The sequence below is a fragment of the Amblyomma mixtum genome, chromosome 6 (genome assembly GCF_055824585.1).
Source record: "Amblyomma mixtum isolate Tamu chromosome 6, ASM5582458v1, whole genome shotgun sequence".
NCBI lineage: Eukaryota > Metazoa > Arthropoda > Arachnida > Ixodida > Ixodidae > Amblyomma > Amblyomma mixtum.
The window spans coordinates 153,288,529-153,360,365 of record NC_143017.1 but is presented as its reverse complement, the minus strand read 5'-3'; the positions used below and the strand labels follow the sequence as shown (position 1 = coordinate 153,360,365).

General features: G+C 46.0%; 3 protein-coding genes across 3 annotated transcripts; 2 read left to right on the top strand and 1 right to left on the bottom strand.

Moving 5' to 3' along the window:
- Positions 1–14,732: 14,732 nt before the first annotated feature.
- On the bottom strand, positions 14,733–18,089 carry LOC149340823 (uncharacterized). Its single transcript, XM_089549713.1, has 2 exons — positions 17,865–18,089; positions 14,733–17,074 (listed from the first exon to the last, which is right to left on the bottom strand). Exon 2 carries the CDS (start codon positions 17,059–17,061, stop codon positions 15,154–15,156), a length of 1,908 nt encoding a protein of 635 aa, XP_089405839.1. The 5' UTR covers positions 17,062–17,074; positions 17,865–18,089; the 3' UTR covers positions 14,733–15,153.
- Positions 18,090–22,196: 4,107 nt separating this feature from the next.
- LOC149340822 (transmembrane protein 145-like) lies at positions 22,197–43,550 on the top strand. The gene is made up of 14 exons (XM_089551348.1): positions 22,197–22,378; positions 23,754–23,828; positions 24,900–24,974; positions 25,805–25,990; positions 30,099–30,180; positions 31,210–31,281; positions 32,558–32,707; positions 33,496–33,668; positions 34,243–34,415; positions 35,060–35,180; positions 36,490–36,549; positions 38,033–38,233; positions 39,884–39,955; positions 43,393–43,550. Exons 1-14 carry the CDS (start codon positions 22,277–22,279, stop codon positions 43,510–43,512), a joined length of 1,662 nt encoding a protein of 553 aa, XP_089407474.1. The 5' UTR covers positions 22,197–22,276; the 3' UTR covers positions 43,513–43,550.
- Positions 43,551–50,569: 7,019 nt separating this feature from the next.
- On the top strand, positions 50,570–61,056 carry LOC149340821 (uncharacterized). Its single transcript, XM_089551191.1, has 6 exons — positions 50,570–50,880; positions 51,861–52,038; positions 54,180–54,554; positions 56,642–57,508; positions 59,527–59,847; positions 60,937–61,056. Exons 1-6 carry the CDS (start codon positions 50,570–50,572, stop codon positions 61,054–61,056), a joined length of 2,172 nt encoding a protein of 723 aa, XP_089407317.1.
- The last annotated feature ends 10,781 nt before the right edge of the window (positions 61,057–71,837 follow it).

The following is a 71,837-nucleotide window of genomic DNA, read 5'->3' as shown; positions in this document are numbered from 1 at the left end:
GAAGCAACGAGCACACCTGCGAAAGACTCGCATACGACTAAGGCACCCTCCGACCATTCAGCAGCAAACAGCTCACTTGGAGGATCTACTTCTCAAAACGAGACAAGCAGAACGGCGAAACCACCCTCTACGTCCACACAGACGGCCTCGGATGCAGTGACTAGCACATCTGCCACAAACAATTCTATTGACGTGGTTGAATCGACGAGCCCAGTAAACAGCACCGAAGTGCTTTCACTTAGTGAAGGAAACTCCACCGTGACAACCCGCACTACCACGACAGAAAATGCCGCAAGTGAAGCAACGAGCACACCTGCGACAGATTCACATACGACTAAGGCACCCTCCGACCGTTCAGCAGCAAACAGCTCACTTGGAGGATCCACTTCTCAAAACGAGACAAGCAGCACGCCAACACCACCCTCTACGTCCACACAGACGGCCTCGGATGCAGTGACTGGCACATCTGCCGGAAACAATTTTATTGACGTGGTCGAATCGACGAGCCCAGTAAACAGCACTGAAGAGCCTTCACTTAGTGAAGGAAACTCCACCGTGACAACACGCACTACCACGACAGAAAATGTCGCAAGTGAAGCAACGAGCACACCTGCGACAGACTCGCATACGACTAAGGCACCCTCCGACAATTCAGCAGAAAACAGCTCACTTGGAGGGTCTACTTCTCAAGAAGAGACAAGTAGCACGGCAACACCATTTTCGACGTCCACAAAGAAGGCCTCGGACGTAGTGTCTAGCGCATCTGCCGCAAACAATTCCATTGACGGGGTCGAATCGACGAGCCCAGTAAACAGCACCGAAGTGCCTTCACTTAGTCATGGAAACTCCACCGTGACAACACGCAATACCGCGACAGAGAATGTCGCAAGTGAAGCAACGAGACCATCTGCGACATACTCACATACGACTAAGGCACCCTCCGACCATTCAGCAGGAAACAGCTCACTTGAAGGCTCTACTTCTCAAAACGAGTCAAGCAGCACGGCAAGACCACTTTCTACGTCCACACAGACGGTCTCGGAAGGAGTGACTAGCACATCTGCCACAAACAGTTCTATTGACGTGGTCGAGTCGACGAGCCAAGTAAAGAGCTCCGAAGGGCCTTCACCTAGTGAAGGAAACTCCACCGTGACAACCCGCACTACCGCGACAGAAAATGTCGCAAGTGAAGCAACGAGCCCACCTGCGAGAGACTCGCATACCACTAAGGCACCCTCAGACCATTCAGCAGGAAGCAGCTCACTTGAAGGCTCTACTTCTGAAACTGAGACAAGCGGCACGGAAACACCACTCTCTATGTCCACACAGAAGGCCTCGGGTGCAGTGACTACCACATCTGCCGCAAACAATTCCACTGACGTGGTCCAATCGACGAGCCCTGTAAACAGCTTCGAAGTACCTTCACTTAGTGAAGGAAACTCTATCGTGACAACACGCGGTACCACGACAGAAAATGTCGCAGGTGAATCGAAAAGCGCACCTGGAACAGACTGTGATAGGACTATGGAACCCTCCGACCATTCAGCAGCAAACGGCACACTTGGTGGGCCTACTTCTCAAGAAGAGACAAGTAGCACGACAACACCACTGTCTACGTCCACACAGAAGGCCTCGGATGCAGTGACTAGGGCATCTGACGAAAACGATTCCATTGACCTGGTTCAATCGACGAGCCAAGTAAACAGCTCCAAAGTTCCTCCCCTTAGAGAAGGAAAGTTCACCGTGACAACAAGCACTACCACGGCAGAAAATGTTTCAAGTGAAGCAACAAGCGCCCCTGCAACAGACATTCATACGACTATGTCACTCTCCGTCCATCCAGCAGTAAACAGCTCACTTGAAGGGTCTGCCTCTCAAGGGGGTAGGAATAGCACGGAAACATCTCTAACGACAACGACACAGAAGGTCTCGGACGCAGTGAGTAGCACATCTGGCGCAAACAATTCTATTGACGAGGTCAAAACGACGAGTCGAGTAAACAGCTCAGAAGTGCCTTCACTTAATGAAGGAAACTCCATCGTGACAACCAGCACTACGACGGCAAAAAATGTTTCAAGTGAAGCAACAATCGCACCTGCAACTGACTCTTATACGACTAAGGCATCCTCCGACCATTCAGCAGCAAACAGCTCACTTGGAGGGTCTGCTTCTCAAGAGGAGACAAGGAGCACGGTAACACGACTGTCTACATCCACACAGACGGCTACCTACATACTGACTAGCACATCTGCTGCAAACAATTCTACTCACGCGGTCGAATCTACGAGCCTGGAAAAAAGCCCCAAAGGGCCTTCTCTTAGTCAAGGAAACTTCACCGCGACAAACAGCACTATCACGACAGACAATGTCCCAAGTGATGCAACGATGGCACCTGCAACGGGCTCGCTTTCGACTAAGGTACCCTCCCAACATTCAGGAGCAAACAGCTCACTTGGAGGGTCTCTTTCTCAAGGTGGAAAGAATAGCACGGAAACACCTCTAACTACATCCAAACAGAAGGCCTCAAATGATGTAACTACAACATCTCCTGGACGCCATTCTAATGATGCAGTCGAATCTACGACACAGGGAAACAGCTCCGGAGGTCCTTCACGTGTGGCAAGAAACTTCACCGTGACAACCAGCTCTGGGACAACAGAATATTTTCCAAACGAGCCAACCCCCGCACCTACATTAGGCTCACATTCGACTAAGGTGCCTAACGGGCATTCACTTGAAGGGTCTACTTCCCAAGATGGGAAAAATAGCACAGAGACGCACGTAACAACTTCGGTGCGGAAGGCCTCTAATGAAATAACTACAGTATCTCCAGAAGGCCATTCTACTGAGGCACTCGAATCGACGGGAGAGGGAAACAGCTCCGGAGGTCCATCTCCTAGGGCAAGAAATTCAGTAGTGACAACCAGCACTGGGACTACAGAAAATGCCCAAAGTGAACCAACGAGCGCACCTCCAACAATCTCACATTCGACTAAAGTAGTCACCGGCCATACAGCAGTAAACAACTCTCTTGAAGGGTCTGCTTCGCATGATGGGACTAATAGCACGGAGACACCCATGAGTACGTCCAGAAGGAATGCTTCAAGTAGAGTAAGGAGGGCATCTGCACCAAACAATTCTGTTAGTACAGTCGGCGAGACGAGGGGGGAAAACGGATCCGAAGTACCTGCTAGGGAAGGAAACTCCACCGCGGCAACCAACATTTCTACAATAGAAAAGGCCCACTATAATAGAACGAGCCCACCAGGAACTGGTTCGCAGCCGACTAAGGTGCCTAACAGCCCCCCGACTGTAAACAACTCGATCGTCGAGTCTAATACTGAAGACAGAGTAAATCTCACGCATACTCCCAGTACTATATCGACAGAAAAGGCCAACAAAAATTTTTGTTGAATGCTCATCAAATATTGGTGCGCGCTGAAAGATTGAAATAAAATTTTGTTGTGGCATGGTCGAAATACTGAGGTCTGCTGAAACTGCTGAAATTTTCTGTTTTATTATTGGGTCTTTCTGGAGGATTCATAAAATGTTTCTCCGAAAGAACCTTCAAATGTTTTTGGACTGTTGCTGCGTTGCTGAAAATTTGAAATACTGTTAAACTGCTGTTTGCTGAAATATTGAAATTCACTCATGTTTCGCTTTGCGGAGATACGTCTCTTTCACAGCACTTCCTTATCGATACCTAAATACGGCGTAATATTTTTTAACTAAGAAACTAAAACGACAATTGCGCTGAAAAACATGTTCGTGTTCGTTAAAATGATTTCCTTATTGTATGCGCCACATAGTTAAGGTCGGTTTTATTTTGACAAGATGCTTTTGAACGTCAATGTGGTTTGAATCTTTGTTACAAGAATATTACGCGCCACTAGCTCTTTAGTTTTTTTTTGTATTTGGATTTGTAGATATAAATGTGAATGCTGGATGTCACTAAAATATAATGAAGCTGATTTGAGCATAACTGCAGTACAGTAACAGTAGAGGATTTTTCTTGTATATCTTTTCTTAGTTTCACATAAAGAGAGGTGCTAATGTTTTCGTTGCAAGAATATAAAATGAGGAGAAAAAGAGGTAGGAAATTTTGTAAATCCACTCTGAATGGGACCACAAGTTTGCACTCTCTAATTATCTGAGAAAAAATTTTGTTTCAGAAAAAAATTCTCATTCCTTGAACGAGAAGTGTGTACCGAATAAAAAACGAGAAGAGTGACAGACGGTGCTCACTATTTTTGCTCTATAAAACGGTGTGCATTCAGCATATCATAGAAATACATTAGAAAGGATAATCTGCCTACAATACCAGCAAGACGCTCACGTTGCGCCGCTTTTTATGTCTTTCGCAAGAAGATCCGCCAGACTATTCTTGATGGGAGTAACATTGGACTCTGGAAATTGACTGCATGGGCCTTTAAGATGAAAACGCAAATATGATTCAATTTAGTGCAAAGATATAGATTGAAAACTCCGATAAAGTATTCCATAAAATGCGACACAGCACTTATATGAAGGCAAAAAAAAGAGGTATGTAAAAACTTGTGCCATTGGAGATGATACAGACGCCAAACTAACATCTGAGTATTTGCTGTGTACACTTATTTTGCTTCTACCTTCAATTTAAAAATATAAATGCCCGGTATTTTTTCTGTACATTTGTTTTGCTTCCATCCTTTATTTCAAATAAAGAATGCTCAGAGGGAAATGGTAAAGGAAGAAAACAGGGATACCTTATTCCATTATGTGTTAGGAGAACGGCAACATCGGAAGCAGTTGATGCCGTTACCCGAAGTGACTAGTGGAGCTTATGAGACCCAGATTGCTCTTCCCGAGTTGTGCGGGGAAAGAGTTCCCGCAAACATTCGCTTCCGGGGGGCTGTCTATATTGCACTTAAACCTTATGCTGTCAGAGTTTTTTTATCCTTTGTCATTAGTATATACAACCTCAAACCTGCCACGGTTGGCAAGTGGACGCTTGACACAGACGAAACTGGTCTGATGACGCCACTTCCCATCAGAAAATGAGATGTCTCCGTTCTGGTGACGTCACTGCTGACATCACTTCCAGCCAGCAAATCAGCGAATTTTGAAAGACATATGACACCGACAACGCCGGATGCCACCGAGTTTCTTTTTTTCCCCCGATGGGGCTTGTAATGCTCTCGCATTAAAACAGCCGATGTACCGTACACGCCTATTCATGTGTACATAGCTAATGACTGTATGGTTAAACGGAAGGGCTGCTTTTTCGGTTTGGAGCGCTGGACAACAAGGCTGAAAAACTTTCAGTGTGGTTCGCCTGTCACTTTTCTTCACTGTTGATTGACAGATATATCAGTTAACACCAACGTGGAGATGAGCTGAAGCAAAAAAGCAAAGATAATACTGCCCACCTTCTGAGGCGGCCAAGGAGCATATCGAAACAAAAGTTATTTTGTGTTTGATTTGATCTTTTTATTTAGAGGCATACAATACAAACAATTATGAGCACAGTTCGGGCGTATAAGCCCGACCTTTATAATGCCAAAGTACACATGGACAAAGTTAATATTGCATGCACCGTCGCAATCAGCAAATGAGCGATACAAATAAAAATACCAACTGCATGAATTAAAGAGCACAAATTAACGCTGTCGAAACGTCTCGTTTAGTTTAAAGTGAGGTGTGAGGGATTTTAAGGAACACAGTATTATATTTTAAAGCATGAGTTAATCTTGCCCTTTCTTCAAGTATATGACAAACAAAATAGGCAAGAGCCACAGGCGCCCCCTTGTAAGTGTTTTTGTTTTACTCATCCGTAGTATTGAACAGGATGGTTATACACAGAAAGTCACTAAAAAACAACGTTTGTTTATTACACACGCATTCTTAAATCAATTTTACACTAGGACGGAAGTAGCAGGAATGCCAAATAATCAAAACGGAGCACATTAATAAATACATGATAGGAATATGAATGCACTGAAACAGTTTCGTCATATCTTTACAGATACCTCTTCAGAATCAGAATTTCTTATTAGTCAATCATTTGAACAGTGTACAATGATATGCAGAAGGAGGTCCCATAGTCGAATGACTGAAAGGGGACCTCCTGTTCATAATAACATTGGGTTAAGTAAACTAAGCGCAGCGTTTTAAGAATGAAATATGATACCGAATTAAGACACAATACAAACAATTGTAGAAAAAGAACACAACTAAAGATCACAAACTACAAAGAAAAAGAAAAAAAGGAAGAAAATAAAAAGAGGAAAGAAAGAAACAAAAAGAAACAAAATGGTCAACTGTTTGCTATCAGGAATTGTTTTAAGGTCTGTTTAAACGTAAATACTGAACGCGAGTTTTTAATATTCAGAGGTAAGGTGTTCCATAGTGAAATCGATGAATACTGAACAGTCTGCTTGCCATAGTTAGTACGAACTTTGGGTAGGAGGAAATCGTTATTAGAAGCAAACCGGGTAGTGTTGGAATTGGTGAGTGTGGAAGATAAAAATTCAACTGTTGGTAATTGGTTGTTGATGATTCTGAAGAACAATATACCTAAATGAAATCTGATGAGCTCTGAAACAGTTAGTATATTGTTCATGTGGAGTAAAGATGTGGCATTAGTAATGAACGAGCTGGATGTAATAATTCTTATAGCTTTGTTCTGGATTATCTGAGTTGATGCAAGGTGAGAGCTGTAAGTAGTACCCCAGCATGTTAAGCCATAAGTGATGTGACTATGCATAAATGAGTGATATAATGCGATCAATGTGTTAAAGCTAAAGTAGAGTCGTGCTTTGATAAGAATTCGTATCCCAGGTGCGATTTTTAATTAACGTAATCAATATGGTCGTGATACTTCAGGTGTTTATCGAGGTGTACATCAATGAACGTAGCAGTGTTCGAGAGAAATAGTTTGCTTAGCGATATTAATAGACGGAATAGAGGCTAACTTTCTTTGATGGGAGCTGAATACCATGAATTTTGTTTTAGAGGCGTACCTTAAGGTACACCTATATTAGTAATTTCAAGCTTAGAAAAAATGCTTGAGATGCAGACTGTTTGACTTCTATCTCGTAAGTAGCTTGAAGTGATTCTTAGAACAACGTGCATTAAAATCTAATCTGTTGCTGGATGTACTCAATAAGAGATGAATTGATTGTAACATTGGGAAGCGAAGTATTCACTAGCGTACACACTTTTAAGAGAGGTATTGCAATCAGCTGCTGACAAGGCTAGTAGCAAGCAGTAGATGTTTTTAAACAGATATCGCCGTATTCAGTAAAGAGTGGTCAGATGCTCACACAATTTTCTGAACGCATCAGGCAAAAAAAAAAAGATTAACTACCTCGCTGACTGAGGGAGCAGAGAGACTTCAGTCCGCGGCTGAGTCCTCATCCTTCCAGAAAACTAATCTTTTTTCGTGGTCTTTGTATTCGGCAAGCTTCTGTTCACAGCTCTAGTGCGCAGTCGTTCAGCGAGTAAATGATGTGGGGTTACTGGCACGGTTCGGACCCTGAACTCAGGGCCAACGCCACTCCGCTAGCTCGACCACACCTGTGGCCGCGAAGAACACACCTCCGAGGAATAAGGCCGCAGGCAAAACCTTTAATTGGGATCTCCCAATGTCTTTCCTCGGTCGCGCGCAGGCAGCAGCGGCAGGCAACAGGCACAGGACACAGGCACAGGAGAAAGGCACAGAGCAGTTCAGGTCACCTGGGCCGCCGCTGGTGTCGCGTCCGCTCTCTCTCAGGGCTCGCTGTCAACTCTCTCAGACTGTGTCCGTGCGCGCGGCCCGCGCGGCCGCCGAAACCGAGAGGGCTGGGAAAGGAGGGCTGCCCACGTGACGACGCGTAGTCGCGGGCGCCTCCCCTCCGCTCCATGTCGGGGGCCGCCAGAGGAAGAGCCGTGGTAGGCCACGAGAGAGAGAAGGGTGCATCCGGCGGGCGAGGGGCAACATGAATCCCCACAATGAAAACCGCCAAAAATATTTAATCGATGGGATCTGATAGGGCATGTTCAATGACAACAATAATAATACATGCTGCAAACAACAAAAGCCTTCTTTCTCTAATTTAGGCTTAACGAACTCAAGTATTCATCAGCATATTAATAAAAACAATTTGACACCATGTGCTGTGAATATCTATCACGTTTCAAGTGGTTTTGTGCAATGGGATTACGTAAATATCCCGAAATCTCACCATTTTTTCCGTTAAAGAAATAAAAGCAAGTGCACTGCACACGGCATCCTCCACATCGAAGGTACACCCCTTCCTAGGCCAACCTGAATAACATGAACGATAGCTCAACTCATTCTGGAGAGCGACCACTGCACCATGTGGCCATTAAGACCCAAGCGGAGGAGGCTACAGCGGGGATCTTTAATGGCTGATCTCAATCAATGGTTTCGGCGAAACAAACTGCTTATTTTTTTATTCCCAGATCTTTAATCCTAATCTTTTAAAATAACGTATTACTTTTCAGAAATTCGACAAAAATAATGGGCTTAAACCAGGTGTCGCAAAGCGAATATTCGATTTCACAGATCTCGGCATGACAAGAATTTTGCCACAAGTTTTGAGCTTGTGAACCACTTAGCACTTCGGCGCTTCTCAGTTGCAGGCAAGTGCGTTTTTAGAGCTCTAACACTAAAGATAATAATTTCGTGACGCGTAGAAGATACACCTTGTTTCTAAGAACACATTCAAATCATTCTTCAAGCCGCACGCTGTTGGATGGAGTGAAAATCTCTCTTCTATGTTGTTAATGCCGATGATGTTGCCGAATGTGGCTGTGCGGCTGGTTCGTTCTTCTTACGGAGACTGGTGCAATTGCCCAGAAGGTGGGCCCCGGGTCAGAGACGATGTTGAGAGAATTTAGACAGCGACATTTGATCAAAAGACAAGAGGTTAACTGAAGTTTATATACATACAATATTTACAGCAAGGTGGCATGAAACAAAACATGGAACTGGCTAGCTCGGCATACTTAGCCGAGACTTGGTATTAGCTTAAACCCTAGCCAAGAACGGCCTTTCGGGCTACAGTGCCCGGGTTTTAAACACTGCGAGGCGTGGCCCGCAATCAACACTGACCAATCCCGACAAAACCAGCACTAACCAATCGCGGCTAACTCTTTACATCATTGGCTACCATACTTGTAGCTCGCCCTCTCTAGCTTTGAGAATGTCTGTAACCCTCTCCCTAAAACATATACTGAAAAAGGAGCATCAAGAGTTACTAAAATCAAACCACATTCCCGGAAGCGAGCACAACCCGATTGGTACACGGGATTACATGCCCCGCCCTCAACTTCTGCAGTGTTGTCCAAACTCTCTCCCCTCCTGAAATCAAGCGAAAACAAATACAAGTGCGCCGAGTCGTTCCCACGGCATCGCCTGTTTCTGCAAGCACGTGCGGTCATCGTTTCCAAGTATTGGCAACCCACGGGTTCTCAGCTGCCGCTAAGCTGCTGGCATTCCGTCGCGCGGTTGTCCGTGACATCCTTAAATTTACGACTTGTTTACGTCTTCGAGACCCCTCGGCTCCCCGAAGTGTCGCGGTGTCCCTTTTCCCGCTGCGGGAGCATTCACCAGGACCCCATTAAGTGTGCGCCCTTTTGTTCCCGGCCCCCGCGACCATCACAGACATCACTCCGACAGGCGGGCGCCTCGTCCGGCCGTTCATCAGTTGTTCTTACCAGGCGGCACGGCGGCTCCTACGGGGTAGCTTACATATGGCGCGTCCCTGCCGCCGAATCGCGGGACCGCCCCCTTCCCGTCTCCCTTCGTGGAAGCCCCCCGTTGCGTTAGCCGCGCCCTTGACCGCCAGATGTCTCAGTCGTCCCGTGCCGCATTCCCTCCTTTGTTCCCTTTCCGCTGAACTCTGCTGGTAATCGCGGCGAGGTGTTGACACACTAATGGGCTGTTTTCTACACCCCTCCTGTGCGTAGCCTCGAGCTTTACACGCCCTTCCTAAGATTCACGAAAGGGTTCCGTACCCCTGCGTGAATCAGACCCAAACTAAGGGAGATGCTACGCTAAGGAGATGCTACGCGCTATGAAATAAAAGCGTCTTGACCGTAGTCAGGTGCTGGCGACAACTTTACCGAGCGTAAAACAGCATGCACAACAACACACGTTACGACCATTCGCGTACAGGACATTCAGAAAAACACACACACAACAAAATAAAGCTGGTGTTAAAACAAGCACTGACGCAACAGGCATACAACACGTCCATGCACACAGTTTCAGTCTCTTGGCTGTAAACTGTTCATGTTTCCCCGCTCTCACCCACTGCCCCATCGTGTGCTCCAGCCGCAAGGCATTTTTGCGCGTACCGCCACCTGGCAGTGACAGAGTGGGTTAAGGCTGTGGACATAGGCATTCGTCGCTAGCCACCAGGATCGAAAATTTTATCTGGTCTCAGAGAAGTCACGTGCTGCAGTGTGCACCATTCTCTCATTCGTGCTGCTCCCCGGTTGTATCGCTCAGCTCCTTCCGCAGCGGAGCTGCGGACCGTGTGCGCATACGGTGCACAAGCCTCCGCACAAGGCCCTAAGTGCCTGTGCCTAGAGGGCCCTCTTGAATGTGGCATGGCCAGCTCAACCAATTCAGCGTAACTGCCCTCTAGGTTTGCGATCCACCTGCTGCGGAGACCCGCCAGGAGATTGCAGGATGGGTCGCGTTTCGACCCTATCAGCGGCGGTGTATCTTCGCCTCCTTCAGGGAGTGAGATGAATTCGTCGTCGTCGTCACTGCTCAGACTCCTTTCATCGATCGCCAAACTCATTGCAGCGTTACCTGAATCCGAGTTTCTCGGATCGCAACAGTCTGGCTTACCCAGCTGTTCTTCCGGCTTCTCGGAAGCTACAGCCTGTGCTACGGATCCTTTCTGAGCCATGCCACTCTCGCCACACCCTGATTTACATACTGCCGCTTCAGCTGGCAACAAAATGTCGCGCTGGGCAACCCGGCCGGCCGAGCCATTCATACCGTTCTGCTCATCAGTGCCATTAGCACCACTACTAACATGTTCGGCTGCCTCGCCAAAGTTGGCCTGCGCAGTTTCATCACGAGACGAATTTTTGCCTGGAATGTCCGTGGAGCTCGCCTCCACCTCGGGAACCAAGGCCTGCTTTTCTGTGTCAACACTCGTGGCTGACAGCTCACTGGGCGGCTCCTCGGCGCTAGTGATCGCTTCACTGTCTGCAGGAACCAGAGGTTCCTCCTTGCGGTTCTCAAAAGGAACCGACCGAATGCCGCTGCCGATATCTTCTTTCTTCGCTACCTCGATCAGCGTTAGATCATCGCACCGTACAATACGGCACGACGGCGACTGTGCCGTCTCAGTCAGTACTCTAGCCGCTCTCCGTGAGCGCTCCTCCTCCTCAATTCTCTTCCTCTCCTGCCGGAGATTCTCTTCGGCTATAGCTAATTGACGCTCCAGGTCTCGTATATAAGCGTCGCTCCTCTCCTTTGCTCTGGCTCGCTCAGCCTCTGACATTTGGGCTCGCACATGGCCATCCCAATACCCACAGCCATAACCACTTCGCCAACCTAATGTTGCCATTTTGCCTTGGTTAATAATAACCCTGCGGCTCAAGCACTCCCGAGGCAATTAGAATGAGACTGGGGAAACTCACTCCGTTGTAGGGCTGTCCATCACGGCACTTGCAGTGCCGCAGCGGCAGGTTGCGTCAGTAGGCGCAGATGTGTGGCCGGCTTCCAGAGCTCCCAGACTTCCTCCTGGCAGACGAAATCGGCAACCGTAGGTGCCGCCGAAGTCGCGGCGCTTCGCTCCGTCGGTCTCGCTTCGCTTGCTCCTTTGTAGCTGATCAGGATCTTGGTTTCCGCAGCCGGTCCTTGTGACGCGCCGCTGCTCCCCCGAATCGAAATCTTCTGCAGCCGGTCCTTGTGACGCGCTGCTGCTCACCCCGAATCGGAATCTTCTGCAGCCGGTCCTTGTGACGCGCTGCTCCTCACGCCGAATCGGAATCTTCTGCAGCCGGTCCTTGTGACGCGCTGCTGCTCCCCCGAATCGGAATCTTCTGCAGCCGGTCCTTGTGACGCGCTGCTGCTCACCCCGAATCGGAATCTTCTGCAGCCGGTCCTTGTGACGCGCTGCTGCTCACCCCGAATCGGAATCTTCTGCAGCCGGTCCTTGTGACGCGCCGCTGCTCCCCCGAATCGGAATCTTCTGCAGCCGGTCCTTGTGACGCGCTGCTGCTCACCCCGAATCGGAATCTTCTGCAGCCGGTCCTTGTGACGCGCTGCTGCTCACCCCGAATCGGAATCTTCTGCAGCCGGTCCTTGTGACGCGCCGCTGCTCCCCCGAATCGGAATCTTCTGCAGCCGGTCCTTGTGACGCGCTGCTGCTCACCCCGAATCGGAATCTTCTGCAGCCGGTCCTTGTGACGCGCTGCTGCTCACCCCGAATAAGGATCTTGATTTCTGCAGCCGGTCCTGATGACGCGCCGCTGCTTGCCCTTGCTGCTCCCCTCTTGTTCTGATCTCGACTGCCGCTTCCCTCCTGCGTTCGTGTTGCAGGAACGTCGTCTCTCCCTGCTTCCAGTCTCGATCCTGTGCTATCACCGGATCCTGTCGACTGCGCCAGTGAAAATCTCTCTTCTATGTTGTTAATGCCGATGATGTTGCCGAATGTGGCTGTGCGGCTGGTTCGTTCTTCTTACGGAGACTGGTGCAATTGCCCAGAAGGTGGGCCCCGGGTCAGAGACGGTGTTGAGAGAATTTAGACAGCGACATTTGATCAAAAGACAAGAGGTTAACTGAAGTTTATATACATACAATATTTACAGCAAGGTGGCATGAAACAAAACATGGAACTGGCTAGCTCGGCATACTTAGCCGAGACTTGGTATTAGCTTAAACCCTAGCCAAGAACGGCCTTTCGGGCTACAGTGCCCGGGTTTTAAACACTGCGAGGCGTGGCCCGCAATCAACACTGACCAATCCCGACAAAACCAGCACTAACCAATCGCGGCTAACTCTTTACATCATTGGCTACCATACTTGTAGCTCGCCCTCTCTAGCTTTGAGAATGTCTGTAACCCTCTCCCTAAAACATATACTGAAAAAGGAGCATCAAGAGTTACTAAAATCAAACCACATTCCCGGAAGCGAGCACAACCCGATTGGTACACGGGATTACATGCCCCGCCCTCAACTTCTGCAGTGTTGTCCAAACTCTCTCCCCTCCTGAAATCAAGCGAAAACAAATACAAGTGCGCCGAGTCGTTCCCACGGCATCGCCTGTTTCTGCAAGCACGTGCGGTCATCGTTTCCAAGTATTGGCAACCCACGGGTTCTCAGCTGCCGCTAAGCTGCTGGCATTCCGTCGCGCGGTTGTCCGTGACATCCTTAAATTTACGACTTGTTTACGTCTTCGAGACCCCTCGGCTCCCCGAAGTGTCGCGGTGTCCCTTTTCCCGCTGCGGGAGCATCCACCAGGACCCCATTAAGTGTGCGCCCTTTTGTTCCCGGCCCCCGCGACCATCACAGACATCACTCCGACAGGCGGGCGCCTCGTCCGGCCGTTCATCAGTTGTTCTTACCAGGCGGCACGGCGGCTCCTACGGGGTAGCTTACATATGGCGCGTCCCTGCCGCCGAATCGCGGGACCGCCCCCTTCCCGTCTCCCTTCGTGGAAGCCCCCCGTTGCGTTAGCCGCGCCCTTGACCGCCAGATGTCTCAGTCGTCCCGTGCCGCATTCCCTCCTTTGTTCCCTTTCCGCTGAACTCTGCTGGTAATCGCGGCGAGGTGTTGACACACTAATGGGCTGTTTTCTACACCCCTCCTGTGCGTAGCCTCGAGCTTTACAGATGGGTTATTGGAAAAGTTTTTGATTCTTAAAAATACACCTGCGGTGCTTGCAGACTCCTGGAGCCCCAATTAAGAATGTTGCTTTGCGAGACTGGATTTTTTATACCAAAACCAATTCTTCATTTCAAGTTTCGCATAGCCAAGGAATATATTTCGTTTGTTTTGACTAGCGCAAACTCTACCGCTGACATACGTTAGTTGAACTGTGCAAAACAATTTTTATGGACAACAGCAACTCTTCTTACACTAAGCGGCACTTTCGCTTATGCGCAGCTAAATTAGGCCCATGCTTTTAGTTTCGCCTTCTTTATTCAAAGTTGATATTCTTCTTTTTTAAATACTAGGCAAAATAAATTGAGTTATTAGTTTAATACGTCGCATATTTTTCTTTTAATTACGAGAGCAGCGCCAGAAACACACGGCAGGAACTTCGCGGTGAAATAATAAACAGCACATTTTGTATAAAAAGAAAATGATTGAGCATTTAATATTCAGCTAAGAGGATACCTGACTTGCGCAGTTATATAAAAAATGACTGAGGGATATACTATGCTGTTAGCAGTGATTTAAATAAGAAACCTTAAAGCCATACCTGCGAATTTAGGCTGAGTGTTCATTTATTAACTTATTTCGAGCACCCTCTGGGCCAGAAGCATTATAGAAGGGTGTGGTTAGATAGAGTTACAAATACAACGTGCAGTGCAATAAAGTAATTGGTTCTACAGAAATGGATGGCTCATAGTTATACAATATTACCTAATGGGTTATTGATGTGCAGGTTAATAACATATAATAGAGTGCATACAGTGCAGCAATACAGCATTGGTTGAGTAGATGAAGCGCCCGAAAGACAGCACACAGACAACGGATAACACTAGACAGGCGCCACTTGCATCTGTTTATTGAATTCAGGACCTGCTTATTTATAGCCAAGAGGAAGGCGTGGTGGCAGGGGAAACAAAAAACAATGCAACAAACAACAGGTGAATGACATGTGCGAGGGAAAGCGCTTTATCGTGTTATTCTTTGTCTGCGTGCTGTCTTTTGTGCGCATCATCTACTCAAGCTATGCACCAACTTGCCCCAGAACGTGTTTTACTGCAATATAGCTTTGGAATTGGTTAAATTGGTCCGTCATTTGCGACATAAAAAAGGCATGTTGAGCATATAGGCAGAGTAGAAATTAAGTACTAAGTGATTTCTGATTAACTGACTGAATAAATGTCAATTGCGATACATTTTTTGCTAAAGAGGAACTAGGAAATTTTGAGTTTTTTTGTGCTCCTCAAAACACCATCCATAAGGTCCTATCGAGCGCTGCCTCCCCTTTTGTCGGTTTGGGTAACTGCGCCACCGTCCTCTAGTCTAGGGAACCACTTGCGAAACAAGTACGCGTAGTCCTTGAATGCGACGAAGAGGTACACACCTTGGATGCCAACAAACACGATCACGACAACGTCCACTGCCAACACGTTCACAAAAGCTCCCACGAACCCGATCAGCCAGGTGATACCCATGACGACGGCGAGTTTGACGAACAACGCCATGTTCGAGCGCTCACCACTGCTTCGAAAATCGAAGCTTCCAGCTTGCTTGGATGTCCTTCGGACGTATATTACAATGTCCACGTAGAGGCCAACGTCCACCGTGAGCATCGCCACCACGGGAAAGAGAAAAAAGACAACTTGACCCCAAACGCTTCCAATCCAACAGCCATAGCGACCGTATCGTGGTGCCAGCTTAAACTGTGGTGCAAGACAGTCCACGATAGCGCAAAACACAACAAAAAGGAGAGGTGCTGTCCATGACACCAGGCAGTAGACCAGAAAATCTTGTTGCTTTCTAGGTGCCTTCCGGATGGTTGCTACGTTCTTCCAGATGTCGTAAGAGAGCACGCTTGTCCAAACGAAGGTGGAAAGAAAGCCGTAATGCAGGACTGCAGCGAGCACAGTGCAGACGGTGCTATGAAGTCTGAAGCTGTTAGCGACAAGAAAAAGAGCATGACTGCAGAAGAGAGTACCTGACAGGCACAGGATGTTCTTGGAGGAAAAAGTCCTCGCATTTTTGCAGGTAGCGTACACAATCGCTTTCAGAAAGAGGCAGGCCAGAGACAGGCTCAAGCACGCGATTGTGAGATAATTTTTTACAGTGTAAGGCTGTCGCCTTTCCACCTTGACATCTGTTGAGTTCGACACCAACTCTTCTGGAGGAAACGCGTGGCGTCCATTTCGATACTGAGCAGAACGAATGTAGCATTTTCCTCGATACCACGAGAAGCAGGAGTCGTTTCTTACTATCGGTCGGAGAAGGGTTAGCAGGTTTGGCCTGGGGTAATCAAAATACAGATCTCTGAAACCTTTCTGCGGTATGACTGGAGTTCGTGAGCACTTGAGCAGAGATACGGGAACACCATTGCACAACGCGCAGAACACATTTTTGTATACATGCTTGGAACCGTTGTAGCTCACCGGTGAAAAGTATGCTGAACACTTCCGAACTGCTTCCTGGCTCGTTCCCTCAGGACATGCTTTCATTAACAGCATTCTTGGTGAGCACGGCCTCAAGAAAGAACTGTTTTTTTTCGCGAAATATGGAAGCTCCACTTGAAACGTTTCTTCGGTAAAACCCGAAGAGTTCCAGAAATTCGACGTTGCGTCCAGATCATAGTTGCAGAGGGCACAGAATGCATTGACGTAGGTCACCATTCTTTGGTTAGTCACCGGAATTTTGTAAAATAATTCCTTAAAACTTCTAGCCTTTTCGCACTTGTATTTCACCTCTTCGTCAAGCCAATTACTGTGGCACTTTGCTACCATGTAGACACTCCAGTCATAAAACCGATTTGTGTTTAGTGTCACGCATGAGGCTAGGTTTTCAGTTCTTATTGTTGCGTTTGCTCTCCAGCAACAGTCACCGTAAAGCTTGCAGTTCTCGGCGCAGGAACACTTAACCACGTGAGGCACTGGTCCACGGCGCACGGGGGATGTTAGGCACTCGGCACTTTCAAGTGAGCAGCGAAGAAGGCTTTCTAATTCGTCCTGCTGCTTCAATTCGCCCGCTGTCTTCGAAACGACGGCTGTGCAATTCCACCCCAGAGCCCAAACGAGGGCGAGTAATGTGGTCACGTGTGCGGGCTCGGTTGAAACACGGGCCATTGCATCAAAGCAGGGGAAGGCTGTCACCAAGATCCGCTTCATGCCTGATTTCCATTTCATAGCCCGGCAGTGCCTGTATAGCAAAAAATAGAATTGAAAGGAAATTATAAAAGGTGAAATGCTCATTCTGATTTACTGAAATAAAGCTTTTGGTTTCCAGTAAGAAATAAGATTGATCCCTCTTTCAGTGGGCATTTGCGTCCCGTATGCATCTTTAAAAAGTACTTGTTTCAGAGATGTCATTAACATAAACTTTTTTCTAAATGTAACACCATGATGAAGTAAACCTGGACTCAAGTAAACGAAGGAGCTCCAGATGTATGATCACCTTTTACCAGTTACACTTCATCAGGTATTACAATTTTCTTGCATGTCGCAAACATACTCCGCAATTCTGGACAATTAAAATCACTTTTGAGCAGGAAACCGTTTATGAACGCGATTTTTCATATAATGTAACATGTCACTATAACAATCAATATATCCGCAGATCACCTGACGGCAGTCTTGTATTTTTTGTCTGTTAATGCTTTTGTTATCGTCAAAAGCGTTCCCCTTTTGTTTTTTAAGGAAGTCTTAACTGTTATATGTTATCGATGGAAACGCATTAAAAGAAAGATTTTGCTACATATGAGAAGAATGGACTATTTTATTATTTATTTCATTTTCCAATACTGTTGGCCGGTGAAGGCCGTTACAGGGTATTAGCTTCAGTATATCCATAACAGTACCCTGCAATTATCCAATTTTCAAATTTTTTTACCGAGAATGTTGGACATGCTATTTTAACTGAAAATAACTTATAGAAAGCGTGATTGACCAAAATATTTGACTGGGGATGGAGGAACTGAAAATCAACTTACAGTTTTCACTGCATGGAACAACGATGCAGAAAGAGGTTCCGTTACATAGGCTTCCACCTTTTTGCTGGCACAACCAACGTTTCCCAATGACCGTAAGCAAACGTTCACAGCGACGCACGGCTGAAAACGATCTTCCGCCGCATATTTTCGGTGTTTTAACAAACATTGAGCAGAGTACCACGAGCGAAAGCAGCGAGTCAACCTGCCGACACTTAGTCCACAAAGATTCCGGTAAGGAGGTGCAGCACAGGACGACTGCCACGTGCGGTTAAGCGCAGCGGAAACATCATCCTTCCCTCCCCGCTTTAGACCGATACCTTTCCGGGATGTGAGGCGCCGGAGAGGAAGTTTATCGCTCATGCAGCGACTCGAGAAAGCGCTAGTACCACCACAAACAATATTTAATGTATTCCCCAATGTTGTCTTCATTAGAACAAATGCATCGGTAAAGTTAGACTAATTATCAGGGGCGTGGCATTATCACGTAATGGTGCCAGCGAGCTGTCGAGAAATTGGATAGGCCTGCGTTAAACTGAAAAAAAAAATCTTTATTTGGACAAACTTTTGCCTGCAGACAGTAAATAACTTGCTGGCGATGACAGTAGCAAGTGTAGTGGATTGTCGACGGGTCAATAATGACCACCTTGTGAGTAGCACTCGATTTAAAGTAGTAGTAGTAGTGGCTTTATTTTTTTGCATTTAATATGGAACGTAAAAGAATTTTTGCTGCCCCGGCATCTGCTGTCGCGGCTGGAAGCACCTGAGCTGGGGCAGCGGAAATAAAGGATAGCAGGCAGTGGTAGAAGTGAAAAGAAAGAGGTGAGGGGATAGTAGAAAGGACAGGGGTAATTTAAAGATTTGGTTTGGTTTATTGGGTTTAACGTCCCAAAGCGACTCAGGCTATGAGGGACGCCGTAGTAAAGGGCTCCGGAAATTTCGACCACCTGCGGTTCTTGAACGTGCACTGATATCGCACAGTACACGGGCGTCTAGAATTTCGCCTCCGCGGCTTTCGGGCCAGCAGCCGAGTGCCGTAACCCCTGAGGTACAGCGACGGTCGATTTAAAGTCGACAAGAAGCAATCAAGATAAGATGCCTAAAACATTTCGAAACACTGCGTAGAAACTGCCGCATGTGATAATGGCAGTTCCAAAGAGTTCTGATTGCGTCACCCATATTAAACGCAAAGCGGCAAGGCCAGGTGCCAGCGGCTGCAAAGAAAAAGAAATAACAAAAAAAAAATTCGCGGCAATATGTTGTGCATAAAGCCCTAATATGTTTGTCTCAACTATAAAGTGCGCGATAAGCCTATTGCAGCCTGGGAAGAAGTCTGGTACTTTTTTCCCGAGAGTACTTGTCAAACATGAATTTATTTTTTCACTTATTGTGTCATTGTACAATAATTTCATGGTATTTCGTGCACGACGTGCCAATGAAGTCGCGTTTAATATTTCTGAAAGGATTTAGCTGCAGCTCTTCGCATGAAAGCAATGCTGAAATCATCACATTGATGATTTGGCAGCAACCGATGCGCTGGCAGGCAGCAAAAGAACAAACCCCATATGTGTGCTTCTTCGGTGATTTTGCTTTGAAAAGAAAAAAGAAAAAAGACAGGACCGGTACCATTGTGTACGACGAGTGTCAGCGACAGCTGTTAACGCATTTATATTTTACGACATGTTGAGGTAGAGCAAACGAGAGCAACTTCGCATCTGTATAGTTTTAGAGCTCGGTTTACTTACATAGTTCTACATTTATTTTCATTATTACATGCTCAACATTCTCGGACAAAAGTTTTGAAAAAAATTGTACGATGCTCTTCTCTAAATATTGATGGTAATAGTTTATTCTGATATGATGTATATTTTTTCTGATATATTCTGGTATATTCTTCTTTCTGTTAGAGTGTTTCCATCGATCGCATCGAACAGTTAAGACTGCCATAGAAAATCAATGGGAATGTTTTTTACTGATCAAGAAGTTAGCGCCAAAAACTAGGACCAAAGTGGAAGAAAAGACACAACACGAGTGCTTTTGTTGTGTCTTTTCTCCTACTTTGGTTCTCTTTTTTGGCGCTAACTTCATCATGAATAAGATTGAACTCACCTAACATTCCACCTTACTAATGTTTTTACGATGTCAAAAATGTTAATAGAAGAAAAAATACAAGACTACCGTCGGGTGACCTCGGATATATTGATTGTTGTATTGAAATCTTACATTATACGAAAAAAATAGCATTTACAAACGGTTTCACTCTCAAAAAAGCTTTTGTCCAGAATTTTTGGGCATTTTTTGACAAACTTTTGAGTGCAAAATTGAGTAAAGGCTCCCGAGGCTGGCCCTCCCTTGGCATGTGCCGCTGTAGTAGATCACCTTTTTCTTTTCTTTCCTCTATGCAAAATTTCTTTATTGCTTCGTACCTCATTATTTATTGCAAATTGTTTGATTAAGCTCGTAGGGACATAGGCGGTGCGGGCAAGGCAATTTTATTTTTATTTCTTCTTGGGCTGTCAACCATCCAACAAATCTTTTGATTTCTACACATACTCCCTTTTCGACTAGCTCTCTCCGGCAGCGCGTTTCGCAGCAGCTGCCGGACATTCACCGTGCTACATTACCTCGTTCTCGCCATACTCTCCCCCTTGCTTCAACGGTTACCGCGCTCTGAATGGTTCCCGTGCTAACGATCCTCTGTTTGTGCATTCCTATGCTCTCAGCATGTCCTACTCATTCCCGGGAACCCTTCTCTTTCCTCCTCCCATGTCTACCTTAAGCTCTCGACATATCCTTCTCTTTCCACAGTAAGCGTCGGCAGGTTGGCGATTCTTCCGATGTCGCCACATACTCCTCTTACCATATTAACTACCTTCCTGACGATTCCCATGGTTACAGCCTGCGGCTCCAGTTACGCCTGCCAATGCTCCCTCCTCTTCCGCCTCCTTCCAGGGTAACTACCCTCCCGGCGCTTCACCTGGCAATCACCCGCCGGGCGCGTCTTCTTGCGCTTTCGCTTCATCCTCTTTCCACTGTAGCTATCCTCCGTTTGAAGATGCCTCCACTCTTTCCACGCCATCTTTATGTCCATGGTGAGCACCTTCCGGACGGTTCTCCTGGTAACCACCGCCCGGTTACACCTTCCTACGCTCGCTGCCTGTCCTTCTCCTTCCATAGTAACCCCTCTCCTCCTGCCAGGGTAACTACCCTCCGTCTGGTTCCCGTGGCTACCGTTTGCTCCTTCTTGCACCCTCGCTATATCCTTCTTTTGTGGCAACCATACTCCGCCTGGGGATTCCTCCTTCCTCGATACCTTCCTCCATCCACAGTGACCAATGGCCACGCATCCAGTGGTCACGCCGACGACTACGACCAACTTCTACTACTACGACGACGGCGACGCGAAACACAGGCTATTAACAGCTGTCGCTGTAAAAACAGAGTTTAAGGTGCAGGAGTGTTTCTGCTGACGATAATTTCTGGACAATGTTCGGCCTGTGCTGAGGGTATTCTTGGGACACAACGAGTTCCTCAATGCTGGTAAAGCTCAAGTCTCCGTGAAGAGTTGCATGCAGCATTCATGGACAGTTCCTATCAGCTCAAGAACGTCAATCACCTGCGAAAGATGTTCGCGAGCGTGTGCGCAACCTCAGTAATTTCGTGACCCCTTTTTGCGGGAACAATGTGGCTCCCACGCGAGTAGTACGCTCGCAGTGTCCGTGCGTTCTGTGGAATGCCAGTGTAGGTATCCAGCCGAAAGCTGGCCTGGCTTCACTGTCATACTTGTGTAGACTGCGGAATTTCCGCTGGAGATTTCACATAACATATTTGTGGCGCTTCGTCGGGGTACGCAGCTTCAAATGTAGCAAGACATCCTTCGCTTTTGTCACACTCTTCACTCATTAGGACTTTCTTTAGGAACCTTTTTAGTAGCTCAGCGGCCAAGTGGTTTTCAGGAAGATCATAAACTCTATTTTATAGGTATAGTAGCATACCCCATGCAAAATGTTCCTGTCGACTAAAAACCACCACTCCAAATTTGTTTTCTCGTCAGCTTGCGTAGGCGAGCTGCTGCAAAGTGAACAGAACCGCTTGCATGCCGAATTTCGTCGTTGCGACCACTACACATTAAGTGCCTCGCCAACCATGGCCTCGCATTATGAGTGATGTGTTCCGGCGTCGACCGATTTGCATCGAGCGCGAACTGACGTCGGCACGCCACGGGCCCACGGTGTTTCAGTGAGAGCTCTCCTGGCTTCTGACTGCTGTTCGATCACCTCCGTTGCCATGGCTACTTGACGGAACGCCAAACAACCACCCACTTGGTCAGCGCGGTCCGTCCGCGGAAACCCCCAGCCGCGGTCGCTCGACCCCTGGCGGGCTTATGTTCGCCGCAGCGGGGTATTACGCCTGCCATGGTCGGTGCCGGCATTGTGCAAAAGGGAATCCCCCTACTTCTGTTCCTCGCGACTCCCTGTCAATGCAAAATCGTGCAAGGAGTTCTCAAAACCCCGGAGGTGAGCTGAACCTGACTTGTTTACTGTTTTCTCAGTGCTTCTCGTAATGTTTACCTTTTCTACCGTAGTGTTGACGCTTTCTTCTTTCTTGCGGCGCCATTAACATAAAAAAAGGATTCAACATAAAACAATGTACGTGTGAGGTACACTGAACCGATGTACAAACGTCGCTTTCTGGCATTGCGGGGCAGAAGTCGCGAGTGGACTCGATCAAGCATATAAAATATTTGTTTTATCTCAATGTGAGGAATTTCGAACATGCAGCCCTAACTATAGAATCCCTCTACCTCTAACAAATGTTTCCCTGAATGGCATCGAGAAAGGCTGTCGGAAATACGGTCATCTAATAGGAAGCAGGAGCTCTCGTTGTTTCTGATACAATACGCATTGGTATTCTCAGCGATAAAATTTTTATTTTGTGCCTCTGCTCGACCAAAGGCCTTCTGACCAATGCGTGTGTAACTGATTGTTGATTACTAAAATATGTATTATTGCAGCGCTCGTAACTTCTCATTATTTTCCCGTTGTTATTTACGCTGCCCTCGTCACAAATCCTCTTCGTACATGCTCTTTACATAAGCCTCTTTGTTGATCGGCGTACCTATATATTCGGTGTACCTATCGGTGTACCTATATATTACGTGTTTCTTTCCAATAAAGGATCAGTTGTCAGTAGCGCGTTGTCCTGTCTACCTTTCTTGTGTGTGTCGTGTTTTGCGCTAGCTTTTGTACGAAGAATAATGCACCAACTAGCCCAGCAACAAGTGTTACTTGATCGGCATGTAAGGAAAGAAGAGTAACCGGCCCCACTTCAAGTTTTTTTAGACACCAGCTGGTTTTGAAATGCTTAATTCTGTGCTTAAAAACATAATTACAACGTTTTCGCCTTCTTGTACATTATTCTCACTTTGATGCATGTTCTGCAGTAGTGCGTGGAGACAGGCATACATCTTTACAGAAACCTTTGGAAATCTTGGAATTCTCATAAGTGTTGTAAAATGTCGCTCTCTGATAATCTACGAATTTTTCTTGCAATCATTGTTTTGTTGTGCCTAAAATAACCACAAGCGCTGTCTGTATTCTTTACATAGAGTCTTATTTGAATAAAACAGGCATAAAGTAGCAAGTTCTTCAACATTGTCCTACGAGAGTTTTTCTAGACATCTTCGCTGCACCATTATGCATTAACATATCATTTATCTGAAATTTGCTTTGCGTTTTCAGTCATAGATGTTGCGCAGGAAGGAAGGAAGCTAAGGCTTCGTAAACTCGAGTTGAATTTCAACTTGTTCAGCAGTAGAGCTCGTTCACAAGCTTTCTAGTTTTCGACCAATGTCCGAGCTCTAACTGACCTGTCTAACACCTCTTTTCACAGAATTGGGCCTTTCTGACAAGGTTCTGCTTTCTTTCAAAACTAGGCCATTTCATTTATGAGCTCGAGTATCCTGTGGTAAGTTAAACAAAAACCGCAAATCTTTTTACGTTTCGTGGTTGTATCAAATGCAAACTGCCTGCCTTCTCTGGTAAACTGCCTATCTTCATTCGTTCTGCAATTTGCACTCAGTACACAATCTATCATTGAATCTGTCGGCTCCACAGCAATTAAGAAAAAAGATACGTACTTGTCGTCTATCTCGCACAGGAGTTGCGGCAAGAACCCATTGCTTGTTCATTTGGCCGCTTTACTATATACACATCTATCACTCCGCCGAATCGTCTATGTCGATCTGTTTTGCATTAGGACTTCAAGCAATCTGCTTTTCCTAGAAATAACACTGGAACATTGGTTCGAATGCCACCATCAGCCAACTATATACGAGTATCTCACGCGGCAAAAGCCAGACGGATAATATCTGGTATAGACTCGTTTGCTTTTCAATGAAGAGCTCTGTATTTCCTTGGAGTCCCTTTTCTTACCTGGTATCCGATTCTGTGCTCCAACTCTCCACCCAGTTAGTTCAGGCAGTGGATCCACAACTAAGATAGTTCAGCCATCCCCATAAAGCACTATACAATGAAAGCGCACATGATTGTCCGCGTCCTAATGTACACGCAGGTGGCAGCTGAAGTCTGCAACATGTCTAACGTGCATGTGCAACCTTGTTTTAAAATATACTGACGAACTAAGCTGTAAAAAAATAAGGAGTTTTGAATTATTGGATAACAAACGTTTGAAACTGTCACACAATGGAGGCGAATTTCTGAAGGCAGAAAATATGCCGACATAGTTTTTTGTATGCAGTTAATGGGGCACTTAAAGCTATTCTCAGAAAATGCTTCATTTGTAGAATTAGTAGCATTCAAAAACAATTTATCAGATAATATGCCGAAGGGTTTACGGCGTCCGTGGTGGCAGTGAAACGGTATACAGTGCTTCTTATCCCACAGCAGAGAGTTCGAAGTGCGATTGTCGGGTGTCACAGGAGCATTCGATACAATCCTTCCTGGAATATCGCATTCTTTCACGCTGGTCTCGGCCTGGCTTGCACAGCCAAGTGAAGTTGCTTTTTTTTATTTACAGGAATATGGTCCACAGAACCTTCTTCTTTATTTTGATGAAAAACACCAATGGCCTGCAGTTTACAAGAAACCTAAGGTGGGGCCTAATCACTGTCTCTAATGACAAAATTTTTCGTTCCGATTTAATCCTTTCCTCTTCCTCGCAGATTCGAAATGAAATCTTGCTCATTTCGGCAACAAACCTATTGTACATGTTTTTTTTAAAATATCAATCTCGATTCCTCACAACCAACTCTAGAGACGATAACACTGCCTTTTCATATCGTTGTCATTAGCCACCATTGTTAACGTTGAATAATGATCGTAACTGACAGAAAAAAGAAATACAATGCAATTTTCATGCAAAAGAACTGCAACCGTCAAATCATAATATTCAGCCTAGGAGTACACGCTTGGAATAATCCTGAAGCAATGATTGCTGTCTTTTTTACTTTATTTATGAATTACCTCGTACTGAAATATCTCTATCAACTGGTGGAGCATACTGGACTGTATGGTGCCCGATTTTCTCGTTTGAAAACTAATTAACACAAAAAACAGCCGAAATTAACTTCATCGTAACCTGCAGCTAGGCATACGTAACATGTCTAAGCCTCGGAAACAGCCATTTTGTCTTGGGCTTTGGCCAAGGAGAGATACAGACAGGATGCAGGTAGATATGAGCCTTTTCCGTGAGTTAGGCTGGCCTGCATGTGTGGAGGCAGCAGAGGCTAGAGGGCGGGCTATAAAGACCCATGCTCACACAATAAGCCGCGTTCTTCGTGAAGAGCGCTAAAGCTAATTGCCGTTATGAATTTTACGATTTGTGTCTTCGAGAATATGAAGACCGATAGAGCTGTGTCTATCGGCCACTAGGAACTTTGCGAAAATCCAAATGCGAAGTTCGTGGCCTCTCGATGACTGCAGACCTGCGCGCAAAAGGAGGCAGTCCTCAACCCTGCTCACGGCCAGATCGTCAACCTGACCGACCGCTATGATCCGGCTGAGTGCTACATCGTGGAGGGAGCCTACCGGTGCACAGCAAAGCGGCACTTCAGGTCGGCCAGGGAGCGGTGGTGGTTCATCGCGATCAGCAACTGCAACGCCACCAAGGTGAATCGACGGACGTTATGAAACTAGCACTAGCATAAGACTGAATGTTCTGCGCTATCAATAGAAAATTCCAAAAAATTTTCTGCTCTTCGTAGTGTCATGCCGTGCATTCTGAGCTGTCGCGTTTGAGAAGCGGGATACCTAGCTTCTTAGACAGGTACAAACTAGGTGACCCAAAGGTTTAACATAGCTGAAGAAAACCCGTGAAAAGAACAGGATAGCGAGCCAAATTATAGGTGTAGGATTTAACTTTAGCATAGGCCTAAAACTGGAAGTATCTTGTGGCACGGAGTTATTCTTTACATGATTAAACTGGCCGCTTCGAAGAATTATTCGACAATTGCGGAACAGCACACAGAGATGACAAAAAACTTAGCAGCGACACATAACGCACCTTAGTTACTAGTAGATTGCGAAATCATTAGAGATCCCCTTTGTTGGTACAGTTGTGTTTATGTGTCATTTTTTGTCCGTTTCGGGGTTGCTCCTGACAGTCGTCGGCATTCAATTAGGTTCCAGTTCTAAACGGTCCTAACCGAGCTTTCCTCCTCTTTTTCTTGTTCTTTTTTTGTTTTTTTTGCCTCCTCTTGTATGCTTCTCTTCTTTCTTCCTAGTGCAGGTTGTGACGACGTTGTCATGTCACGCGGCACTTCTCTAGCAGTCGTTAATTTAACTCCCATTTTCCACGGTGACTGCGTTGAGATTACGTCACAAAGTCACGTGGCATCTCTCGACCAATCAGAATTTCATTACACGCCGGCATTTCACGGGACGTAGACTCTAATGTTATTGCAAACTCTATGCTATGTAGACTCTATGCTATTGCAAGAACCATACAAACAAAGGAAGGCGCTGACTACCTGGGGGCTTCTGTCATCTTCCGTGTGCCTGCCCTATTTCGTCAATGTCACAATCTTGCGTCAAGTATGCAAAACACAGATAAACAGAGTCCGGGACCGAGTTAAAAGGTCGACAAGGCGTAGAAAAAACGTGCTTGGCTTCTTTTCCAATGTCAACAACGGTCTTTGCAGGCGTTTTGGGGTTATTCTAAGCAGCCAACTATCTGTGACGTCACTATGAAGGCCGGGTACATCAAATTAATGGTTGTAGTTGAATTATTTTCTTAAAAAGGAGGATCCGGGACTAAAAGATGCGGCAGCAGCATGAAAAACGTTATGTATTCCTTCGCTATTTGAGCAAAACGAAAACAGCGGTAAAGCATCAGTTTTTTTTTAAATATTAGAAACTTTTAGCGCGATCAGTTTACGAAAGTAAAGTCGTTTTATTTATTTTTTTTTTATAGGAACGTAGCAGTTACAAAGGCGCGCATACTTTGGAGCAGTTTTGTTGGACCGCGACTAATTGTATTGTACTAATTCAAACATTTTTTTACCAAATACCTTCCACCCAGCCTTTCTTTCGGAGGAGGGAGGACGCAAATTACAGCGTTGCCCTTAACCTTTCGTGACGCTTTGTACACAGCTGTGTACAAAGTGAACTCGCAGCTTTTTTTTTTCAGTGTGTTTTGCACCTTGCAGTGATTTCATAGTTTCAGGTGAATCTAGGATCCTTGTTGTCGCTCCGTATAACGAGTGCACTAAAAAATATCTCGTGGAACAGTGAGCGAGGTAGCATGTCGTCCACCATTTTTGTACACAGAAGTTTTGCCACCAGTAATAACATAATTTTTTTTGCACAATTTCAATTAAAATTTACATCCTTGAAAAAGAAATTGATTCCGTGATTTTTCGGGTGTTTTCGTGACAATTCCTGGCTTTTCTATTTTGCTAAGTTAATCAAACGTGAGACTTTGCGCAAAATTTTGCACATCCCTGTAAATTATGAAACCCTGGAACTCTGCGCTGGAAAGCTAATAAATTAACTTTCTTGAGGCCTAAATTTAATAAATATTAAATATTTCTTTTCTATGGAACCACAATATGGCGCCTGCAAGGGTTAGAACTTTGACTCCTCTGAAATATAGGTAAGGTACTTATAGGAGAACCGTAGAAAGGTAGTGCATTTTGGTTTCTAGCACTGAGTTCCCTAAAACATAAATTTCTTTTTAAAAAAAGCAGACAAAAATGGAAATAGAGATATTATTCCTCCTCGCTCTCTTTGACGAACTTTTTTCTTGATTTATTCGATGCACTTTTTTTGTTCGGTCTAGCCATTCTGCACAAGTCTTCGATCGATTACACTTCAATATATATGAATAACACAAGGAGACATTTGCTGAAAACATCTTAAGTATGCATCTTTGTGAGGCCAAACGAGATTTTTGCGTGAGTAATACACTGAAGGCTTCTCAGCAAGGTTACACCCAAAACTAACTCCTTCGATCACCCTTTTATTTGTCGCATGCGTACAAATTGCTCGCAGTACGGGTTGAGGGCACAGTCGAAGCAGACGCGCGTGCGCACACACAATCGAATGGCCCTCGCGGTAAGTCGGGGCGCCAATCCGTTAAAAAGGGAAGGCCGCCCGGTATTGATTCGTATTGAGCGACCCTATTGGCAGCGAAATGTGGGCCGCTTCACGCATGCATGACCTTGGTTTCTCGCTACGGTCCAGACTGCATTATAGACTTGCCGTTCTGGCAGCCGTTGTTTCCCAGACGACACGAGAGGGCCGAAATTTTTTGAATTTTTAAACCATAGCTGCGACTGCAGGTGAGCAGTGTTTTTTTATTCGTGGAGGCTCAGCGAGCTTTGTAACGGTGCTCCAGGCCATAGCTAAACTGTTTTATTTTTCAAGAAATTTGCTCATGCTTCGTGATTTTCATTATTGAAAGACCAGCGTGACCTCAATTTCTCGTGAAGCGAATGTGGTGATCGAGTGTGCCTGGTGATAAAGACCTCTACTTGCTGAGAAAAGAAGTAGCTTCTCCTTTAAGGTCCTCGGCTAATAAACTCTACTTCCATTTCAAGGGCAATGAGCCACATGAGGTATTACCCGGTGTTTACGCGACTGTCGACGTATAGTTTGTAATTTCTCGTTGGGCTTGCAGGAAGAAAAAAGACTACGAAAACAGTTCAACATTCTCCTTTGTCTATGAGGAACATTTATTATTTGGGTCGAAAACAACAGACAATTATACGCGCATCATAGGGTGGTAAGCTGTTTTGAATCCCGAAGTCTGTTTTCAAAACTAGCATAACATGATTCAGCACCCAGATACTGCAGCCGAAGGGTAGTCCTTTGTGTGGGCGGTTCCTATGATGAGTCACACCAAGTGTGGTTCTGAGGCAATGTGTCTACGCCGGGACTGGTTTTTGAAGCATAAACTACCGCGATGGCCAGGCGGCTTGGTCATTGTGCTATAGATTACGAAGTCACCGGTTGGTTTCTCAGACATGAGGTCAGCGTTTCGATGGAGACGAAATGCAAAAACGCTTGTTTGATTAGATTTCGGTGCACGGAAATTCAACACTAAGCGGTAAAATTTAATCACAGCCCTGAACTATTACATACCTCATAAACCAAATGTAAGCTTCGGACTTGACGGTAAACATGTTGTAATATTTTAGTTTTTATACATGTTATAATACTTGTTAATATCTAGAGAAACAGTTGTTTACATAATGTACTCCGAAAAACACAAAACGTCAGATCTTGCGAGTTAATTGCAAAGGTGATTTTGCAGACAGGAAATGAGACGAAGAAATAAGCCCGTAGACAAGTTTCGAACCAACGACCGAAGAGATGTCGGTTAAACACCTGCACCTCAGCCAACTGTGGTGCAGGCTGTCGGCCATGCTAACCCATCGTCCATTGCCACATCCTTAAATGCAATAATCCTTTAATGAAAACTTTCTCATGGAGAAGTAATAGTTGCCCCCACAGCCACTTGTACCTCACTTTCTTATGCGCTAAAGAAAAAGACCTAAATAATTTTGAACCGTTTCCAGGCCCGGCTAGTTATCGAAGTGTCTTTAGTTCAGCTTACAAAATAAATCTGGATTTAATCAATAAATCGCGTCCATCGCGTCCATCAATGTGCAAATAACTGCAAAGCTATGAGGCTTTGGGAGAAGTTTTGTGAACAGTAATTTCAACCAAAGAACGCTGTCTGATCCAAAATCTCTTTTTCTTCTTCATTCTATAGGGTCTCTACCTCGAGTACACTCTAAAGCTCTACAATGACAACAGCAGCTTCTGGTACAAACACTTCTCAGCGGATGAATTCTGTACGTACATCGAGACCACAGTTTCTATCCATCAGGTGTGACCAAATCACGTAAAACGCAAATACTCCAAGTTACACACGTCGTTAAAAAAGCGCTTCCAAGCATTGTGGCAGAAAGTTTATCAGCTTCCGCGCACTTGTTTTGCGTACCCTAGTTTACTTTCAACTGCTTTACAAGTGTGTTTTCTGGAGTTTAATTAAACGGCTCTCACTGGTGGGTGTGCATGGTCATGTATTCAAAAGGAATTTCATGATGTATGTACATACGTTGAGGCGCGGGCATAAGTAAACAGAGCACTCTCTGTTGCCTTCTAACATTTTCTTCATGCGCTGCCTAATTAAAAATGACAGCTGTGTATGTGCAGGCTCGTAGCAGAAGTTAGTGCGCTTTCTCATGGACAAATACTGTTCCATTATGCCCGATAGGGGAGGCATGATTGCAATTAGACCGGAATAGCGTGCTCCATTTACTTAAGTCCGCACCTGTATGTATGTATATCTGTATGCGAGTACGCACGCAAACATGTATGTATGTATGTATGTATGTATGTATGTATGTATGTATGTATGTATGTATGTATGCATGCATGCATGCATGCATGCATGCATGTATGTATGTATGTATGTATGTATGTATGTATGTATGTATGTATGTATGTATGTATGTATGTATGTATGTATGTATGTATGTATGTATGTATGTATGTATGTATGTATGTATGTATGTATGTATGTATGTATGTATGTATGTATGTATGTATGTATGTATGTATGTATGTATGTATGTATGCATGTATGTATGTATGTATGTATGTATGTATGTATGTATGCATGTATGCGTAAGAAATCCCAGTGTGACTGCTTCTGCCTTGCTAAAAAGATGGTACTGCCCAACAACTCCCAAGAGCGAAGCTTTCTACCCGTTAGAATTTTCGAGTTATAGTACCAGTAGCAGGCGCGGATGTGACGTACATTAGAACACAGTGCCTGGACTACTAACTCTAAATGATATCACACATGTCTGTTTCAGATATCCTCCACACGGATATTGCTGCATTTTTCCTCTACACAATTCTATTCGTTGCCAGCTGTTATGGTGCATGTAAGCATATTAAATATTTTTCCCACTTTCCAGCTCGCTGAAAGAGCCTCAGCTTTCAAAGCGTTTAGCGAAGATATCTTGCATGTTTTCTTTTTCCTCGATAACTATTTTCAATTTTTATTATTACTCGAACTAGTAGCCCTTTCATGTTTATTCAAGAGCTTCCAGGCCTGCTCATGTATTCAGAAAGCGAAAACAGTAATTCATTGTCATCGCTGCATCTTTACAGCTGTGTGGGCTGGCAGCGATGGCATTACGTTCAGTGATACCGATCAGCTTTCTCTAGTCTATAAATCATAAGGGGTTTCGGCCTCATCGTTAGGAAAAGGCTGGCTTCGACACACAATGAATAAAAGGAGCTAAAGTACATTTCTAGAAATTAGATCAGCAACAATTAAGCGTGGACGCCTTTCTGATGTGGGTTGAGGCTATCCGCTGGACTTCGCTCGGTTCCTTAGTTGAGATTTATGCAGTGGTAATGCAGTACGTACATTTGCGAAAAGTAGCTCTCGGGTAAAAAGAGAGTTTACCTAAAATAAAGCACCCCGCCTAAAGTTCAGAAAAAGATATTGTCACTATTCAATAACTGGATACTTGTGAGTACTATAAATAATTGGCTTTCGGCCAAAAGGTTGTCCGGGACTGCTATTACACAGATAGCACATAACAGAAAAATCTACGCCGCATCCAATGCAATCAGCCGCACTCTTTGATGTGGTAGTATTCATATCATATTTGATGTCGCAGTGTAAAAGAGCGTCGAGCTGTATATACAGCCGCTTTCAAGATACCTCCACAATGGCATATTCTTTTCAGAATTTTCGCTTTGTTTTCATCCGATTCCAAATTTTCAGTACCACACTGTGGCCACGTCTACCCCCACGCCGCACGCTTCGATCATTCAAGTGCCATTGTCAATTATATGCCTACTTGCTAGAAATAACAGGCAAAACGATCGCTGCGCGTGTATTTGCGGAATAAGAATTTATGAACTGAGTCGACCTCAAATATTGAAGAATAATACGCGCATTTATGGGGCCTATTAAGGAAGCAAACATGCATCGAAAACAAGGAAAGCATAGGGGGACTAACACAGGACGCCGCGAGCCGTGGCCCAGCGTTAACTACTGCTGTTTTTTTTTTTAAGTTGTATTTTACTATCGAAGCACCTCTCGCTTTAAACCACAAAGCTCTAATCACAGCGTTACGTCCCCACCGGCACACATCACAAAATTAATTTCTGCGTGTTTCTAACGATTTTCTCGTTGCTCCTCAGGTGTGCTGTTCTCACGCAGCTATCTGCACACTACGTACAAAATGTTCATGGTGTCTGTGCTCTGCCAACTGCTGGGTCTTCTGTGCTTGGTCACCTATTACGCCATGTACGCGGATGACGGCATAGGAATGGCACAGCTGAAGCTTTTGGGTGCGTCTTATTGGAAAACGGGTGCAAATTTGGCCTGACTGCGTGAAGTATTTCATATATATTTTTTCGCCCCCCCCCCCCCCCCCCCCCCCCTGTCGGCCGGCCCAGCCGGCCTCAGTACTTTCGTTATCTTTGAAATTGTTGGGTGCTTGTAGTGACGGGCTCTTTTTTACTCGTTTATCTGTCTTCAGATCGAACCTAAGCAAGAATTTTCATCAGATTAACCTGTAAATATTTTTCAGGCAAGCTACAAACAACCAATCTTTTTCATGCTCGGTGTTATCTGTAATAAACAATCGTATATTTGCAATTTTCTTGGTGCGTGAAAAGAGATTTAGGCACGAATAAAAGGAGGCGCCGCCTGTTCGTAGTCCCACATGCTACTTGAACCCGAAGCATCGTAACGAATTCTTAAAAGTTTATAGATAATGCACTTTTTTAAACTCGATGTTGGTGTACTTGTGGCTGTTTCGAGCATAAATTTACATCCGCTGCACGCCACAGGAGACGGCGGAAATTAGTCGCGCTTTCAAAAGTGAATGTATTCCAGTCCAAAAACTTCTATTGTGAGGATGTTGAAAGGTCAGCGCCCGTCCTTGTCTACCCATCGTCCGTTGTTCCCTTTTTGCGCTGCTGTCTTTATTTCTAAGTAAGCGCCATCAGACGCAATTCGCAGCATTGACGCTAAATTACAGCGTACGTTTTGTTCATGCGGCCGTTTGGAAATGCGTCAGTCTTTTCCTCTCCTTTCACTCGAAGAGCTCAACTGTGGCTTCTTACCCTTCCAGGCAGAGTACTGTCGTCAGTGAGCACACTAGTGTTTCTCCTGCTATTGATTCTGGTGGCCAAAGGCTACACAGTGACCCGAGGAAGACTCAAGCCAAGCACGTCAGCCAAAATTGGAACTTTCATGACGCTATACGTTGTCGTGTATACGGCACTGTTCATCTACGAACGACAGGTGAGGGGCTCGACTGAGAAAAAACTGCAATCTTGTTTGCTCGAATTGCATTTCGTGTTTTTATTTTTGATACAAACATCTGGCAGCAGGCCTGAGAATGCAACAAAAAATTATTCCGTTCTTCGGCTGCGAGGTAAAGTAGTGCTTCGTCAGAGAGCTACACTTGGGATAGCTTGGGCTGTCTGTGTCTCTATGCTTTCCTGCAGACAACCCCATTCTTCTTTATTGCATACGTATTTCAATCTGATGTTAGGATCCTGCGGACATGTCCAGCATGGTCGTGCAGTCGCAAGTCAGATAGCATCTCGCCACCTGGTCAGCTCGTGAGTGCGCTGGTAGTGGTGTGGCGACCTTCTTTCTAGCATACGTGCCAGCCTATGCATATACACAGGCTTCTCGGTAGAGCTTAGCCTCTTTGAATAACATTCAACATTGTTCGCTTGTATGTGTTGCCCTTGGTGGAAAGCCGAAGCGCCAATGTTTTCAGGCGCCGAGCAAATTTTGTTTTGAAGACGCCTAAGACGTGTCTACTTAATGGACCCACTGCTGTGCTTCTTGTCTGATGTCCTCGCAGTATTTCGACCCTGGAGAAGTACTTTACCTGTACGAGAGCCCAGCGGGTTACGGCATCGTTGCATTGCGCCTTGTCGGCTGGGGCTGGTTCGTGTATGCCACCGTGTTCACGCTGCTTCATTACCCGGAGAAGACGGCCTTCTACACGCGCCTGTTCCTCCTCTACACCATCTGGTCAGTGCCCCTCTGTACTCTCAGAACATAAATTACCACCGATGGTGTTCAGCTCCTCAGGGTCATTTTAAAGCATAATATATTCAGTGGGGAGTCATTTTGCTTCTGGGATATTAGAATATATAATGTTAGTGGCCCATTTAAATCACCTAAATCGTAATTCGCTGACCTGTATTCTTTTCCTCTGGAAGGATAATTAATGAACAATTGTCATCGCCGCCCTTGTGATTAATTTTCTCAATAGATTATAGTGCAGCAAGGTGCGTGAGCTGCATAATTTTCAGAACTTTTCACCTTACCTGCTCTTTTGTCCTACGGTTTACGAACGAGAAAAGATAATGAATACAAAAACGCGAGGTTTTCAAACACGTACATCGTGAAAAAATGCTGAAAAATATTATTTCAGATAGACTTCAATAGATAGCAATTCCCAGCGAGCGCTGGTTTCAAGGAAGATAAAACTAACGCACATAATACGCCCTTCCTTTTCATCTGCTTCAACTTCGCATGTAGACTTCGCGCGTAGCTCGCGCCAGGTTCTGAATGAAGATACCAAAGATATTCTGAGCGCACCCATTGGAAAAACTGAACGCTGGTGTTAAGACGTAAAGCACACCCCTGAGTCACTTGTAAATTCCGTGCAGGTTGCTCTCGGCACCCGTAATCATTCTGATTGCTGCATTTGTGGTGCCAAAATGGATGCGTGAAAAGGTCATCAACGTCGTCGAGCTCATGGTCATCCTGTTCGCTCACATCGTGTTCCTCGTAAGCATCTTCAATTTCTTCCTCACAAGATCCATCACGCTTGTTTAGACAAGAACAGCACGTTGCTCCTCTGACGCTAACTCTTGCCATTCAGCCTTATGCAGCTTGTCCTGTCATTACGAAATTAACTGTTTTTCGTCAGCCACTCGCCTCAGTGGCTAAAGCGGTAATAAGCGCGCGGACTTTAACTTTTCTTTTTATGGAGGTGAGAAGCGAAAACGACAGTGTGATTAGATTTCGGCGGAGTTAAAAGAACCCATGCTGTTGGAATTGGCTTGAAGTGTTAGCGCGTAAAATCGATTAAGTCTATTGCTCTTTTTTCTCACCTCGTGTAACGTATGAGACATGGCTGATGGAACCCACTTCATTTCTATGCACATCGCTGCATGGTCGAAAATAAAAGCTGCAGCTGAGAATCACGTAGACGTTCGAACGAATGTTATTTTGCCTCTCAATCGCGATAACTAGCAGTCACCAACATCAGCCTGACTATGTGCACTGTAGAGAAAAGGCTTTCTCCATATCTCTCCAGTTAGCCCTGTCCTGATATCTAAGTTTATGATAACGAAAGCAGGTGTTATTAGTGTTCATGATGTGAAAATAGCGCACAAGGAACATAAGGGACGGATAGGACACGACGCAGACAAGCGCTACTGTGTTCCTTTGCGTCCCTTGTGTTCCTTGTGCGCTATTTTCACATCATGAACGTTATCCAACTTGTCCAGCTTTCGTCTTTGCTTAATGTCGTTAGTGTGCAGTGCACTGATCGATTTATAAAGCCTCCAAGCAGTATGGCTGCTACGTTCGGCTTCTGAGCGAAAGGGCACAGGTTCAAATCCGGCCGCGGCGGCTGCATTTCAACAGAGGCGAATTACAAAACCACCAACGCGCTGTTCAATTCCAGTGCACGTCAAAGAACCTAGCGGGATCCAGGTTAGTCCACTGCCCTCCGCTACGGCGTCTCTGATATCCTATATCTGATATCCAAAGCTGATACGCAGCTTTGGCTCGTTATGCACAGCATGCTCTGCCATATACCGAATGTGTCTGCAAATCGCTAACCGAGACCTACGTAGGGCTTTGTGAATGGGCTTCTAAAGTACTGCAAAATCTGTCCTCAAATATAATATACATTGCGTGACATTTTTCAGGAAGCTGAATTTTTCTGCATTTTCGTTATCGCATGAGTGATACAGTACAGATATATGATATATCCATAATAAGTAATGCATATGCTATAAATTGTGTCCGTGAACACTGACCGTTGTGACGTTCCCTTCTGCCTGCTTATTTTTTATTCTTTCTGCAGGTCTTGACTAGACCATCCAAAGCGAACAAGAATTTTCCTTTCCACGTGAGAACGACGCAGGTAAGAGCTCCTTTGTCTTCTGCATCAGCCACTGATGCTTATCTCGGGCTTTCTTTCAAGTGGTCACCCGCCACGTTGTCTCAGTGACTACAGCATTTGGCTGTTGATCGTAAAGTCGCGGGATCGAATCTCTTCAGCGGCTGTCGCTCTTCGATGGAGGCGAAATGCAGAAAGTCCCACGCACTGCGCGACGTTATGTGCACTTCAAAGAACACCAGATGGTCTAAATTAAATCCAGAGCCCTTCAATACGGCGTCCTTCGTCCCTGGTTCAAGTTTCGATTTGGAACATTAGACTCAAATACAATATACATCTTTCAATTTCAAACGGTTAGCTTGCCTCTAAGTCCAGGCCGTCCAAGTTCACGGGCCCATAAGATGTCACTGTGGATGGAATTTGTGTATTTATTTATTTATTTATTTATTTATTTATTTATTTATTTATTTATTTATTTATTTATTTATTTATTTATTTATTTATTTATTTATTTATTTATTTATTTATTTATTTATTTATTTATTTATTTATTTATTTATTTATTTATTTATTTATTTATTTATTTATTTATTTATTTATTCCATCATACCAATGTTGCAATGGCAATGAGTAGAACAAATAAACTGGGCTTTATTAGTTCAATATAGCACAATTATTATTCGAATCCAAAATTTGGCTATCTTCGCCACACTGTTGACGGGCGTAGAAAATAACGAAGAAAGAAATATGAGAATTAATAGCACGCAAAATATGATAATGCTGATACGCGCAGTTGCCTTATGCGTGACCTCAATACCCACTTTAGTAGAGGATGTACGTGCCATCACTTGACAGGATCCGACAGGTTCGTCGTTCTTTACGCAGAGAAGTTTAATGTCAGGAAAGGTCGGCTGGAGGAAACGTGAACTTCGCCTGCTGCTCCACACTAGGGCAAATGAAGGAAAGAGATAGCTAGAGTGTATATCAAAAGTGAAGATGGTAGTTTTTCAGTGATAGCGCCAGTCAGTGAGAATCTCAAGCTTCAAGATGATCTGTCCCAATGTGGAAATTATTGCATCGGCGCAAAAGCTATAGGAGTATGTCTACACTTCAAGAGTCCGTGAAAAAGTCGAATTATAGGCTGCTTATTCTTATTCTTAATACCCGAAATAGGAGGTTTTTGTTTTTACAGCCTTGAGAACTGCGCACAAAAATGGGGCAAATAAAAGTTGTTCTATCAAACTCTCTTTTGCTTCTACTGCATCTGCTGGAAGGGATATTTCAATCGAACATATGCTAAATGCTAGCATTGTTGGCAGCTACAAAAAAGGCGTTCCTAAGCAATACAGCAGTGCTTTGGGATACCAAGCCTGGAAGTCAACAACCTGGAGTTTGAAAGGCACGGGGATCATAAGTGGTAATCCAGCGGTACCAGGCATTTTTCGGCCGCTATTTATCGGCTGACAACGAGGTGGCGCGACCTCCATTTGGTTCCTTTCCCCCGCAGGTGGACGTTGTGCAGCACCCGACGATCGGCGTCATCTCTGAGAACTACATCGACCGGTTCCCGCACCATGCGTACGCGCCCACGGAGTCCATCGTCGTGGAGCCGACGGCCCCTGCTGCCGCTATGGCCGCGGTCGACTACGCCACCCTCTTTGGTGGCGGTGGCAGACCTGAGCACGAGAATAACAACTGGCAGCAGTTGGTGAGCAGCCGTGGTTGCGTGCCAGATCAACCACCTTTTGTCAACAAAAACTGATCATACAGAACAAAGCACCCTGAACAGTCATGTTAAATTTGGGGAATTTCGTTTTTAAATAAAATATTAGGCGTAAAACTTGGCCAAAAGGAAACCTTGAGATTTCTGAAATATTTCAGAACCGAGACGCTCTTTTTTTTCTCTCTCAAATGAACGATTTTCGAAAATTCTCCAGGAAAAAAAGGAGCCACAACTAGGGTTTTTTGGTTTAATTTAGTAAATTTTCGGACCGATTGCCAAACACGGGGTCACGGGATCGAATCCCTTCCACGATGGTTGCATTGCGAGGGAAGGCGAAATGTAGAAACTCCATTACGATGAAAGAGAGAGAGATAATCAGTGTATTAAAGAGCGACACCATAAGTGCTGAAAACATCCTCAGCCTTAAGAACTAGAGCACGCTAGCCGCCCAGTTGTTCTGACGCCGGACAAGTACTCAAGTTAGGAGGAGGGGGAGAGAGCAAGAAGGGAGGGCTACTGGGCACTGAAAAAGAGAGAGCAGCAGACTGGCATAAGGTGTGGGGCTGTCGGGGCAGAAGTCAGACCGCATGCGGAAAAGCTGCCAGTGTGTTGCAGTGAGAAGGGTAGAAGAAGCTTGCGGAGAATACGAGTCTAGACGACGGTGAGTTCATAATGGTGGTTCAACAGCGCAAACACACACAGACAAAGAAAGAGACAGGACAGATACACCAGCGTTGAACTTACAACTGTGTGTGTGTCCTATCCCTTTCTTGGTCTGTGTGTGTTTACGCTGTTCAACCACCATTATGAATCTACACCAACTAGACTAATCTGCAGTTCTTCGACTGTGAGTTGTCGGTAGGGCTTTATCCCTCTCTGCTTCCTGCGCGCATTACTCCTACTCTTGGGTGGGGTGCCATCGATAGTGCGGTTGTTACGTTACTTTTTTTTTTAATTTTATCATTATTATTACTAAATCTTTCGGGGATAATACGGTGATGCTTTCTTCGCCGTTTATTTCATTTTTTTTTTAAATTCCAGCACAGTTGGTTATAGCTTTGTGGGTTCCGATGTAATGATTTTGTTTGTTTGTTTTTTAACTTGAAATAAAGTAGAAACGGTATGGTTTGCAGGGATAGGGTGGCCGCAGCTAGCATGGAACACGGTTAATTGCAGAGATACGGGATAGGCTTTTATCCTGCTGTGAGCGTAGTCAGGCTGTTGATTAGGATGAGAACCGGTACATACAGGCCGGCTTTTTTGTGTCATCACTTATAATGCCAGGAGCATCCGATGTTGATAAATAAGCGAGCCATGATTTCCGTCTCTTGGATCCAGTGCAGTCTGCCCTCAATTTTTTGAACTTACAATGTGCACTAAGCACGGTAGCTCTGGTTTCCAGCATCGTAACTCCACTAATTACCATTGGGCGTCGTTCTGCTAAGACGATTGCAGTCTGTAGAGAATCCCATCCCCCAATCTAGAAAAAAAAACAAAGGTTTCTTTGCTACCGTGTGAGTGGTTTGCGATAGTATACACCAATAAACTTATTCCACAAAAATAAGACGAAAGCTATGCGCTGAACATTTTTTTATGTAAATGGAAGGAGTGCTCCCTATATTGCTCTTTTTGCAGAAAAACTACCCGAACCAGTTGAGCGTGACGCATATGCTTGAGCACTTGAATGGTCATGCAGGAGGAAGCATGGTGAGTATTATATTGCTTTAAAATAAACTTTTAATCATCAAATGCGTGCGAGCTAAGCTCTACTGGCAGGTAGCTATGGTAAAGTTCATGGTGTTTGCTTGTGCGGGTAATGCATTATTTGTATCAGCATGTTTGTGCAGCTGTTCGGAAATAGTGAGATAAAGAAGACGTTGGTTAGTGAGGGTAAGTTCGATAAAAACTTTTGAAAGTTGAAAAGATCTGATATCATTCTGAGACAACTGCGCTTAAGCTCTTGTAGTGTGCAATGGACAAATGGCAGACCACTCGCACAAGACCCTTAAGCACGATGCGTTAAAGGAAGTTGTAGAAGAGTGGTAGCCATTGTTGTCGTTTCTAGTTTAATTTAAAAAAAACCCCTTTTACTGAATACTTCAGTCGAAAGTAAAATTTTAAAGAGTTTAAAGGGACAGGTTTTTCTTATGTCCAATCATGCATCAATCCGCATTGATGTTTAATCCTAATAGTACTGGTACTAAAGGCTACTCCTACTTCCATTACTGTGATTCCTCGCAATAACAGCGTTTCCATCGAACGTTAAAGGCATTGGGAGACTGCCCCTGCAAAGTGTTTGGAAGTCAAACAAGCCTGACAACTTACTTTCGTAGTCTGGACGTGTCGAACTGAACCTCTGGAAGGCAAGGCTTATTTCGGACACCAATCTTGCGATTTTGTTTTGTACAAAAACGCCATCATTCGATGCAATGAATCACTACACCTAACTGCGATAAACAAGCTTTGCTGCGGCACGTTTTCTTTCTTTGAAAACAAGGAACACTTTTTCCCACGGACTAGTCAACTCAGACTAAATCGGACTTCTCTGAGTGAATGCGAAGACGCGCACGTGTCCAGCGGGAAATGTACTACAGCCACTGCTACTTCTTTTGTTGCAGCCTCCCGTTAGAACGTCTTAGGGGTTCATCGCTCATCCACTTTTCTTTCTTTTACAATCTCCCTTTTCTCGATGGCTGTTCGTCTTTATTGTCCGCTCAACCACCTGCTCTCAACACAAAAGTCAAGGGTAGGTTTTTGTCGTCCGTGGAAGCACAAAGAGCACGGCACGTGTCTATGTGTCTGTGTCCGCAAATTGTTTGAGCACGGTGCAGACATCACCATGCCACCTAAAATTTCTTGCACTTAAAAACAAACCAGATCGTACTTATCAGCAAGCTCAGTTTTCTTATTGCATTAAAGAATAGAAAAAAAAACACAGACTACTTCAGACGTCGGTGTCAACCAAATTAACCCAGAGATAAGAACGGTAAACTGGGCTAGTTGGTAGGAATTCATACTGAAAACTGCGCAAAAAACGAAGACACAGAACGAGAAGGCACGACACGAGTTGATAGACTGCGCCCGTGTCGTGCCTTCTCGTTCTGTGTCTTCGTTTTTTGCGCAGTTTTCAGTATGAACCCAGAGAGGTAGGCATTATTTCGAACTAAAGTTAACAGCCTTACTGGCAGACCTCCATAGTCCAAGACGCTTCTGTCCAAATAAGAAACGATGACTGCTGTCATTAAACTAGAAAGACATAAACAAACAACATAAAATTTTTTTTAAATAATGCACACATTTTTGCTGCCTCTCAGAAACGAAGCACTGAGGCCAGGTACAGTCTGAGTCAAAAGTATACAGCCCAAGGGGTTTGCATCTAGGCTGTTCAGTGGTGATCCTTTTGCATCGTCAGCCTTCCTAACCAACTGAAGGAGACAAGAATTTTCGCGCTCTCCCTCCAATATTTAGTACTCCCAATGATGCAACAAGTACCTCACTGCACGATTTAACCACTTGCGCAGCATCTTTTTGAAAAAGGCTGCACCATGCTACTGCTCACCAAATGTATCCGTGATGATTAAGCTAAATGCCATGGTCAATTAACGTGCACGAACCGAATGAAAAGCAGAATGATAATTTTGATAAAGCATATAGCAGCATGCAAAGTAGACAATTATGATATACTTCTGAGTAAGGGACGGCTAATTTGCTGCTCTTCTAAGTTTCCAGTGGTCATCACCAAAGTTTATAAATTTCGAACCTGCTGGTGGCTGAAATAGTGCACATTCGCCATGGGACCAATCGAGAAAGATCAAGAAAGGGGACAACCTAATTGTAAAGGGGCCGGATCCTGCTTCTAGAGGAAAAAGACTAGCATAAAACCCATACAGTTCTACTCAGTGTACAAACAGGACGAAAAATTGAAACTGGATGTCTGAAATTACCGATGTGTCCTGTGCATAAGAAAGCTTTGTGAGGTGCGTCATTCATGTAGCCGCTATAAGAAGGAATTCATTTGGTGTTCCAAAAGTTATAGTTGCGCGACTGTAACCGTAAATATTGTTCTTGAGAGAAGCAGTGAGCAAAATAATAATAAAAAAGAAACTGTGCAGAAAGCAAAAATAGAGTAGCTGATTTATAGTCGCAGAGAGAAATCTGCATGCAGTGTAGTAGGTGGTTGTTCTCGTCAAATGTATTTTAGTAGTGCTGAGACTTGCATTGTTTCAGTCCATGAATAACAAAAAGCTTTTGTCACGTCTTCTTGTTTCTTGTAGCTCGGTATAAAGCCGATAAAGTAGATTAATCGTATTCGTTCCACGGAATATTCCTCCTTCAATTGTCCGGCAAACTTTCGCAAAGCGCCTGTGGACACCTTTGCTGGAGTCACACTTGCACCTTCCGTCCTCCACGTTCCTTCCTCCTTCCGCGTTCCTGAATGCACACAACTCTGGCGCTTTTTTTTCTCTGCTTTAATTCACGAAAAATAGCCACTGCACCCGACCACGCGTTCACTTTTTTGTTTACAACAATTTTCTTCTTGCATATACTCCTCACAGAAATGCTTATCTCCAAGGTAACGATAGAAATGCGTATTAATAGTCGCTCCTTGAGATTGGGAGGAAGAATTAAGGCTTAAGTAAACAAAGAAAGGAATCATTCCCTAGGACCGTTCGATCTTTCTTTTCTCGTCGTTTCTTCAGAAGAGAACGCCTCTATACTCCCCAGAGTTCCTTACTTATTTCATCATAGCACTGTTACTGCAACATGTAGATCTAGTAGCGTTCAAGTAATTATTTTCGAGTTGATACTTGGTGTGTAAAAGTGAAATCATTCATTCTAAGCTGAGTGTGTCGCTTGTCAAAGAGGCCTTAGCGAAGAACGCCGTTAGTTATTAGCAACGCTACGTATACAAATGAACTGCCTCACTTACTGATCCCATTACAGACTTTGGAAGCAAGCATTGCACATCATGTCTATCCACGTTCGGCTTGTTTCGTGCTCGCGCCTATTTGAGCACCATTGATGCGTCAGAGAAACGAAGTACGTTAAGACAAAATAACGGAGTGCTTTCTTCGAAATTGCAATCGTGCACTCATTCTTATTCATGTTAACCTTATGGACACTCCTTTTGGTCGTATTCGCAGCCTTCAACACCAGAAGCTACGCATCCCCCAGCACAAGACTCCGAAGAATTGCCGACGCCATCACGTGAAGACGCCAACGTTGCTGAGGCAACTCCAGTCGTCCACGAGCATTTAATATAAGTGGAAGTGAGGGCAGTATTAAAACGGTTTGTACGCAACTTCTCCAGCGTCATCTGAATATAGCAGAAACGAAAAAAAAAAACTCGGACATGGATATGTGCTTTTTTTTTTCTCATTGTGTCAAAGGTGATTAAGAACTATGCATCCATACCCAGCAATTCTAGACAAAAAACATTTTTTTTTGAGCAGGAAACCTTTAACGAACGCAGTTTTTTCATATAATGTAAGATTTCACTATAACTATCAATATATCCGCACATCACCCGACGGCAGTCTTGGATTTATTTTTCCATTAACGTCCTTTCTGAAGTTAAAACCGTTGGTCATTGGTTTTCTATGACAGTGTTAGCTGTTCGATGCGATAGATGGCGCCACTTTAAAAAAAAGATTTTGCTCTGGTAAAGAAAGAATTTACCATCACCTTCGATGTTTTCATAACAGTGTTCTACAATTTACCAATTTTCAATATTATTGTCCGAAAATGTTGGACATGATTATGGTCAGCGTTTTCAGTTCGATGGTGGTTGACAGGAAGCGGGCACAAATCTGGACGTAATGGAAGAAGTGGGTGTTGTGCTGGGAGTACATTGGGCCACTCTTGTTTACAGCTGGCTGATGGTCGCGTTGAAACCGGACTGGTCGTTTATGCCATGCTGACACAGAGAGGTCTTTTGCCTGGAGACGCCGGCATGCCCACTCGACTGAGACTTTTAACACTAAAAATGTTTTCCGCAAAATTCTGAGAGGCCATGAGTCTTTGTTTTACTTCGAAGTTGATTTAAAATTCTAATTCGGGCTCCTTTTCAGGAACTGTGAAAGTATTATTCGTATCCGTAGCCATGCTGGAAACGTTTCATGGCGTAGTTATTCTTTGACCTTGCAGATATCCGCTGTTAAGTACGGTTCACACTCACTGGACAAAGCACGGCTCCGCATGTATCATGGCTAGTGATAGGCCATGCTGGACACCACTGGGCCGCAATGATACCACTTTCGACTATGAAATTACGTATACTATTTTTGTTACACAAGTTCCGGTGCTCTGCTAAGCATTTTATTCTATTTACACTGTATATTTGGAATGTAAAATCGTGATAACCCCTGAAAGGTTACTTTCCGGTCCGCTACCTCGCGTCCTAACGTCCAATGCTCAGCTTCCAGTGCCGAGTTCCGCACTACACAGGTTCCCCAGTATACAGGTTATCGCACACTTGCCGTGTGGTCAGGGACGCCGCCAGAACACTGGCGCCCATTCACACGAGGCATTTCAAAGCAAACTTTATAGAATTTTTCAAGTTTAATCGGAACGTTATTCCATAACGTTCTCACTAGACGACGGCGCTAGAATGCTGGCCGTGATCAGTGTTGCTAAATTCCTTATCCCGCAACGTTAAAGCATTCTTTGCAGCATAGATGTCTCAAAGAAATATGAAAAACAAATATGTTCGCGAGTCATGTACACGGCGCACTGACGAAGTTGTGCAACCCGGTAAAATGTGAGCCTATGGTAGTTTACTGCACCGAGATAAGTCAGCACAGACAACTGCTACCCAAACTCAAGGCTTTGCCAACCGTGGTACACATCACAGTGTCCGCATTAAATAAATAAAGCATCATAGGAAAGCGAAAGTTTGCAAATTAGTGGCACGGTCTTTGAACACTCCTGCGTTCTCAACAAAATTAGATACAGTTAACCTGTCGACCTACCTACATGCACCCGCCAAAACAGCCCGAACAGCAAACAACAAAACCGCTGCGATTTAACAGCACACTGACTAGCCACGTGAGAATAGAAAAGAAAGAATAATGACTTAATAGGTACCTAAAACGGTATCACTAAAGCTATTTGCCCAGACCTAACGCAGGAAAGCGACACTAAAATTCGAGAACAAATGAAGATTGAGAGCAGTTCAAGAACAAGGTGCGGCGCAAGAGAAATCCTAACCAGTTTGAAAACTACAGAGTGTTCCTGAGTATTATGAGCACATTTCAATTTAAAATGACGCAAAGATCAACACGATATGTTCAAAGACACATTGACCAAGCACCGCGGGAGGATGTGCGAATCAAGGATTCACTGGGCACCATGTGATGTGCCGGGTGTTTCCCGCAGTGGCAAAAATCATGTAACACAAAGTTAACTCTGGGAAACCATTTCGGCCATCGCTTTTCCAAGGACGCCCGGCAGGTGTGACGTAAGCTGCGCCATTTAGCCACGCCCTTTCTTGCAGGCACTCTTCTCAACGCTCACAATTTGGTCGCAGCCAAAAGCTTCGCAAAACTCTTCAAAGTGGCGCAAGAACGTTGAAGCCCTCATTTCCGATTTGTCGGAGCCCGTGATAAGAGAGTGGCACGAGTGGTGGACAAGGAAGAGCATGAAGAAGACCTGGCTGGCCGACAGGCTGTGGAAGCCGAAGGTCGTCGTCGCCCGGTGATGCCAGCGCGGTGTCGAAATGGCGCGGAGCGTCGCGCGCAGCGACAGCACGGGGAACCTCAGACTAGTGGTCAGCACTCCTCCGGTGAAGTTCTGCAGGCACCACATATGACGGAGCAGGTCGTAGCGCGTATTGTAAGGCCAGTTGGCGGCCAGCAGTAGTACCTCCCAGAACGCGTCAGCTAGCATGACACCGAGCACGGCGGCGTTGACAATGGAGATGCTGGTGTCGCCGTCACTTCCGCTCCCGCCACCGTTGCTGCCGTTGTTGAAGCTCAGAAGCGAATAGACGCTGGCTGAGATGACAATCTGCATACCCGCCCTGACGACGAACGCCTGGAACAGGTTGTACCGGAACCTGTACAGTCCCGGCAGGCGCCTCTCATCGTTGACGCTTTTCACCTGGAAAAACCATCCGGTTGTCGAAAAGCGCTAGAAGCAGGAGCTAAACGCTTGCAAGACGCTTAGCGGCAATATTGGGCGAGTACATTTACAACTGAGAGTGCGTGAGCAACGAATGTTGGCAGGGAGACAGCCGTCTGCGTGTAAATGCGCCGTTCATGCCCTTTATAGCTTTAAGCTAGAGAACAAGATGATCTGGTATTAGCCTCCGCTACCTCTTAGTCACATACGTAGCTACTTAGTACATAATGGCACCAACAAGGTAAGTGGTCAGTGTGTGCACACTGATTTATGAACACGGTCACCGAAGCAGTGATAACGCCAAGATTATTCGCCAGCTTCGCGGCCAGTATGCCTCGAAACAGCCTTTGAGAAGAATACAAAACGAAGATTGTTTACCTATGTCAATTTTATGTGAAGTAAGTACATGCCTTCGAGCATTTTTCGATCAGCTGATTTCAGCCGCGCCATGAATGTTCAAGGCCTGCATACGGTGAGTAACCTCCCGTACTACTACTCTTACCAAATAGGTACTTCATGAACATATCTTAGCATAATGCGATTAATCCCAATCTGTGTTTCGTATTGGAGTGCGATGGAGCTCCGCCCTGTCGGTAAGCGTTGAAAAAACTGCAGAGGCTTCTTAAGTCAACATTGCCCCTCGAACCAAAGGTGTGCAAGCGTGTCCACGAACAAAGGGACATGCGATCACAGTGTCAAACGGATTCATTTTTGTCCTTCTTTATGATTAAGCGGAAAGCACCAAGGGATACCAGACAATAAAATAACGTACCACTACCACTTCAGGACAGTGTGAATGCCGAACGGAAATGGGAGAATTCGTTCGCGATTACCTCAAGCAAGGCAGCAATCTATTGGCACAGAAAAAAAAACGCTACAGTATCAACGAAGGGAAATATGCCAGTGTAGCGTGGCGACTTGTTTCCTCTGGCATTTCATTTTACAGTTCTTTCCATGGGCGTCCAATCAGATATGTCTGAAACACTAAGCAATCTAGAATTGGGAACAAAAAAAAAACAAAGCTAGTAAATACAGTAAAAAAAAATTCTTGCCTTCATCGACATATATAGGTTATGCCTACTAGTGATTGGTCAGTGCCTTAACTTTTTTATAGCATTCCATTTTGATTGGAGAGAAACGGATGAAACGACATACATAGCGTGGCGCCTGCTCTGTTGTCCACCACACAGAACTACCCAAATGGGAAACGGTAGTGCGTAAGAGGAGCAACATTTCGAAAGCGGCCTCTAGTTTCTCACATATATTGTTACGAGACGTACTACACGACCAACCTGATAATGAAACTCCCGTAGCTCGAACTTGTTCTCGAAATAGTTCTCGCTCAAGCTGGGCAGCAGACGTCCGTAGGGGGCGGTCAAGTTCGCGGCCAGCACGACGTGAACGTGTTCCAGCAGATTCCGCAACTGGTCACTGTCCACAATGAGAGAAAAGGCGGCCTCCGCCTCCGCAAGCACAGCGGCTGCGATGGTGTCGAATAGAGCCAGGACGACGGCATCTCGTTCGGGGCTGGTCATCTGCTGCGTCGACACCATATCCCACAAAGGATAGATTTTCACAATCTGGTCATCGCAGAACGACGCCCGGGCTGTTAGGCTTAGCGTATGGTGCTCTTCACTGACCTCTTCGTAGAACAGGAACGACGTCGCATGTATGGAGAAATAGATGAGTGCCGCTTCCTGAACCAATATGTCCCTGTCGATCAATACATGAACGACGCGCTCAATATTAGGCGGATCTTCCAAGCCAATCAGGGTATAAGAGCTCAGAGCATCCTTCCATGAAGACATGTTTGCGTTTGGAATAGACTCGTCCAGCAAATGCAACTTGCCGACGAAGATATTCTCATCGAAACTTACTTTCGCGGCGCGGAACCTAGCAATCAGGCTTGACATGGCTTCACGAGGAATGTTTCGACCAATATGTCTCTGGGCGGCTGCAAACATGATGTCTTCGACCTGAATCGAACTCGCCGCTGTGGGACTAAGTATTTGTGGTGCGTCCAGAAAGCTGATGACGGGACCGCTAACGTTAGTTGCTTGCAGTACATCGCGATCCCATTTCAGGACGCTAAAAATATTGTAACTGAAGTGAAGCAATCCGACGAGCCTCACCAGGTCTATCGTGTTTTCCGTGCTTCCCGACCAGCGGCGGAAGATGTCTATGATGGCTCCAATGGCATTCTCGGGGCTGAATAAGTTACCGATGGTAAAAACAAGGCAGCTTCTGTGGTGCATCCGCAGCAGGTCGCCGACTGGCGATCGCAGCTTGCCGTGGAGGGTCGGGTGAAGCACGGTCGACGTCAGAACGCCGACCGCGATCGCCTTCTGGTCCAGCTCGTTCTTCCTGTAGCAGGCGTAGTTGAGGAAGTCGGTGCAAGGATTGTTCGTCAGGTTGGCCAGCGTGGTGATCGTCTCGATGGCGTCGGGGCAGCAGAACGGAGGGACTTCGGGGAGTGTCGAGGAGTCGTCGATAGTGGCGTGAACCAGGGCCCACAGAAGCGCGGCCAGGCCAGAAAGACACAGCGTCGCCACAAGCAACAAAACCGCAGAGAGAGAGCGGGACCCGGCAGAGTTCGCCGCTTCGTCTCCGACCATTGCATGTGGAAGCACGTTCTGAACGCGAGCTGGCCTGCGTGCGGCAAGCAGCGGAACGTTCAAGCTTCTTTTTCTTTCGCTGATTGCTTGTGCCATTGCTGCAGACTGACAGAGGTGTCGAAAACGCACTAGATTTAAAAATAATGACTGACTAAATGTTTTTTTTTTAAATCTGCGGCACTTCTGAAAAAAAAAAAAAGAGCACAGTGTCCAAAGTACTGTCAGTCAATACAAAATTGAACCATTCCAGATGTTGCATTCAAATCTGCACATTATGCCGTCCTCCCATCTTCGATCTCCCAGCTAACAGGACCCCTTTCGTTGCGTCGTCCAATCTGTCAGCCTATACCCTATTAATTCTCCTTTTCCTCTAAAGCTCCTAATCATTCCAACAGTTCACCGCCTGTGTCTTGGCCACTCCCCCGTAGTGGGTATGTGCCATTCTACTCGAGGCCAACCAACCAACCAACCAACTTCGTACTTGAAGAAAAATTCGTCCGGGTCCGGGGTTCGAACCCGGGACCACAGCTTCACCGGAGCAGTCACTCTACCAAGTGACCTAACGGGGACGACAAGCTTATGGTAGGGACAGAGCGCATTGATCAGTAAGTCCAGAGTACCATGTCCAGAGTACGCTAACATCCTCTTAAGAATATCAACTTAAGAATGGGTACGTCTGAGACTTCAAAAATTACAGACCGAAAAGCTTACTGGATGTACGCTGTTTACACGGTATTTATGAACGTAACCGCTAAAAGATTTGGAGGAACCTTTGACTTAGTTAGCCAAAGGAGAATATTGACTTTCACAAGCCCCACTCGACAGACGACCGCAATCAAAGCATCAGTCAGGTAATATTCACTTGCGGAGAGTATAACCAAGCTCTCCATACAGCCTAGACAGATAAAATAAAAAAATTTCAATCGGCCTAAAGCTCAGCAGTCATGGAGCTGCCTTAAGTTAACGGCATAAATTCCAAAGGAAGGCGAGCGTAGCAGGGACCGTGAGTGTGAGGTGGGAGGATGAGGTTAGGAAGTTTGCGGGGATATGCACCCTGGCCAATCCCCCGCCGTGGGTATGTGCCATTAAGCCCGAGGACATCATCATCATCATCATCAAAATGGCCTCATCTGGTACAGACAAGCTTAAGCGGAGGTTTATGGGAGAGTCCTTTGTCCTGCAGTGGGCGTAGTTAGATTGATGATGATGATAATTAATTAATAGATTGCTCCTTCTCCCTCTCTCTCGATAGAGTGAATTGTATGGCGTACACCATAAATAATATTAACGTAAATAAAACTGCCGCGTTCTACGTGCCTACTTACTTCTTTTTGCGGTGTTTATTATCTAGGGTATAACCGTATAAAAGAGAATAGCTCATCCCCCCCCCCCCCCCCCCCTTTTCTTGAAATCTCCAAACCTTTTTTTTTTTCCTTCAGATCGAGTATCCACATATTTCAGGCTTTGTACTGTATTCGGCACAAAAGTAGAGCGCTAATTTCTGCCTTCTTAACATGCACCTCTATAGAGCAAGCCTCGTGGAGAATGACTAGAAGCTAAAGGAAGAAGAACGCCCTATCGTGCGATGCAGCAGGCCAAGAAAGGAGGTCCCCTAAACCAGCGGCTTCCTCCGCGTCTCAGCCGACTGGGGCAGCGGCTCTGCTGCTCCGTCGGCTCGCAGCTGCACTACGACACGTCCGGCGCCAAGTCCGTGCCGCGCTACGTCCTGTTCGTGATGTGCATGGCCACCGTGGCCTCGCTGACGCTGGTCGCAGTGCCGGTCGTCCTTATCGCTCGCGTTGTGCCCTGTCGGAGCATCGGGGGATGTTACTCGCTCGAACGAGACCTGCTGGCGTCCATCGACGACAGCGTGCCTCCGTGCGACGACTTCTACGGGTGAGAAGCACTCAGTGATTCCTGCATTTTCGAAGCCTTCCGATGTGACGCGTTGATGACGACCGTAAGAAAAAGCGATGTGACGTCGTAATACCGCTAACGACATCATGTATTACAATGGAGGTAACCCATTGCAGTTGGTTTGTTCACTATATCAGTCCGCAAATCACCGATTTCGTATTGGCTAAATATAAACCTATTTTCCTTTTAACTGCTCCAAGTTTGATTACATTTTAATTATTATAGGCTTTCGTTAGTATAGTTATAGTACACCTGTCGGCCGTTGCCGCCAGTAGTACTTGCAACCATCTAGCAGGAGACGGAAAACAATATTAACGGAGGTAAAAACAAGCATCGCAGAGCAAAAGGCCAACTGCTTGTGCAGCCATTGCTGCTATCGCCCGACATTTCTTTTTTGGAATTAATATATACCCTTCCTCACGCGGAGTAGACTCTTGGCAGAAACAGTATTACTGAATGATGAGAGCATGATCAGCCAAACGCCAGCGCCGACTGCAGGCCAACCTGTGCAAGTCCTTAAGTTGATCTGAAGGAGCTCAGTATCAAGCGACAGTTCGGGCTCGAGCCAAACACTCTAGGAAAGCGACAGCTTCCGACAAAACCTGCCAAGGTGGTCAGTTTGCTCTCTATCCGGTGTGCAGCCATCCCGAAGGTCATGTTGCACACACGGCGATACCAGGCTTTATCTAGCAGAGTGAAGCTATTGCTTGAAAAATCCAGCTGGCCGAAATTAATTCGGAGCCACTACAGAGCCCCCATGCACATTTTTTGCACGGGGAAGTTGAACCCCATAAACACAAGCAAAAAAATAATAGAAACAAAACACTTTGGTATACAAAACACTTTGGTATACTTCCAGTTCCCGTGCACAAGAAAAGTACAGATTGTGGGACAAATTCCAATCTTGTGTTTGTGCCTTCATGTCAACAAACGGCACTTGTCGCGGGCTTCTTGCACAGGCATGTGTGCAGTCGCTGGGACAGCCGTTTCTCAGGCATGCCGGAGCCGCCTGCATCCAGGTACGAAAGGCTGTTTCACAAGCTCTTGCTGTGGGACCTCTTGCAGCGTACCGTTCCTCGGAGGGCCAAGAGGGCGCTCGACAAGGCGGCCTCAATGTTGCTGCACTGCGTCAAAGAGGTGCGCCCCCACACTCGGGCAGTTGCATTCAGTACGAAACTGACCGGTTTCTCGTCGGCCAGACACGAACAATAAATCTTTCTTGTTTTGATTATCACTTGCTCTCTAATACCAGTGGCTTTGAACGATAGGACACGCTCGTATAGGTCATTCATATATTTTTTTTAATAACTGCGGTAAAGCACTTTATACGAATAGTAAAGTCCTGAATTGATCCCCATTCTTATTGCCTCTCATTTCGTTCTTGCCTTCTATATACCCCGGAAAAGCACGCAGCTGAAATTTTCCGTAAAGAGGCTACTAGTGGACCATCATACTAATGTGGACTAGTTGTTTATTCATAGCTACTCCTACAGCGCCAAGCAGAGACTGCACAAAGACACACACAGCACAGCAGTTTTACAGTGTCGGCCTTAGCGTCGTGTCTGCTTGGCGCTGTAAAATTAGTTGCTTATGAAACCATTTAGAACAATCTAGTCGAGGAATTACACTAAAAAAATCCTTTCTGAATCCATCCAATCATTTCCATTTTCACGCTGCATTACACTGCCTTAAGCGACTCCTCGAACAACGATAAATTTGGGCTTGGCGTTGATTCAGCCGGAAAGCATGAAATGAAATGTCATCAGGCTGAAATCATCTTATTTCCCCAGTTCAGAACTTTTTCAGCACCGTGAGATCAGAGCTTTTTTTCGTATACGCTGACTCCATGAGCGATCGAGCACTAAATATTCTTGCTTATTCTATAGCAAGAATGCACGCTTAAACTACTATCCTTGCCTTTGGGTGATGGCTGGAGTTTATTGAAGTTTGAAGTTTGCAAAAGCATTAGAAGCCCCACTGCGAAAAAAATGTGTCGTCGCTATCACATTATTCACATTACCGGAAGTATGTCACCAGAACGAAAGTGACGACTATGCATGCGTTTCGATTAATATTCGTTGCGTCCGTGTCGCCACCTCTAGACACCTTCGGGGAAATATCTAGCTACTAGCTAGATGACACGAAGAGATGTCTGGTTGTGTACAGACAGACGCGTAGCGGCTCACAAATACAACTAGAGAAGAATCATAAAAAGTCGGCATAAAGGCATCAACAGCTTCTAATATTATTGCATTGCCAACACATCATGTAATTAGGTGTACCTGTGAACGTTTGGTAACGTCGTACAGCGAAGCCGATGACAGTTCCGACGGTGCTGCTGATTACTGGTATAGGAAGTCACTGCTACAGCTATATGGCGTCAAAAAAGCCCCATCACAAGGAATCCTCGTTCACTGCTTCTTTATCTCCAAGCCCCTTTTTCCCTTTCAGCCTGATGGTTACGTTCCTTCTCTCTTGAACATAGAATGTGTGCAGAACTCATTCGTTGGTGCTCGTTCGGTTGGTAATAAACGCATTTCATAGTCAGCTGAAACATCACAGTTGACTTGCAAAAAGCTTGTCATCGCAGACCTTTGAAGCGTTCAGAAGAATAACACAATGTTCTCAGAGCTTCTAAACAAACATCTACGCGACATCTGCCATAGTATTGTTCAGGGATACTTGGTCATACACAGCTAATCCTACATCGCCACGTAATAGCACAGTCCTTGCGGTGTCATTCTTTTGAGTCATGTTTTGTGCATGGCTCTGAAGAACTAGGTAGTCTTTCTGACCGTAACGCCTGCTCTTACAGCATGGAAGAAAGGAGTAAAGAGGTGATTCGATGGTTCATTAAAAGAACGCGCTGCTTCTTTCTCTCAAGCAGTTGTCTTGATCAAACACTTTCATTTACCTAAATCTCATTCGGAGACGATACAACGGTCCTTTACCGCTCCGTTCCTCACAGAGCTTTGAAACAAAGCGAGCGGCTCTTCGTCGGATTCAAGCCACCTTTTCCCTGATATTGTAGTGTTCTAGCACAGCATGATGCACGACGCGCTTTAGCGATCCGCGGCCCGAAGCAACAGGTGCGAACGAGCACCAGCCACTGCGCAGGCGCAGTTGGCTGCCTACTGTGGCGCGTTGAGCATTGCGCTGCTTTAAAACTCTCTATTCTGAGTTCATAGTGTTCTTTATGAAAATACTTAGTAGAGCTGAGTTATTCGGTTGACATCGTGAGCTTACTGTGGACACCGATATTCTTATATGAAATGCAGTCCGGATCCGAGGAAGGTGACGTGCTCAGGAGCTTCCTACATGAGGTGGGACTTACATGGCCACAAAAGAGCCCGACCAATCGCGGGCAGCTGCTGGACTCGCTGGTGACGTTATCGCTAGACGCGGGCATGCCGACTCTTTGGAGCTTCGTCGTCGGACGCCACCTGTCGCGACCTACGGAGAACGCGCTGTACATGTCGCTGGACCACCGCTACCACTCGTGGTGCCTCGACGTGGACAGGCTGCACAGTCGTGGAGTGCTCCGCCGCTACCTGCGCCGATGCGCCGAGGTCGTCGGTGGCTTGGGCGGGTCCTACAGCAGGATGATCGACGACGTGATGGCCACTCACGTGGACTTGATGTCCATAGTGCAGGTAGGTGAGCGCCTGACCCGGTACTCGGGACGACGAAGTCGGGACATGTCCGCCCCGTGTTTCAGCAAGAACGCCTCAGTAAAGACTGAAATTTGTGGCCCTGCTCGGACAGATGCCGAACGTTCGATAATAATAACAGCCACTGTTTGTTTTGATTGTAATCATTATTCTGTTCTTAAAATTTTGAAGACAAAGAGGTTCCCATTTCATTTCGTTGAAATGTAATGAAGCAGCAGTTAATTCCTAGCTGTGGAACTGAATTTTGAAGACGTTTACATAGACCACATACTGACAACTTTTAAGGTTTTTTTTTTTCTTTTTGATTAATTGGGAAAAAGTTTTATGGTAAGTGTAGCATTCCAAAATAATATTTCAAGTGACCTATTGGATAGATATACCTACGTTCGCAGGAGATAAGTTATAGTATATGCATGCTACACAGCTATAACGCTTTGCAAAGTGTACCTGGCAGTGTAGCACAACTTCCTTAGAAGCATTCATGCGATCAGGGTGCAGTTGAATCTTCGAGTATCGAAGCAAAATGAGTGGCCCCACTACCGCTATGCTCTTTCGGTGAATAGAATCTAGCCTGTAAAAGTTGAATAAAAGTGAATATACTGCTTGACCACTACCAGGAAATTCTTAAAAGCTCTGACAATTTACGAAGCATCTATTAAAAGTCACAAGTTGATATAATTAGAGCACTAGGCACCCGCGCCCACAGAGTCACAAACATCATGTTCGTAGAAAGCCTCTAAGACAAAGTCGCGACAACACGATTCTTCCGTCGGCGTACTCGTAGCTTACTGAAGAGGATATATGACGACTGCGCTTATGTGTACACCAGTCATGCTTGTAAATAGTTTGCAATACCATAGCGCAACTGCTCCATAAAATAGCAGTTTAATGCAACTATCCTTTTGCCATTAGAGAAATGTCGATGTCATCGCCTTCTGTCCCGTGTGTTTAGTGTCTTCATACTTTGTAAACATGGGCAATCATTTCCAGGAGTTCGCAATACCATAGCGCAAATGCTCCATAGAATAGCCGTTTAATGCAACTATCCTTTTACCATTACAGAAATGCCGATGTCCTCGCTCTGTGTCCAGTGTGTTTAGTGTCTTCATACTTCGTAAACATGGCCAATCCTTTCCAGGACTTTTCACAGGCTGCCTCGAAGTGTGTTGTTCTGTGTACGAAGTAGAAAATAGGGTATGTTTTTGCAACGCTAGCGCTTTGGTTTCTCGAGAAGGTCACCCAGCCTCCGCTTCGTACAGGCCTTCTGTGATCTTGAGGCAGTATTTTGTGAAATCCTTTAAGAATGGCAGATCGGGCTAGTTAGTTGCCGTTTCACATCTTGCGAAAGCGCTAAAACAACACGGACAAAAAAGGAACAGACAGAGACTAGCGCTCGTCCCCGTCTGTTCCTTTTTTGTCCGTGTTGTTTTAGCACTTTCGAAAAAAGTCAAACGTAAATCCCTTCTTAGTCGGCACCCTTCCAGCCAAGCGGCACTCGACACAGCGCCACCCGACAAGTTGTGTGGACACAAATTCCGCAATACTTGTTCACTGTACTGCATGTAACTGCGAAAACGCTATAAGCTATCAGCTGTCAACTGGCTGTGCAACGCAACGTGACTTTCGATAGGACAGCGAAATGAAAAAATTGGCTTTTCAAAAGGGCACTGTTTTCAAGAATTCCTAAACGCAAAGTTCGACGCAAAGTATTTTCGCTTCGCATTGTGGCGATTTCACCAAGGTGGTTTCGCTAGAGCAGTAGATGCCTGCGTGCATGCGTGTGTTCGAGACAGAAAATTAGACTCAGCGTGACCTTGCACATGCAATGTTAGCCTTGCATTGCTAAGCTGGCGCAACCCTGCCTATTTGTATGCAGAGATGCGCGGAATCTTCCCATTATTTAGATGTTCGTGCTATCTTTACTCTCCAACTTTTAAAGTGTCAAATATTGCGGCTTCGTAAGCCTATATTTCGAAACCAAACTTACTCCTTTTGGCATCAATTCGCATTGAAGAGCACAGGTTCGGTACTAACAAAAGAAACATCTAACCGCGGGAGTTATCACGCAGGCTTTCTGGAATCCCTACAACACGCCGCGGTATGTCAACCTCAGCGACCCCGAGCTGCGGCGGGCCGTCGACGGTCACCTCCCGGATGACTCCCAGCTTTGGGCTGACGACTCAATCGTCGACCTGCAGCCCGGCATCTTCGACTCCCTCGACGACACTTACCTGAAGGTCGACCAAAACCAGGAGCGCTTCAAGCTGTTCCTCGGCGCCTACCTGGTCTGGGCCCTTTCCCCGTTCTTATCCAGCCACCTGGACAGCGCCATGCTTGCCGAGATGGGCCGTCAGGGTTCAGCTCTAGCGTGGAAAGCCCGCAACTGCTTAGAGACCGTCAACCACGTGATGCCGCTCGTGAGCTGGAAGTTGCAGGCGCAGATGATTCACGACGTACACTTCGCCTGGGGCATTCTTCACGCAGTCACGTATTCCCTTATGCATGTCCTGGCCAGGTACAGCGACTCGCTGGCCGCTGCCGCTGTCGCTTTGACGGGGCACCTGAAGATCAACTCGCTCAACATGAGTTCGACGTGGCCGATGCTGGACAGAATATACGATTTCGTGCCTGTCGAAGCGATCAACGGCAGCTACTTTGGCCGCTACAGGCGAGCCGCCAGAGCGGCGGCGCTGCTGTACAAGCAGTCGCTACGCGCTCCCCGCCAGAACATCTACCACATGCCGACCGTGTCGAGGGAGCCCGTCTACCGACTGCTCGTGACCCGAGAGGTTCCGGTGACATACGGCCACCTGGTGCCGCCGCTGTCGCAGCCCGGTCACCCGCTTGCCGCTCCCATCACCGCCGTCGGGCTGCCCATGGCTTGCTACATACTCGCGCTGCTGTACTTCATGCTCTTCTACAGCGATCAGTTCGTGGTGAGACAATAAGTAATGCTACGTAGTTTATGCTGCATAGCACTTCCCCAAGCGAATTCCTGCGCCATCTCGCTCCCATCCGGCGCAGACAGATTGCTGATAATCACTGACACTCGTTAAAGTTACTGTCGTTATTGGCAGCGCTGGCGGAATGTCATTTCAGTACATCACGTCTCCACGTCACGCCACCGCTTCCGAAACGATCTCGTATACTAATGACGTCGACGCTATGTTTCACTCCATAGTTCTCTTAAAGATAATCGTATGTGCAGTGAGCTGCGTCGAGGAGGCGCATCACAAGGCACTGGAGCTGGAGTTCTCGGGTTCGAACCCAATCGCGGCGGGCGCGTTTCGATGGAGGCGAAACGCACGAGGCGTCCGTGTGCTGTGCGATGTCAGTGCACGTTAAAAATCATCAGGTGGTCAAAATTATTCCGGAGACCTTCACTACGACACCTCTTTCTCTCTTTCGTCTTTCACTCCTACCTTCCTCCCTTTTCTTACGGCGCGGTTCAGGTGTCCGCCGATATATGTGAGACAGATACTGCGCCATTTCCTTTCCTCAAACACCAATTTACCCATTTTATCACATAGCGAAGCAGTATCAGGCACAACATACGCAACACAAAACTCCCTAGTTCTACCACCTTTATACTCGGTAACCCGCCAGGCGTACCGCAACAGCATCCTGTCTGCGTAGCGACCCGATGAGGACGTCCCTCGCTTACCGGAGCAATGCAGTTCGCAGCAGCAGTGTACCAACCGCTTAATGATTGTCTCTTCGATAACTGTGCGGTGACTCAACGCTGCCTCATTACACTACATTACAAGTGACCTCACAGCTTTTATATGGGAAATTTTTGAGGTGGAAAGCCAGCCTGCTTCGGGTAGTAATGCATGGTATTCAAATATGCACACAGTGTTAAAGAGTCGCAGACATAAAATCTCTAACGCAAACACGGGCTTTCACGGGCTTAAGGAGATGCCTCCCAGCAAGCTTCATTCGGAGGCGTTGACTGAAACACGATTTAACATCATTTTTATTGTTGCCCGACAAGCCGCTCGCCATTTCCACCCGCATCGATTGACGTCAGGGTGCATGCACTTTTCCAAGTTGCTGTTACGACAGCGATATTTGTGGTTTTTCTCACGAACAACCAGTGCTTGCAGGCGACGCCGACATCATAAGTATTGTGGTTGACTTAAGTGCTGACGCTGACCCAGACTGAAACTGGTGTTTTGACCTTATTTTCATAACTGCTAGGACCTGAAGCCTCTTTATGCCCTGTTTCAAGGCCTGCGAGCGTCCTATCGGAGCTCCGTGTGGCTGCTGGCCCAGAACGCTGAGCTGATATCCCCACTTTCCAGCAGGTGGACGCGGGCGTTTCCGGTTTGGAAACAGACACTAATCACACGCGGACACGCGACGTTGATGACGGTGCCAGTTCCTTCCGAAAAAAATTCACATGCACCAAACGCTGGAGAATTTGAAAGTTACCTATCTGATTGGTTGGTTTATTGATTTATTGAGGTTTAACGTCCCAAAGCGACTCGGGCTATGAGGGACGCCGTAGTGAAGGGCTCCGGAAAGTTCGACCACCTGGGGTTTTTCAACGTGCACTGACATCACACAGTACACGGGACTCTAGAATTCTGCCTCCATCGAATTTCAGCCGCCGTGGTCGGTATCGAACCCTCGTCTTTCCGGCCAGCAGCCGAGCGCCGCAACCACTGAGCCACCGCAGCGGGGTAGTGACAAAAACGCCAACGGCTTCTGTGAAAAATTCCATATGCCACTTGTATTCGTGAGAACTCATCCTTGCTAACCACTTAACATTGTGCCTTTCATTGCGAACTGCCCAACGTCGTTCCTAAGCCACGAAAAACAAGTCACGGTGAGCGCGCAAACTTTTTGCTCTCCTTTTTGCCACAAGCATAGTTCGCTGCTAAGTCATATGCTACTTAGAAGCTTTGGTCGCTGAAAACACCGCATGCGAAACGTTTGAAATCATTCGCAGCCCCACAATAGGACGCAGCTGAGCACTCTTCTCGGACCGTTCATAGACGACGTGGAGAGCTTCGCGGGCATTGTGAACGGCAGCGCGGCCTCCACGACCGTATCACGCGATCTTGGATGGGGCCAGAGGCAGGAACTGGTGCATCGCAGCCTGGCGACGCTGGCGGCCGCGCACTCACTCGAGTGTCACGAGAAAGAGCTAGCGCAAGCCGTCTGGAAGCCGAAGCATACCCCCGTCCCGGGCATACCTGCCAGCCGGTTCTTCTTCCTCCTGGCCTGCTTCATGGAGTGCGGGGATACCGGCCACGCCCACCTGCTCAAGGCACGAAATTCAATCCCGCCAACACGTTCCTCTTTTACAGCGACGGCTGTTAAGGGCACGTTTCCCAATTTTTGCGGAGTCGTTGGCGTATTTCGAAGGAGAGACCGCTTGCCGCAATGGGAGTATGGTTTATGGTTTGTGGGTGTTTAACGTCCCAAAGCGATTCAGGCTATGAGGGTCGCCGTAGTGACGGGCTCCGGAAATTGCGACTCCTGGGGTTCTTTAACGTGCACTGACATCGCACAGTACTCGAGCCTCTAGAATTTGGTAAAATTGGTAAATTGGAAAATTGGTTTTTGAGGCGGCGAGTGGAGAATGACATCGTTCTGGGGAGCGGGGGCCCATGCAGTAGGAAAACGAGGGAAAGATGCCAGCAAACACAGCGAAAGCTAGAAGCGTACCTGTAATTTCTCGAACTTTGTCACACGTTTAGACAAAACTCTCTCGAAATGGCATGCCCAGTAATAAGCAATAAATTGCCTCCAGGGCGTTTCTACGGTTTGACGGAGAAGTGCAGAAGGCCCTCTTAACAACATACCCACAGTCAGATAAGGCGTCATTCAGAACGTGGCCTTGTTCCGCAAGTCCTCCGATCGTCACGCTACACGTCGTATATGCAGTGACCGTAACCTTTGATTTATGGTCGCTGTTGAGCTCCCCGTGATTTTAATGCCTTGGACAGAAAGATTGTTTTATTCACCGAGAAAAGGTCGCGGAAGCCATGGGTGCAGTCAACCTTTAAGAGAAACGGTTCGGCATTTGCCTGGTAAGGCGCTAAGTGACCTGGAGAGTTTTGAAAATCTCTCTGCAAAAATTAAAGTTACGACGACTTGAAAGCGACTCTCCTTGCTTGTTATTGATAGAAGTCAACAAACAATGCAAGCATTCTGTGTTATTTTGAGCGCTGCCCTCCGCCACCATTTATCTACGAGCCCGACATCGGTGTGTAGCCGGAATGAAGCAACTACATTAGATAGCTAATTATCTTAACATATTCGGGCCTGAATAAGGCTTAAATATGAAGCAGAAATGAATTCCTTAGTGCGCAAGCTTGAGAACCTATTTGGTTTACTTTCTTATTTTTTTCAGAGGGCGTACTGCAATGTTGCAATACCTGCAGTGCCAGATTTCCTGAGGATCTTCAAGTGCGGCCCCAACAGCCGACTCGTGACGAATTTCACCTGGCGAAGCATTAAACCCTGGCGGTAGATCTCTGAAGTGAGCGTGCGAACTGGCAAGGCTGAAGACTTGTGCTGAACTTCTGAAGAGCTCGCATTGTTCCTGTTTATAGTGCTATTGTAGAAAAGTTTGCCTTGTTATATAGAAGAATCGTCGGCATGCGGTGTCAGTGTCGCCATAGCGTTCGCTAAGACCCTTATACTCAAGGTACTTTCGGAACTTTTAGTAACCTTAAATGACCTTAAATGGCGAGTTGCATCGAACAGCGTTTAAATGTAATATTTACTATCAACAGTATCTCTTTTTTGTGCAGTATAAGGTTTGTGATGAGATTTTGAATTAATGCTTCAGTTCTTATGCGACATGCACAAACCTGCTTAGTGAGCAGCAGGTAGGGTATATGCTGCTTACCTTATAATGCATGCAACGCGAGGTTTTTTTTTTTTTTTTTTCTAGTGGACCTCTGTTTAGTGCTACATCTTGTGCTGACTGTAATGCCCTTCCAACTGTGGTGCCCTCTTACTTGTAAAAGTGAACGATTTTCTTTCATTTCGATGAAAGGAACAGTCTCGAGTAACGGCTTCCTTACGAGCTTTTGAAATACATCTCCAAAGCATTGCTTTCAATCGCCCTGTTGCTTTCAAACATTCTACATCACTCTTCTTAGTGTATGCTTCAGTACAAGCTACGCACCTAGTCTACTGCTAATAGGATATCGTTGCTTTACAGCACACAGCTGAAAAGGCTATTTATTTACATCTCTACAAAACAGTCGCTAGTGAGCCGTTTCTTAAGAAAGCCGTCTTGATCGAGTTTTTCTACAGGGTATCCGAAATTAGGCTTCACGGATTAATAAAAATTACCAAGAACAGTACACAAAACCAATTGCTGTGAATGGGTTATGCGGCCAGGCGGATACAAACAGTGCGAAAAATTGTCAGCATAATCTGAGTATTTAATTAAAATTCGTTGTTTACTTTTTATTCACCGCAGTTAGCGTGCGTATTTTTATTGAAAAGTTGACGGCAGTGGCATTCAAATACTATTCCATTTTTCCTACTTCAGTAAAACGGCTGTGTCCGGAGATATGCACCTCAAAAATTTCAGCCCAAACAGTGTAGTTATGCATGCGAGTCCGTGGCACTCCGCACGGGGCTCCTCCCTTGCGTGACGCAGCTCTTGCGTATGGCGCTACGCCCGGCAAGAATGTAGAGTTGCAGGTGACTGCGATAACTTTTCGTAACTGGCCATCGAAACCGAAGTCATTTTGCGGCGGCGCGGGGCGACCGCTATTTAAGCGATTGCTTGTAGAGGAGGTGATAAGATGTGGTGCCGCGCAGCGATAACACGCTGCTGGCCCCAGAGCGAAAATATACGAGGTCTGTTAGAAAAGTATCCGACCTTTGGCCGAAGAAAAAAAACTGGCATAACTGGAGCGTTGGAAACCTAATAACCTTCAAAGTAGTCTCCTTGGGGCTCCATATACATCTCCCATCGGTGCTGCCATTGTTGGAAGTATTCCGAAAAGGCCCTTTTCGGAATGGAATTTAGCTCTGCCGTCGTTGCAGCCACAGTGTCCTTTCCTTTCTGAAATGGCGCTCCTTTCAATGGCCTCTTCATTTTAGGAAACAGCCAGAAGACGTAGGGGGACATATCAGGAGAGTAAGGAGCCTGTTGAACTACAGGAGTCTGGTTTTTCGCCAGAAAAGTCTGAATCAAATGCGAGGAATGTGCAGGAGCAATGCCGCGAGGGATGCGCCAATTTCTTGTTGACCTCAATTCCGGTCTCTTGCGCCGCACAGCACCACGTAGGCGATGGAGGACATCCCTGTAGTACTATTTAGTCATTCTTTGACCCTGTGGGGTGCGTACTCGTGGTGTGCCACAAAGAGGGAGTCAAAAAAGCAGTCAGCATCACTTTGACATTGCTGCGCACTTGGCGGGCCTTCTTTGGTCTTGGTGACGTGGAATGCGTCCTCTGTGACGACTGGGATTTGGTTTCCGGGTCGTACCCGTACACCCAAGACTCGTCACTAGTGATTACGGCGTCGGTGAAGTCAGGGTAACTGTTTGTGGAATCCAGCATCTCCTGTGAGACTTCAACACGAAGCTGCTTTTTCTCCACCGTCAGCAGCTTCGGCACGAATTTCGCCGCATCTCTCTCCATGGCCAAATCTTCGGTGATAATGGAATGTGCAGAAAAATTGCTGATGTACACCTCTCCGCAATTTCTCGGATAGTCACACAACAGTCCCGCATCACCACAGCGTTCACTTCGGCAATGACCTGGTCATTTCGGCATGTTGATGGCCGACCGGAGCGTGGCTCTCTCTCCACGGATGTGCGGCTGTCTTTAAACCAGTTGCACCACTGCTTAATCTGTGTGCTGCTCATAGCATCATCACCGAAAGCCGTCTGAACATTTCGAATGGTTTCCACTTGGCTATCGCCAAGTTTCTGGCAAAATTTGAGGTAGTAGCGCTGCTCCTCTCGCTCCGCCATTTTCCTTGCAACAAAAAACCGACGAGAGCACTGCGCACTGCCTCATTCAAACGCTGCTTCCCAGCGACTGACGCTATCGGCAGGCGGGAAAAAATTCGTGCATGCGCACGAGGGTTCAAGGTCGGCTGCTGTAAGCGCGCTTGTTTCACATCCATCAGGTGTTCGCAAAAAAAAATAAACTCGGATACTTTTCTAACAGACCTCGTATGACCGTCGCTTGTATCTCCACATCCTCGTCCCATCAGGGCGGAGCTTCGTACCTAGCACCGTGATCTCGTATCTGAAATTACATGGCTTGAGCTGCAATTCTAGGCGTGCATATATATGTCAGGACACGGGCGCGTTACTAAAATTGTACAAAACAGAATAGTCTTTAATGTCACTACCTCTAAGTTTTCAATACAAGCATGCGCGTTAACTGCAGTGCATTTTAGTTGATTACTCAGATTACGATGACAATTTTACAACGGCAGTTGTTAAGCGCCCGTTCCTGAGTTCCACGTCGTAGTCTGCCACAGTCGCGGGCGCAACCGGTGGGTGCGTTGCCATGGAAACCACTCGGAGGGTGGTTACCGCGCAAGGAGGAAGGTATGACGTGAGCGGAGAGAGAGAGAGAGAGAGAGAGAGAGAGAGAAAAGAACGGAAAGGCAGGGAGGTTAACCAGGCGATGCCCAGTTGGCTACCCTACACTTGGGGAGGGGAACAAAGGGGAAAAAAGGAAAAAGAGCGGCAAAGAAATGAGTCTGTCAAGTGTCCATCGCCCACTATGTCACAGGGACAGAGGGCGAGCACAGAAAACTTAGATTATAGGCGGGAATGCAACCCCGAGTCCCTTAGGAAATTCAGGAGCGCTTTCACCGCTTTCCGTTGTCTGGAAGGTTGCGTCCAAGGCCCCAGAACGTTAGACTGTTAAAGGACGCGAGTCGAAGCGGAGCAGAGAAGCAACTAGGCAACCGCGCTCTCGCTCAAAACGAGGGCAGTCACAGAGGAGGTGGCTGATCGTCTCGTCACAACCACACTGACCACACGCAGGAGAAATGCGTATTAGGGTAGGGGAATGCACCAACTGCCATATATAATCCACTCCTGCGAAATGAGCTGCGGCGTGTCATGGCAGGGTTTTAATTGAGCTTCTAGATACATCAACTGCAGTATCAGACACATCCGTACCAAATATCTGTGGTGTGTCACTGCAGGGCTTTCAAAATCAGGTTTTCAAATGCACCAGCTGCCATATCAGACCCACCGCTTCCAAATATAGCTGTGGTGTGTCACTGAGGGTTTAAAAACCGAGGCTTTCAAGACTTAAATTATGATTTATCTTTCCCGTGAGAGGAGGTGGAAGCATTCAATACACATTGCTGACAGGGGTAACACTTGTTAGGGTAGCGTAGACGGGATGGTAGCCGTTGTGGGATATTTCCCGCGTCAAAATTATTCCGAGGTCTCCACTACGGTACATCTTTCTACGTTTCTTCTTTCACTCCCTCCTTTACCCCCCTCCTTATGGCGCGATTCTGGTGTCCGCCGAGATGTGACAGTTACTGCGTCATTTCCTTTGCTTAAAAACCAAGTTTATTTTTTTTTACTTATAGATACTACCATTGTTTGACGCACTGCTTAAATAAAATAGAGCGGAAGGGGGGGGGGGGGACCAATTGCATCGTATGGCATTTCTTTTATTTTAGGCCAAAAGTGAAAAAAAGCAGTTATGTTAGCGGCTATTCATTGGTAATAAGAAAACTAAAAATGAAGGGAACAGATGTTGCTAGCCTTGGCATCTGCCATCGAAGCCTGAAGCACCTGAGCTGCGGCTACCCTTTTGTTCTATGCCGTTCCGTTAGCACACCAAACGCCATGTGAAGCAGTTTCTTCACACAAGGGCGGAGCTTAGTACCGTCATCTACCTTCTCATGTGTAAATACGCGAACTGAATTGGGAAATGTATACGCTCAAACTTGGGTCACATGCGTAAATTTCACTGAATGGAATAGCTTATAAATACGATTGCCTCGAGTTTGCAGTTTAATCACGAACGCTAACTCTGGTGAATGATATGTTCATTGATTGAATAGGGCTTTTAGCGGGTTAGTTCGTCCATGAAGTCAAGTGAAGGCAACAGCGCAAAAGACAATGACGTGGCACGACATCACAGGCGCTGTTTTGTCATGCCACGTCCTTGCTGTTTTTGCCTTGCTTATTGTTATGTACTGTACATCTTTAGCCCTTACTGATTTGCATATGACGCTAGAATGACAGCTTTGGCGTTGTAGCCTGCCATCTCACCGGATACGTGGTTTGATCAAGCTAGTAGAAAAAGCATACAAAATTACCACTGCTGTTTCTCCAGCTGTATAAACAGACACACACACGAGTCAAACAGTTCAAAGAGTCGCACCTGTCCCCGCGCTGCGAAAAAGTGCTACAAGGAGAATTCCGGAAAGTTATACGGATCAGTCGCAGCCATCTTTCACTAGGAGGCAACGAACAAGTGCATTTGCAGAACTTCATACAGACGATTTCTGCTCTCAGGCCTAAGGGCACTCAGCGTGTCTTGCTGTCGTCATAAGGTAAGATCATGCCATTTAAACTAATAGAAGAAGATGCAGTAGCTTCGTGGTAAGCGGCTAGGGAAGAACAAGGGAAGAACTTTATTTACTGCTTTAGTCGATATTAGCCCAGTTTTCGTATTAATTTGTTTTCATGTTCCAAACCGACAGTGCGAGCCACGTCGTGGTTGAAGACTCCGTATTAATTTCGATAACCCGAGGCTTGTTGACGCCAACAGAGATCTTAGTTGAAGGGTGATTCTCCATTTCGCATTCATTTAAACGTCGCCGCTTAACCAGGATTGAATCCGCGGGCATGGCCTCGGTTGCCGAACAGCGTAGCCATTGAGTCAGAGCAGCATGTTGTCGCCATTCCGTTATATTCATGCCAGCAGCTTTTACTTTCACATCAAGAGCAGCAAAACTTCTCAAAGCGGCCGTAGTTAGATGCATACCTCAGAAAAAGCGATGATCCAGTACACGAGTATATGTGCCTCTTTTTTTGCTGCTTTATTATTTATAGTATTTGTTATTCGATCAGGTCTTACTTGTTTGCTCTTCACGCATTTCTGCAGCTGTTTGCGTAAAATAACGTAAATATATTTGAATACAGTACTTTGATTACTATAACGACAGCTTGTGATATGAATGACCATTCTTTTATATTGAACATTTCCATTGCGCCGCCAGGCTGGCATGCTGTAATTTGCATGTTCGTGGATCACGTACAATGTTATTCAAGCACCGAAATATTATAACCACCGCTCTTGCAACTTATGTATACAAGACTAAGTGCAATGAAAGTGTTATTAAAAAAATAACTTAACTAAAATGTAACCTTCCATCTTGTAGGACACGTTATTTTGAGCCGAGGAACGTGAAAACAACTGGATCAACACGGTCATCAAACGGCACAAAATTTTCCCGCAATGCTGAGAACTTTACACGCTAGCCACGATTATCTTGAACACAGCACGTTGAAGACACTGCGCTACCTTTTCGAATTGAGGCACTTCTCATTATTTTATTCTTTGCTTGTTTGAATTGCAAGTTGTGTTTGCGTTTGCTTCACAGTTGAAATCGAGTGCTTTACCGAGTCCAGTGTTCTTTCTTTGCCATATAGGCTACCTGGCATTATTCATAAACTGCACTTTGTTTTTTTTTTTTTTTTGCTCTCACCAAGATGCTGTTCATATCTTCTGCTTACATCCTGAGAACGGCAAGTGAGGGAGTCTCCGTCCCCGTTAATTTTCTATAGGCCTCATGCATCATGCAATGATATAAATAACGTTATACTCCACTGTAACTAGGGTTCGAAACTTCCGGTCTAAACCGTAAAAAAAATTGGCAGTGGCTTAGCTCGGCAGTGCCAGGATACACGTAGCGAAAGCGAACGCAACGACGAGGCAAGCGGTGTGCCGTCATACCAAACGGCGGCGGCGGCTCCGCGGCGAGGCGCGCGGTGTGACATCCTGCCAGGTGGCGCGGTGAGCGCGCGGCGTCCGCCAGATGCGGCGGTTGCTAGGAAAGGGTTCAAGGTCGGTCTCTGTGCCTCCTCGGAACAGTGCCACAGCGAAATCGCAAGTTTGTGGTCACTGTAGCTTTCACTACAAAAACGATATGCATACACAGAAAACAGGTCAGTACCATGAGATGTACGCCAGAGCTTCCCGGCTACTGCGCGCGAATTATAAACGGCCACAAGAAGTAATTAGCAAAAGTGTGGAAGACACGAGCGTGGATGACTCAACGAGAGCGTTGTATTACGCAGTACAGTAGCACATTTTGAAACATTGCTCCAGTAGTTTAGGCACATGCCGGGTGCAAGCCGAGAGGCTGTACCACCTCGTCAAGTTTCGTCTACTAACGTAGCGTTCTCTGCTCGAAAACTATTATGCTTCATCAGAGTCGTTACTTAAGGAGCATTTCTCATGGCATTTAAGCATATTTACAACGTCCCAAATCGTTTAAGCCCCTGTCGACATGAAACCATGCGCAAGCGTCACCAAAAACGGTCATGTTCATAGCCATGGTTTCTGCGACGGTTCAACGCCACTTTGATCGCTGCCGTCTTCGTAATGACTACGCGCTCCTCGCTCATCTGGCTACTGCTAGATTTGTTGTTATTCTTCTCTCTCAGCAGAAATGGCACATACCCACGCTGGCGGATTGGCCAAGGTACGGTAGTGGACGCCATTGAAATATTTGTGCGGGAGAAATTTCTGCTGCGGTCCCTTTTACTCTCTTTCCAGTGCGAAGCTTTGTTCTTGTTAAGCGTTTTCTCCCTTCACAGTTCCGTGTGTGAATAAGTGAGCAGTGTGTTGCAGTGTGAGCAGTGTGTTGCCCCCTGCCCCGCTCCACCCTCCCTCAACAAGTCCGTTATTCCAACACGAAGGCGACAAGACACAGGCCTGTTTCCGTTTATCTGAGCCAGGCAGCTGCATGTGTGCTGCTGTACCTGTTGTTTTGGCTTCTTTTGCTCTTATTTGAGTTGATCTTTGCGTGAACTAGCTTTCAGATATGAACTTCTACGTATGTTCTTGTCCCAATTTCTGATCACTTCTGCACCGCAACTTTTTCTTGCCGCGATAACCAGACAAAATCCGAAATAAAAACTAACACCTCCTTGGGAACTGACATGCGCAGAAAAAAAAAAAGAAAACTCCGAAAAACTGCATTGTAAAATAAACGCCGAAAATGTCCGCCGAATTTTCAAGAAATTAAAACTGAGAATTCCAGCCCCTAAATGTAACGTACGACCATCAGCGCAAACTCGGCGGGCCTGTCTTCAAAGTCAAAACCCTGCTGCAACAAGACGATACTGTGAGTGAGGAGAAATGTGACAGCGACTTACTACGTTTGTTCTGTTAATTAGTTCATACGCCATAATTATCCGTGATATCGAAAATCAATGTTTCACCTTGATTAAGGTTGCAAGCAAACAACCAATAAGCACAGAGCAAGTGTACTTACCGCTGTATTTAATTTTCTGGAATGCAACCAGCAGTTGAAATCACAAAATTACGACCTAGCATTCTGGTCTACCGCTTCGTACAATCAACGCAGAGAACATTACGCCCTAAACTACGCGTACTTTCAGAGAGGTTAATGTTCCCTACTTTAAGTTCACTGTTCTTCCGCCGTTCTCTCATGACGTCATCCTGGGGCAGGATTTCATCCCAACGCCATTAGACTGCGCCCTTTCCGGAGTTGTTCTCACCGCTTTGCGAGCGGTGTTTGGTGGTTGTCGTAACATGCGCCTCCGTGCGTTCCGCTAACGTGCCGACAATATATTTTATCACCTGGGAATCAAAAAGTGTCGACCTTAGCATAGCATGGTGTCCTTTACACAGGTATGGAGGTAGGGGTAGAAAAATAATTCTTCGTTTGGTTTATGGTTTATGGAGGTTTAACATCACAAAGCGACTCAGGCTATGATGGAAGCCGTAGTGAAGGGCTCCGGAAATTTCGCCCATCTGGGTTTCTGTAACGTGCACTTACATACACGGGCCTATAGAATTTCGCTTCCACCGAAATTAGACCGCCGCGGCCGGCATTGAACCCGTGTCTTTCGGGTCAGCAGCCGAGTGCCATAACCACTGAGCCACCAAGAATGATGATGAGTTCGACGCAACGATAAGAAAAGATTCGAAAGATTGAGAGAAGAAACAGGTACGTAATGGGGGCTAAATATTCATCATCATCATCATCATCATCCTCACTACGCCCAGTTCAGAGCAAAGGCCTTTCCCATGTCTCTCCAGTTAACCCTGTCGTGTGCCAGCTACGGCCACCGTATCCCAGCAAACTTCTTAATCTAATTCGCCCATCTAACTTTCTGCCGCCCCCTACTGAGCTTGGTTTATTGGTTTATTGAGGTATACTGTCCCAAAGCAACTCAGGTTATGAGGGACGCCGTAGTGGAGGGCTCCGGAAATTTCGACAACCTGGGGTTCTTTAGCGTGCACTGACATCGCACAGTATACGGGCCTCTAGATTTTCGCCTCCATCGAAATTCAGCCGCTGCGACCGGGACCGAACCCGCGTCTTTCGGGTCAGCAGCCGAGCGCCGTAACCACTGAGTCACCGCGGCGGGACTCCTGCTACACTTGCTTTCTATTGGAATCCACTACGTTACCCATAATGACCAGCGGTTATCTTGTCTTCGCAATACATGCCCTGCCCAAGCCCACTCCTTCCCCGTGATTTAAATATTGTCATATTTAAATGAAATCGTGCTCCGACCCGTCGTCAGTTTAGGTACCAGCATGAAAGGCTTTGCAGGCCCGGCGTAGTAGATTCTATAGGACAGGCCATATGTATACTGCTAACCGTGCTCCCAAACCAGAACCTGTCTCGGCCAGGTTATATCGATATTAAGGGCGGCGTTCAACTACTTTTCTGTTTTCACGTTACAGACGCGCTGGGCTTCCTCCTCGCGTTTGCGTGCGCTCGCCTTTAGCAGCCGTTGTCGATCGGTCCAGACCTTCGGTACGGCGATGTCGAACCTGCGTTGCACTCAAGATTTCGCAGCCGCTTGTTGGGTCTCGATTCACTGAGCCCCACTATACCGCCGAGCATGCAGGTATCTGTACGCGCACGATGATCATAGCAGGTCTGAAGGATGTTAAAGGAGTATAGAAACCTAAACTTGGCGGCATGTTTTCTTCTCTATAATGATGCGAAAGAAATTACTGTGCATGAATCACCCGATATTCTTCTACGACCGCTAAATTTATAATGAAGTTTTTCTGTCATTCAGTGTCGGTTTAGGGTTCAACAGCCTAACGATGGCTGTGATGTCAAATGGAGGTTATAGATTAGGTGATGCATGGAAAAACTGCGATATAATCGCTGCTTCAGCGTTTTAATTCACCACAGTGCTGAAGCCAGCCTTCCTCATGAGCTGTAAAGAAAACGTATGTAGAAGCACCGATTATATTGCAGTTTTTCATGCCTCATGTGACCTATAACCTCTCTTTGACGTCACAGCAATTGTTCAGCTGTTGAAACCGAAATAGCACGAGAAAGAAATTCGATTATAAATTTTTTAGCATCGTACGAGGATACTACTTGGTGTAATCTGTGTATAATAATGCCTTACGCCTCATTACAAAGAACAAAACACGCACCCAGAAGTTAGGTGTCCCTACTCCTTTAATGGTTTATGCCCTTCACCACATTGATTTCATTCTCGTCACCACCGATTCTTTTACCCAGTCAGTACTAGCGCCCTTAAAGCGTGGCCACCTTTTATCAATTCGACAAAACTCCACCGAGTGGGGCTGTCTATTTAAGGCTATTCAATACGGAAAGTGCCGTTCATGTGCACAAATGCGCGGTGCAAACACTGTTCTCATCATTGGATTGATGGCCGATCAAAAAAAAAAATGCACTGATGGCCGAATGGACTGAGGCACCGGTGCAGTAATTAAGGTGTTGTGTTTGCTGTATCGTCGATGCGAATCCACCTTGGCGCTCTTCGGAATCTTTTTTTTTTTTCTCTCTCTCATGCACGACTATTTTTCAGGCGGTTGTTCGCGCTATCTTCAGCGTCAGCTTCACCGCTATTTCGGGCGGATGTTGGACATGCTTTCGCAGGAATGAAGGCTAAAAGCCTCTCATGCTAAAAGTTGCAGTCGTGTTCGACATAAAATCGTATCGGCATATGTGTGCTCGCTTGCTTGCTTTTGTAAGCGCACATCTGCGCAAATAGTTGTGTGTGCCCGGTGTCATTTACTCGGGTAATAAACCCCGAGC

Coding starts and splice junctions, on each gene's coding strand:
- LOC149340823 (XM_089549713.1), bottom strand. CDS start 17,061: ATGAAATGGAAATCAGGCATGAAGCGGATCTTGGTGACAGCCTTCCCC.
- LOC149340822 (XM_089551348.1), top strand. CDS start 22,277: ATGGTCGGTGCCGGCATTGTGCAAAAGGGAATCCCCCTACTTCTGTTC. Junction 22,379..23,753: donor GAGTTCTCAAAACCCCGGAG/GTGAGCTGAACC, acceptor CTCTTTTCACAG/AATTGGGCCTTTCTGACAAG. Junction 34,416..35,059: donor TTCCTCCTCTACACCATCTG/GTCAGTGCCCCT, acceptor AATTCCGTGCAG/GTTGCTCTCGGCACCCGTAA.
- LOC149340821 (XM_089551191.1), top strand. CDS start 50,570: ATGCAGCAGGCCAAGAAAGGAGGTCCCCTAAACCAGCGGCTTCCTCCG. Junction 50,881..51,860: donor CCGTGCGACGACTTCTACGG/GTGAGAAGCACT, acceptor CTTCTTGCACAG/GCATGTGTGCAGTCGCTGGG. Junction 59,848..60,936: donor GCCACGCCCACCTGCTCAAG/GCACGAAATTCA, acceptor TATTTTTTTCAG/AGGGCGTACTGCAATGTTGC.